We start from the raw sequence: 69,712 nt of genomic DNA, 5'->3' as shown, positions 1-69,712 counted from the left end.
CGGAGGAGGATGTGGATGCAGATGTGGATGCAGATGTGGATGTGGATGCGGCTCCTCCGGACCCTCTGCTCGCAGCCCCATGGCCACCCCCACACACACCCCTTCCCCTCTGCTGGCACCGGTGCCAATGCTGGTGCCGGTGCTGGTGCCGGTGCTGGTGTCAGTGCCCCCCACGCCGCCTCTCCCCACCCCGCAGCTCCTGCCCCCGCTGCCTGGCACAGCGACTGCTCCAGTGTTAGAGGCTTTGTTTTTAATTTCCTAAATTACAGCATAATTCGGGCTAATTATTGCTTTGTGCCTCTGATCTTATTAAACCTTTAATCCCCGGTGATTCCCCACCCAGAGCAAAGCCTGCGTTTCTCACACTCTGCCCCGGCCCGGCCTGCGGCTCCGGCGCTGCAGGGGCGCAGGGACGTGCGCGGCCGGGCGCTGCGGGGCCGCACGCACTGCGCTTCCACCGCCGCTCCCCATGGAATTTCCCCTGCCGGATTTTGCCCGGTGGCTCCTTGAGCTGGGGCATTTTTGCCGGCACCGTCCTGCACTGTGGCGCGGAGAGCGGTTCCGGCAGCAACTGCCTTTCTGATGCCCAAAGCGGACGGGGGAGCTGCCCATCCCCTCCTGCAGAGCCAATTCCTGCATTTTTCTTGCCCATCCCAGCTGCCGACTGACTCAGGGCCTGGGGCTCAGCTCAGCGCCAAGGATCAGGCTCCCAGTCAGGCACTGGCTCCTGCTCCTTCGGGCATCCTCGCTGCAGTGCGGCAGCAGGGACACGCGGCGCGGAGCGGGGAAATAGAGCAGACGTAATGAAGGCGGCAGCACCGGGCTCGGGGCATCCTGCCCCGACGGAGCCGCTGGAGCCACCAGAGCCGCCGGAGCCCCTGGCTCCACTCCCATGTGGCCTCATGCCAGGCGGGAGCTGTCGGAGCAGGGGGCAGCTCCGCAGAGCCACAGGGCCGTGGTGCTCCGGCGCCCGCCACGACACGCTCACGTGGGCTTGCTCCAGCAAAACCCATCATCAAAATGTACATTGTAGCGGGCAAGGTAAAGGATTGCAAAGATCCCCGTAATGAGGGAGATGCAGGGGAAATGCCACAGCATGAGCACGTGGGGATGGTGAGGGAGGTGACATGGGACGAGAGCCTGGTGATGCTCAGGGGTGTATGGGACGTGTTGCGGGGCAGGTGCTCAGTGATGCTCAGGGATGCAGGGATGGGGCAGTGGGATGGGGGCCTGGTGATGCTCAGGGATGCAGAGATGGGGCTGCATGACGGGTGCCCAGGGATGGGGGCTGAAGGATGGGTGCCCAGTGATGCTCAGGGATGCAGGGATGGGGCTGAAGAATGGGTGTCCGGTGATGCTCAGGGATGCAGGGATGGGGCTGAAGAATGGGTGCCCAGTGATGCTCAGGGATGCAGGGATGGGGCTGAAGGATGGGTGCCCGTTGATGCTCAGGGCTGCAGGATGGGGCTGCAGGATGGGTACCCAGTGATGCTCAGGGATGGCACTGAAGGATGGGTTCCTGGTGATGCTCAGGGATCATAGAATCATAGAATCATAGAATGCTTAGGGTTGGAAGGGACCTCTAGAGATCATCTAGTCCAACCCCCTGCACACGCAGGGTCACCTAGAGCACGTGGCACAGGACTGCATCCAAGCGGGTTTGGAAGATCTCCAGAGAAGGAGACTCTACAACCTCTCTGGGCAGCCTGTTCCAGTGCTCTGTCACCCTCACTGTTAAGAAATTTTTCCTTAAGTTCCTATGGAATTTTTGATGTTTCAGTTTCCGGCCATTTCCTCTAGCCCTATCAGTGGCCACCACTGAAAAGAGACCATCCCCGTCCTCTGCACTCCCTCCCTTGAGGTATTTATATACACTGATTAGATCCCCTCTCAGCCTTCTCTTCTCCAGGCTGAACAGGCCCAGCTCCCTCAGCCTCTCCTCATAGGGCAGATGTTCCAGGCCCCTGATCATCCTTGTAGCCCTGCGCTGGACTCTCTCCAGCAGCTCCACATCCCTCTTGTACTGTGGAGCCCAGAACTGGACACAATACTCCAGATGCGGCCTCACCAGGGCTGAGTAGAGGGGCAGGATCACCTCCCTCGACCTGCTGGAGACGCTCTTCTTAATGCAGCCCAGGATTCCATTGGCCTTCTTGGCCACGAGGGCACACTGCTGCCTCATGGTCAACTTATCATGCACCATGACACCCAGGTCTTTCTCTGCAGAGCTGCTCTCCACAAGGTCGGTCCCCAGCCTGTACTGGTGTCTGGGGTTATTCCTCCCCAGGTGCAGGACCTTGCACTTGGCCTTGTTGAATTGCATGAGGTTTTTCACCGCCCAGTTGTCCAGTCTGTCCAGGTCCCTCTGGATGGCAGCGCAGCCCTCTGGGGTATCGGCTACTCCTCCCAGTTTCGTGTCATCAGCAAACTTGCTGAGGGAGCACTCTGTGCCTTCATCCAGGTCATTGATGAATAAATTGAACAGGACTGGACCAAGGACTGACCCCTGGGGGACCCCACTAGCCACAGGCCTCCAACTAGACTCTGCACCGCTGATCACCACTCTCTGGGCCCTGCCATCCAGCCAGTTCCTAATCCACCTCACTGTCCACTCATCTATCCCACACTTCTGGAGCTTGCCCAGGAGGATGTTGTGAGGGACGGTGTCAAAAGCCTTGGTGAAGTCGAGATAGACGACATCCACCGCTCTCCCCTCGTCTATCCAGCCGGTCATTTCATCATAGAAGGCTATCAGGTTAGTCAGGCAAGATTTCCCCTTGGTGAATCCATGCTGACTACTCTTGAGCACCTTCTTGTCCTCCATGTGCCTGGAGACAACAGCCAGTATGAGCCGTTCCATCACTTTTCCGGGGACGGAGGTGAGGCTGACTGGCCTGTAGTTGCCTGGGTCCTCCTTCTTGCCTGTTTTGAAGACTGGCGTGACATTGGCCTTCTTCCAGTCTTCCGGCACCTCCCCCGTTCTCCAGGATCTTTCAAAGATGATGGAGAGCGGCTTAGCTATGGCATCTGCCAGCTCCCGCAGCACTCTGGGGTGCATCCCATCAGGGCCCATGGATTTGTGGGTATCGAGGTTCCTTAGGTGCTCTCTGACCCAATCTTCCTCTACCCAGGGCAAGTCTTCCTCTCCACCAGCTTCTTCTCTTGTCTCTAGGGCCTGGGGCTCTAAAGGGCTGCAGGATGGGTACCCAGTGGTGCTCAGGGATGCAGGATGCCTTCCCGCGCCTCCCGTTACATAAACGCGGCCGGGCCGTCAGGCCGCGTCTCGTCAGCCGGCCGGGCGCTGCCGCGGGGAGGCGGCGGCGGCGGCTGCCAGGTCGCGTTAGGCAGCGGCGCCCGCGCGGGGGGTGCGCGAGGCCCTGGCTGCTCCCCAAGGAGCCGGGGGCCGTGTCCTGGCGCTCCCGCGGCCGGGAGCCGCGGGGCAGGATGAGGGTGACGGAGGCGGCGTCCAGCTCATGTCCCACTGCCCGGCCGTGACCGCGCGGCCCCAGGAAGGCGCTGAGCAGCTTTTCCTGTGCGCACATTAAACCAGGAATCAGCTATTGCAGGACGGTGTGGAAGAAAAACACCGGCAACAATAACTGCCAGTCAGGGGGGAGCTATTCAGGAACTCAATAGTAATGATAAAATACCAATAGTAATTTGAGTAGATCCGGAGCAAACAAGAAACATGGGGGAGGAGATTTGTTTCCTTTGTCTCCACCAGGATAAACCCAAAAGCGCATGAAATGCAGCCAGGGCAAAGTTAAGTTTGTTCAGGAAAGGGGAGCGGAGGGGGGATCTTTAAAGAAATGTTCCATGTAATTTAACCTGATCTCTAAGTTTTGTCTCCGAAAGCAAAGCCAAAATATTTTATTTTAAAAAAAGTCAAAGCGAGACATTTTTATATTTTAAAAAATCCGTTATTTTGGCCAGCAATCCAGAATGTCTGAATAGTTTAGGGCGATGCAAAGCTGCATATTTCTGTGCAGCAAAGCGCTCACCGGACCCGCTCCGTGCAGCCCTTCCCCTGCAAGGCCAGAGGCGCTGGAGCTGCTCCCACGGCTGCAGGGATGCGGTACCGGCAGCTCGTGCTGCTCCGCTTCGCTCCGCCGAGCCGGGCCCTGCACGCGGGGCCTGCAGGGATGGAGCCCGGATCATTCCCTGCGCGCAGGAGGGGAGGACACGTCTTCGTGCGTGGCTGCCGATGCTCCAGGCCAGCTCTGCAGGGCCCCGCGCTCACCTCTGCCTTCTCCTGATGGATAAACCTCCACATGGCCCAAGCATCCCTTGGGAAAGCTCAATCCGTGGTGCTTGGCACTGGCTTTGCCACCCGGATCCAGCCGTGTGCTCCTCACCAGGCGCCTCTCCAGCAGGGACTGCCAGCCCTGTACTGGATTGGGCAGCAGGAAGCCGGAGCTCGTCACACCTCGCTCCCGAAAGCCGGTGCAACGAACCCAAAGGGACACAGGCGGCACCAGGGCTGTGACGTCCCGGGACTCACTGGGCTCCTGGGCTTTCCCAGCTGGATGCTGGCAGGTGCCGGGGCCGCGGTGCCGTGCGGACACGTGGAGCGAGCCCCAGGCCACATGGACAACGGGCCCGGCGGCACTGCCGCGGCCGGGCGAGAGGGGCCGCGTGCCGGTGGCCGCTCCGGGGCTTCCTGCCGCATCCCGCGCCAGCCGGGCTCGGTGCCGGAGCCTTTCCAAGGGGCTGCTGTCTGCCAAGCTGGCAACGGCTGCGGCCTCCAGCAGGATCCGTCCAAGGGCGAGTTAATGAACGCGACAGAAAGCTCCTCCACATTCAATAATTAAAATAACTTCTCCGCTCCTGACGGGCGTCCAGAAGCCTTGGTGGCTCCGCTGCACTGATGAGCTTCCCAGACGGAGAGATCCCATAGTGCCCGGCTCCAGCTGGGCCCGCAGCGGCACGCAGGGTGAGTGGGCTCGGAGCAGGGAGCTTCCCAGCCCCAGGAATTCTGCAGCATCCAGGCCAGTGAGCAGCCTGTGGGCTCCTGTGCGCTGCTGGTGCCGGTGCCGGTGCCGGAGGGGCTCCCGGCACTGCCGCTCCCAGCCCGGCGCTGCAGGAACCTGTTCCGGCACCTTGCTCCCTCTCCAGCAGGTCCCAGCAGGTTGGGCGCTTGCAGTTTTCCCTTTGGGCGTCAGGGACCAGCGAAGCTGCTGAAAATTAAAGGCGTTATTTAATGCACCCGGGATCAAAGCGCTCGGAGCGGGAGGATTCTTCAAACCAGCAACCCACATGCAAGCGTGCGGCCCCGCGCTCGCTGCCACGCGGCCCCCGCGCCAAGCTCTGCATCCCGCTGCATCCCGCGCTCCCCAAACCCAAACCCGCCGCTGCTTCCATCTCCTGCCCCCCTCGCCCTCCACCTTCACCCCTTCCCGGACCCAGTTGGTCCTCAGGGACCCTGTAGCTCCAGCCCCTGCTGTGAGGAGCGTCCGAGCACCAAATGCTGCTCAGTCCTGGGAGAGGCTGCAGCTCCCCCAAGGAGCCCGGAGCACAAGCCAGGAGCTGGGGCTGGATAGAGGCCTCTCCCCAGGATGTGTCTGGCATCGCATGTCGCCTCCGATGGTTTCCACAGCTCCTGCATGCGACCCACGCCACGCTCTGTCTTGGTGCTCCCAGGGCTTTGCAGTCCTGAGCTTGGGCATCCCACGGGAGCCGCTTGGAGGGGCAGAGGATCTTCCATCTTTGCAGGGGAAACACATCCAAGTCCAGCAAGGTCGGGAACACCGGCTCCTGGCCGGGCAAAGCCCTCAGGCGCTCCCCATCCAGCTCCCACCTCTCGGCAGTGATTTACCGGGCCATGTGCTGCTGTGGTAATGCAAAGCACCGTATTAAAGCTGGTTATAAAGAGCAAGAGCAATGACTATGGTGGAGCCCATCTTGGAGCTGGTTAAGGCACCATCTGTTAAGGATTTATTGCCATTCCATTTCCTAAAATGACTTTTTAATAACTTGTTAAATGAAGGTACATGGAAAGATGACTAAATAAATATCAGCTGCTGAACGGGATGGACATCCCTGTCCTGCGCCATCCACAGAGGCCTCTCCAGAGGCTCTGGCCACTCTTGAATGCAGGAGAGGCTGCTTGAGCCTCTGTGGGGATCCAGTGCCTTGGAGATGCTGGACATGGGGACAGGGAAACCTCCTGCATGTGAGCGAGTGTCCCAGGCCGGCGGAGCTGCTCTCGGGTGCCAAGGAGGTGCCTGTGTGAGGGACGGAAACGTTCTTGGCTTGGGAGAAGCTGTAGAGACACCGAAACGCCTCTCGGAGCAGCAGAGTCGACGTGGCTCTCCCCAGGGCTGCTCGTGGGTGTCTGAAGGTGTCTCCGAGCGGGCACAAGGCTCTGGGGCAGCAGGAGGTGCCTTAACGCTGCACAACTGACACCGGCGTTACGGAAAACGTCCCCGTCCCCCGCGCCTGTCGCAGCAAACAGAGCGGCTCCCTCCGACGCCGGCTGCTGAAGAGGCCCCGCCGAAGCGCAGGGCTCGTCCCAGGCCGCCTCAACGCCGGGCTGCGCGCTCCAAAGAGGACCTGGGGCAGCAAAAAGCACGCGGGAGACCGCCAGGTTTCCATAGGAAAAAATCTTTTATTTAACAATATATCAGGTTCCATCATGGCTCCATGGAATTCAGATTCCATATTACTGATTACTGACGATGACGATGATATGCTACTGGGCAGAAGCGGCGGTGGAGGAGGCGAAAGGACGAGCAAGGGGACATGAGCGGGAGGAAGAGCAGGGCCCGCGGGAGCCGGGGGCAGCCCCGGCCGAGCCGGAGCCCCGCGCACGGAGCATGGATGGAAGCCAGAGAGGAGCAACCAGCGCGGGAGGAGCGGGGCGGCCGCCCCGGCTCTCCCCGGGGTGATCACACGATTAAGGCGCTCTGCTACCCAGGACCATGGGGCAAACACCAGCATTTTTCCTTTTTTTTTTCTGTTTGTTTGTTTGGCTTCTTTTTCCCAAACAGTGGACTGTGGCGTCGCATGAGGTGACGGGGACGTGCGCGGCGGATGGATGGTGCGTGGGGCTCGCGGGACGGCGCGGGGCCCCGGCTGCGGCGCGGGGGACGCCGGGGCACAGGCAGGGAGGGAGCAAAGCCCCAGGGGCCGGGGCAGCCCCGGGGCCCCCTCCAGCGCCGTCTGGCTTGATATAATGCAGAGCACGACGGGCTGGAGCAGCAGGGAGCACGAGTGGAGCCGCGCGGCAGCACGAGCGGGACCGGCACCACCGCAGCCCCAGGAGACGGCGGGAGGGAAAATCCGCGTTTCAAAATGGTGCATTGAGCAAAACGCCGTGGTTTGGCCCGGAATGAGGCAAACGAGGGCGCCGGGCTCTTCCTGCTGCCCTCCGCGTCACTCCCCCGGCCCGGGCTGCGGTGGCCAGAAACCCCATGGAAACGAGCAGGAAAATTCCCAGTGCGGCTCCAGGCAGCGGGAAAGGCCCCGCGAGCCCTTTCTGGCCGGCCCTGCATTATATCAAGGCGGTGGCACCGCTGTCCCCTCCCCGCGGGGACACCCCGGCCGCGGCATCGCCCGCGCGCGCCCGCAGCATGACAATGTTTTACACCCGTTCTCGTGGTTACACTTTTTTCTCTTTTTTTCTTTTTTTTTGTTCTCATTTGTTTTTTTTCTAAGAAAAAGCAACCAGAAAATAATTCAGAGTTTATACAAAACATCTTTACATTATTTCTTCCAAAAAAGACTAGTATTTACACAAACAAAACGAAACAAAAAAAAGAGAACGAAAACGAAAAAAACTTGAATCCTCTCAATGCAAAGAACCAAGGGGACACTCAGGTTCAAGGCCCAGCAGACCGAGGCGCTCAGCAAAACAAAACAACCAGCGAGTTCAGATTTCACCCTTTCTTCACATATTTACAAGCTTTTCCAGCTGCCCCCGGCACAGAGGGGCAGAGAGGGCACGGGGGGGATCCCTCCTTTCCTGTCCTTTCCCTTGCCGGGAGGCCGAGCGAGCCCGGGAGCCCCTCGCTCGCAGCCTCCTCATCCCTAAAATCCCACAGTGAAGCCGAGGTGGCTCCAGCCGGAGCAGGACCCGCTCCCGCCCTCGCCGCGAGCTGAAACTCCCTGTAAATCGGCAGCGAGGGAAAGGGGGGTCTCCAAGACATGATCTGACCTGGGCGACCGCTGTGGAGCGGCCGCTGCCCCTCTCTGCAGCAGCCCGGAGCATCCCGGAGCATCCCGGAGCATCCCGGCCCTCCCGCCGGCCCCGCGTGTCCACGGGGGCACTTGGGGCTTGTCCAACGGCAGCGGTGGCCGTGGCCGGGCTGGCACCCCGCGGCATCGTCCTGCCCCGGCGCGGCGGGAGGCTCCAGAGCTCCTCTTTTGGCCTGCTTCAGGGGGAAAAATCAGCAAAATGCAAAAAAAAAAGCAAGAAAAAAGGCAGTGCAAGCGCCCGCATCTCACTCGCCACCGCCGTTCTGCCCGCCGCGGCCCTCCGCGGCCCCCGGCGCCTCCTGCCCTCCTCTCGTCAAGGCACTTTTGCAGAGCTCTCGCCCTCTTTGGGCATTCCCAGATTCCGGGGCCGCGGCGGAGCAGAGCGAGGAGGGAAGGGGCCGAGGCGGCCCCTGCTCCGCTCGCGTCGGCACCGGCATCGCCTGCTCCCGCCCTGCGCCCGCTCCCTGAGGAAAAGCAGCTGCTTCCGAAGGGAAGGGAGAGCAGGGAGGGACGCGGCCCGGGACGAGGATGCCGAGGTCCTGCCCGCGGGATGCAGCGGGGCGCACACTCGCTCTCACCAGCGCCCGGACGAACCTCCCGTGCGCTCGCGTTGTGCGGGGCCTGGATCCCTCGGGATGCAGGACCGGGAGCGCCGCGGGGTCTGTCCTGGAGCCCCTGCCGGGCCCCGTCTGTCTCCTGCGCCCCATTCCGGCCCGGAGCCGCCGCAGGAGACTCCCTGCAGGGCACAGCCCGCGGCACCGCCTGCGCGCGAGGACAACCCTGTCCCGAGGGACAGCCAAGCGCCCGCGTCCCCCCTGCCCCGCGCCACTTCCAGCAGTCCCAGCACCAGCCGGATGGGAAGGGGCGGCCAGTGCTTTCCTCCTGCCCTCGGGAAGAGCCGTGGGAGCTTCCAGAACTGCCGCAGCAGGGACGAGGCAGCCGGGCTCTCTCGCGCACTGAATGCTTGAGACATCGGATATATGCTTTTTTTTTTTTTTTTCTTTCTTTCTTTTTATAAAGAGACTAAAACAAGTGTCAACAGCTACGAACACAAAGGTTTAAAACGGCAGCAGTGGGAGAAGGTGGGAGTCTGTGTCCCGCGCGCAGCGGGGCCGGCAGGACGGCTCGGTGCAAGGAGGCCATGGCGCTGCCCGAAGGCAGTGGTGGGTGGAGGGACTCTGGACCAGAATTCACAAAAATAAAAATGTTACAAAAAATTAAAATAATTATAATAATAATAATAGTAGTAGTAGTAAGTCGGGTTTGCCAGCTTCCTCCCTGCACAGTCGTCTGCATCTTGGCACCTCGGCAGAGCATCCTCCTCCTCCCCGCTCCGCTCGGCGGTCCCGGCGTTCATCCCAGATCCCGGGACCCTCCCGGGCCGGAGCGGGGGCCGGCGCAGCGCCAGGCACACGGGGACATCCCAGGACGCACAAGGGCAGCGGAGGGTCCGGGCGCGCGGCGGTGTCCAGGAGAGCGAGGGAAGGCACGGGGCCCGCGCGGGCGCCGCCAGCGCCGGGACGCAGTCTGCAGGAGAAGAGGAGGACGCCGAAGGCTCACCCTCGAGTCTTGGGATTACAAAAGCTGAGAACTACAAAACTAAATACAAAGGGGAGGGAGTGAGCGAGAGCGTGCGAGCGAGCGATCCCCTCTCCGGCGCCAGCCCCTTGCGCTGCCCTCGTCGTGCCGCGGGGCCGCTCCGCTTCCCCGCCGCGCAGCGAGCGCACGGGCCCCGGGGCCGCGGCGCTCCCGGCTCCTGCATCGGCCGTTGCCGAGGCTGCTCCTCAGACCTTGTAGTAAATGTTGGCCGGGCTCTGCGGGGGCATCTCCTGGACAATGTAGACGGGGTGCCCGTAGTCCCCGCTCACCTTCTCGTAGTGCGGGCAGTAGTTGTTTTCTGTAGTCCGTAAGGGGATGATGATGTCGCTGGGTTCCGAGCCCGCGTTCCCGCTGCACTTGGGGCTGGCCAGGGTGCTGAGGGACAGGGCTGCGGCCCGCTGCTGCGTGTGCTTCCGGTGCCGCTTGCGGATCTTGATCAGGAGCACCACGAGGAAGATGATGATGAGGATGAAGATGACGCAGCCAGCACCAATCGCAGCGAAAATTGCAACCTTGGAGCCGAAGAACCCGTCGCTGGGACCTTGGGTTTCCTGCCCGTCCTGGTTGACAGGACCTGCGGTGCAAGGGGAGACGAGCGTTAGGCGAGCGTGCAAAGCAGGTCCCTGCTCCAGGGCAGCAGGATCCCTGGGACTGCGGGGCTCCCATCCCGGTGCTCCGACAGCCGGGTGGGATGAGCCGGCCTCCCTGCTGCAGCTGAGCGTGGAGCGCACGTTACGGTGCGGATGGGAGTCACAGACCGGAGCCCCTGTCCCGTCCTCGACCCAGCGAAACAGATCCCAGGAGCGGGAGCCACCCGCAAGGAGCCCTGCTCCGGGCTGGGAGGAGGTGTCGAGGCCCGGCCTCCAGGAGAAGGAAAGGGAAAACGCTACAAGGACGAGAGCCCGGCAGCCCCAGCACCCTCCTCTCCTCCTCATCGCTGAGCATCGCACGTCTATGAACCCCTTCACCCCAATTTCCATGACTCGCAGGGCAGACACCCCCGGGGAGCCCCCGGGCAGGTCCTCGCGCTGTCCTCTCCCTCACCCTGCCTTGGCATTCCCTCTCTTCACAGCCTCCAGGCCAGCCAGGAGACAGAATGCAGTTCATATCCGGCTCATAAGCAGAACGAACCCCGGGAGCCCTTGCTCTCCTGCACAGACTCAAACAATCTAATGAAAGTGGGTTCTGATACCTGTAGACCCGCAATATCCGATTACTGACCCCCCACCTTCTCCTGACCCCCACTCCGTGGCAGCCCCGGGCCCCCGAGGGGAGGCCGCTTGACTGTCTGTATTGCAGGAGAAGAAAAGAGCAACTTTTCCCGGCTTCATCTGATTTCACTTTCCTCTCAGCAGGGTCAGGAACTCAGGAAACCACCTTCAAAGGGCTTTCACACTAGCTCAGCTCAAAAACCCAAGGACCTCAGCTCCTCCAAGCCCTCTCATTTCTACCTTGAAGAACAGACGGGTCACAAAGAGAGGAGGAGGAGGAGAGGCTGGAACAGCCCTTGACTCTGCAGAGCTGCTGCCTGCCCGGGAAACACGGCCGAGAGCCGAGAGCCTTCCCAGAGCCGCTCTGCAAAGCCCAGTGTTTCGGGCAAAAAACTCCGATTTGAGGCAAGGGGAAGCTGTGAGCAGGGGCTGCAGGAACCTGAACTGTGTTTACAAGCAGCAGAGTTAAATCTGTGCTCCAAAGTGTGCTATATCACCCGGATCCACACTGGACACTGGAGCTGCTTCTGTCCTATGGACAGCAGGTCCGTGGGCCTGTGGGCGGCCAGGCTCCCGGCCCCTTTCCTGGGAAGCCCTCAGCAAAGCCCACCTGGCTTCCCGGGCTCCTCCACCGCGGGCACCTTGCTGCGCGGGCTCTGCGTGACGATTTTCACCGTGTTGTCGGACTCCTTGCTGGGCCGACTCGTCGTCAGCTGCTCCGGGATCACCGCGTTCGGGTCTGGGGAGAAGGAGAGGGAAGGGCCAGGTGAGAAACCGCGCTCGGCCCTCCACAACAACAGCTCTTTCCCCATCTAAATCACAGTTTCCCCGCCGGCTCCTACCAGGGCAAGGCCCGTGGGTTCCCTCAAGGCCTCTGGCAGCGCGGGCAGCATTTGCCCAGGGCTTTTTGCCCTAATTGGCCATTTGCCCAAAGCCCCAAACGGGGGCATTTCCATCAGGCAGGATACTCCCGACCAAGACACAAGCCTTGTCATCCCCGGGGACGCAGGGCCTGAAGGAGATGACCCCAGTGGCTGTCAGCTCTGGGAGCTCCATCCTGCAGAGGGAGGTGACAGCGCGGCCCGTCCCTCCCTTGGGATAACTCAGCCGTGGGCTTTGCAGCACTGCTAGGAGCAGGCAGCACCTCGGCCACGTCCAGCGCCCAAGGACACTTGGTTCTCCGTGGCCACACATGCCAGGGGCTCCTTCAAAAGTGCCACCAAGAGAGATGGGTTCCCAAGCTGAGCTCAGCCAACAGGAGCACAAGGTCTGCAGGACACGGATCGTGGCACCCACCCGGGAAGCCAGTGGCCAAGTGAAGTGCAACTGAGCACTACGATGGAAGGAAAGCCCCTCCAAGGCATGCGAGAGGGACACAGGGGTGCAAAGCAAAACTGCCACCTTCCCATCCATGAGGGAAAGCGCTTCCCGCTCCCAAGCACCCCCTGCTCCCTGCCCGTGTTTCCGAACCCCCGCGCGTGGGTCTGGGCGCGTCTGCAGCGCGGGCAGCAGCACGAGCACAAAGGCAGCGCGTGTGCCAAGACTGCAGCGCTCCTTCTTTTGTTTATTATAAATATTGGCCCCAAAGTGAAAACAAAATAATGAAAAGCAGCCACCAGGAGCTCTGCCTCCGCGATGGCTGCTCCAGTGAGCCCGTGGCATCCCCGGAGCTGGGGGTTAGTGCAAGGAAGCTCCGAGCAGGAGTGGAGCCCACAAGCCCCGGCCAGGGCACACGCTGGTGCCAAGCGGGGCAGCAGCTACTGACAACTATCACGTTTTAATCCTAAGGCCCTAGCTGTGCCCAAGCATCAATGAAAAAAAAAAGGAAAGATCCTAAAAACGAGGTTGCGCTGAATTAACTTGGGAAGTGCTCCTGGCTCAAAGCAGCCTTTGGCTGCGCCTCAGTTTCCCTAGGATCCAGAGACAACAACGTGCCAGAATAGGGGCCCTGATTCAGCTCCACAGCAGAAAAGAGGCTGCCGTAAAATGAAGCTGTTGGAAATTGCATCACTCAAGTTAAGCAATTTGAGGATAACTTCCAAATCCACTTAGTTCTGCCTCCTCCAGACTGCTTTTCTTCCTTGCTCGCCTGCAGCAAAGTCAACCTGATGGGCACATTTTGTTAGGCAATTAGAGCATCCAAGTGCTCTTCTTACAAACATGTCCAGATCCAGAGTCTCAAGCAGTTGTGAAACTGCAGTGAGCAAGTGCTTTGCAACACCCAGCACGATATTAAACGTTTTCTGAAGGACACATCTTGCCCTGTTCAAGGGTGGAGTGGACGAGGAGTCTGGGAATACTGGAAATAAAGTGCAAGCAGCAGCTCTGTAATGGTGTCTGGACAAAAGAGGACTTGGGAGGGTTTCTCTATTCCTCTGATACGTACAGAGTAAAAACGGGGCGTCCTTCTGGGAAGGATATGCTATGGCGTGCTGTGAACTAGAGGCTTTTGCCATTTCATATTGAAAAAAAAAATCAATTCAAATTGATAATCTTATCAAGGAACAAAACCAGCTCTCACTCTTCTGCTCCCCGTTGATCATCATCCGGGGATAAAGTGGAGCAGAAAGCAAGTCTTAAGCTCTGCGAACGCAGCCCTTCCAGGAGCTTTAACCCTCCTGTCCCGCTGCACTTTGCCAGTGCCCCAAGCAGGGCTGGGACGCGCGCTGCTGCGGCGCGGGCTCCAAGGAAGCAGCAGGTATCCCGGCATCCCGGCAACCCGCCCGCTGGGAAGCGGCGCGCACGGATACTCACCCTGCCCCACTTTCATGACAATCTTCATGGAGCGGGTCTGGCAGACGCCTCCTTCGCGGTTCTCCAGGCCATCCAGAGTCCCGTTAGAGGTGGCTGGAAGGAAAAGAGACGGAGCATTAGGGAGGCTCTGCGAGGAGCGCGGAGCCGCGAGGAGGCCGAGGCAGGTCCCCAGCTCGTGCTTGGGCAGCCTTCGCCTGAGAGGCGCGTTGAGTCATCCAGGGGGATGCCAAGTAGTGTAACAGGAGAAAGCTGCAGAAATAGCTGCGTGCCGTGGAAATTTGGACGCCGGGGGCTCGCTGGCTGGGGAGCGAGGCAGCAGTTCAGCGCTCTGCTCCGCGCCGGTCGCTGCGGGCTTTGGGAAAGCCCTGGAGCAAGGGGGCCGTGCGTGGCCTCGGAAAACCAGAACCAAACATATGGGACGGGGAAGCAAGCGGAGATGGACGAGCAGGAAAGCAGCGGCTGGAGCACGGGGATACGGAGGGTGCTCCCGACTGCGAAGCCGCTCGTGCCGGGCCGGGCTCGAGGCCCCCGGCGCCAGCCCCGGCTCCCGCACGTCCTCCCCGTCCGGTGGGAACACATGCACATGCGCAGCCTGAGTTACCCAGATATAATTACACCCTGCGCCTCAGCAAGGAATGTAAACGCAGGGCCCCAGTGGGCTTGAACGGCTTTAATTGCAGGGCAGGAGTCAGTTAAATTCGCATTAGCTCTTTCCTTGAGCTGGCACGGATTTTTTTCCAAGTCGGTCAATGCCGTGCGGGAAAGGCCCCTGCTGCTCGGCCCCTCCGCACACAGCGAGGTGGCATCACGCATGGGGACACTGTGGGGACGCGGTGTGGCCGGTGCCGCGCGCCCAGCGCTGTTTGGATGCGGCCGGGCCGCGCGCTCGGAGGATTACGCACGGATGCGAATTCCAAGTGCATCAGATGGCAATCGGAGGTATTTCCACATACCTCTGCGTGCAAATAAGCCCTCGGCGTGAAACGCCAGCAAATGTTTTGCTCATCGGCAAGCTGCTCGGACATGTGCTGAGGTATCGGCTCTCCGGCGGCCGCTTCCCTGGCCGAGCGCTGGGCGGACGGGGCCGCGTGTCCTCGCGCTCGGCCAGGACCCCGCTCAGCAAAACCCCCCGCCACGCACGGAGAACCTGCAGCAACGTCCCCTGAAAGGGGCAAACGCTTCCAAACACAACAGCTCAGAATGAATAGCTCAGAAACCCCCCGAAAGCTCCTTGGGAGTAAATCCTTGGGGGACAAGCGGCAGCTCCAGAGCGGGAGGAGATCCAAGCTGCTCCACCTCCTCCCAGACACATTCAGGACAAGTTTTTAGCCGGCTTCAGCACTTCCTCAGTTCTCAGCCAGGCCCCTGGGACATGGGTGTCACCCGCGGGCCGGGCAGTGTCCCTGTCCCCACTGCGGAAGGGGACAGAGAGCCGACATGCTCCCGGCCATGGAACAGCACCAGTGAGCGCTCGCGACGGCGCCGTGCCACCTTCCATGCATCCCCGTCCCTTCCGTCCCATTCCCATGAGGAACCGGGACCACCGGCGTGCCCAAGACCCAGCTCTGGTGCCTTTGGGCTGGAGCAGAGCTCCTCCGTCCTCCCGGTCCAGAGGCTCTGGCTTTGGAATAAAAGAAGGAGTCGATAACTCCCCAGGGCACAGCGGACATTGGCACCGACCTGGTGGCTCCACCACATTGTGACACTCTCGAGGCCCCGTTCCCAGCGCAGTGACAGGGCAGAGGAGGGCAAAGCCACCCGTGAACCCCGGGCTGTGACAGATCCTACCAGATCTTATAACAAAGGCAGCAACCTGATATAAGAAAGGTCTCCCATGGATAACGTGATGCTAAAACACAGTGTTAGGGCTCTTCACTGTCCATGTCCTAACTCCTCGTGTCCACAGGACCGGTCACCACAGAGCTCCTGGGAGGCTACTGGGGACACAGCAAGGGCAGAACAAGGTGGAGGCCTCAGCTTCTCCAAAATAACCACACAAACATTATATTGGGACAGGGCAAAAATATTACGTGATAAAACAACATGAAGAAGTGCTAGATGAAGAATCACATGAATGGACTAAAGAGGACTCAGCTGAGGGTGCTTTTCCCCAAAGAACACAGCAGACTTTTTGAAGGAGCCTACAGAAAAGCCTCTCTTATTCTGTCATGATAATTATGAGGGGGAAAAAGGAGCTTTGAAAAGGGAACCACATAAAAAAAAATGAAGCAGCTACTTGAAGGAACATGAAAAGGGACAGCTAAAAGGGTAAAATGCTTGCAAAAACCATGGAGATAGCCGCTAATATAGCCTCTCGAAACAAAGACTTGAAACAAGGACATACACTACTAAATTCTATATATATCCTGAATAGGCCAAAACCAAAGCAAAGCAAGATCCTCAGCATAAAAGACGGTACTTCAAAAAGTTAAAATCACATCCAAATTAGTACAGGAGGCAGCGTAACTTTTGGAAAGCTTATACAAACATTTAGGAAAAGCTAAACTATTTTTGTGAAGGAACTCGGAGCAGACTCTCAGGATAACAGTTTTTGCAAAGCCCTCAGAAGCAGGAAGCCAGGTCGAGCCTCGGAGGGGCCCGTAAACAAGCAGCAGGAGAAGCAGCACTTAAGCGAGCAAGGGCACCGCAGAAAAGCTAAACAAATTATTTTCCTCGCTACTCATTACGAAGCAGCACAGGATGTTTATACATTAGAGCCATTCTTAATGGTGAGATACCCCAAAATAAAGCGTTTCGAATCAGTGTATCAATGGACAGAGCTCTTAGGGGAGAAAAATAAAAAAAATTACCAAGATAGAAACTGTCATCACACAAAATGACAGGCAACACGTCGGTCCTAAAGAGATTCCCAAAGTGATGCCGGGGCCTGCCCTGCGGCAGAGTCCTGCACCGGGATAAACGCAGCACATCTGGAGATAAAGCAGTGCAACCAAAGTCCTCTCCTGAGTTTATCAGCACTCTTTGAGGAAGACGAACATGAAAATAAGGATATTCCAGTTGAAAAATTTCCTTCCAACAAGTACACTTAAAAAAACTAAGCTGGAACCGCAAGGAAGGGCTGAGTCACGATGCAAACCCCGTGAGAGCGGCTGCTTGTTCTCCTGCTTTGCTTCCCGTCTCCACCACGGGAGAGGATTTATCAGCAGGATGACACGGGACAGGATCTGGGGCTCGTGCTGCTCCAAACACACGCGGGAGATCTGGAGAGCACACGGAGAGCCTCGACGGGGAAGCTCACCACCAAGGATCCCAAAGGATTCACGATCCTTCATCCGACAGCGCTGAGGAAGCGCCGCGCACCACAGAGCTGCCGGTTACGAGCGGCAGAGGAAACTTAGCGTTAATGACTGCAGAGTAACGCGCAGGGTTAGACACACACGAGGGCAGGCTCGAGTGAGAGAATCACTGCTGAGAGGACGTGAGGGATCGTTTTTTAAAAATGTCAACTCAGTGGTGAAGAAAAGGAAGAAATGACGAGGAGAGAAACCAAGAGCAAAGCAGAACAGGGCGGTGGAAGGGCTCGAGCCCACCAGCACCTGCAGCTCCGCACAGCGCCCGTGTGGGTCCAGCTCCCGCAGCCCAGGCAGAGCGGCCGGAGCAGCGAGGAAGAGGAGGAGGAGCCGAGCTCGTATCCCGGGAAGGAGCGGGGCCGGGCCCTCTCCGGCGTGCTGGGAGGTTGGATGAGGCCAGGCGCAGCATCTCCGCCCGCGGGAGCGCTTCCCCCATCCTCTGCAATCCGAGGGCCTCGCCGCTCCTCCGCAGGACCCGGAGAACAAAAGCAGCCTCTAGACAAATGACTTCTGCTCGGCCTTAAAGAAAACGCAGCTCCCAGGCTGGAGAGCTATTAGATGCCTTTGCCTTAATGAAGCATTAAGCCTCAGGCCGCTGAGTGATGAGGATTTAACATTGATACTATTAACCATGTAATTGCTCGTCAATTCAGAAGAGATGCTCGGCCCGAGCGGGAGCAGGGCAGGGCCCTCGCTTGCTGGCACAGCTCCCCACGAGCCCCGGGCACCAGCCCAAGGCGATGCCGAGTGCCAGGCCAGACACCAGCGCCCGGGCAAGCGGATACGGCGCGGATACCCCTGCGGGAAGGGGCTTCCCGGCCGGCCGCTCGCTCCGCGCTCCCCCGGGCGCAGCCGTCCCATCCACCCGCTCGGCCTTCCCACCGCTAGCACTTAAGGAGTGTCACTATAGCTTTTCTTCTTCCCCTAAAAATATTCCAAACAAGAATTTGGTTTTGGCAGCTCTGCAGCTCTGGAAGTAATACCTGGCAGCACATAAAGGCAAGGGTCTCTTAAACGGTCAGCTTTGGACGGAGTGAGACATTTGGTTTCTCTTCTGGATTCCCTTCAGCAGGGCTCCGTTATGATTTGGACCCCAAAGCACAATTAATGTGCTGAGACTGTAGCAAATCCAAGTCTCTTTCCTTTTATTATTCTTAATTGCTCTTCCATCTGTGTCCAGCCGGCTCCAGCCCAGCGCTGCACGGATACAGCGCTCCGGCCCTGTAATCCTCCCCTCGTCCTCCCAAGTATCTGGGATTCCAGTTTTGACGTTTTATCTCACAGCCTTCCTCCAGGATCTCTGCTTCCCGTATCGCCAATCTCCGCAGCGTTGCCTGGGCCGGGACGAGCCCTCCTGGCTCTGTGCGGGCTGCCGAGCTCCCACCTCGGAAAGGTTAAGAGAAGCTCCAGGCGCAGGAACATGAGGCCCTTCAGACACAAGTGGTCTCGCAGCTCGCGAAGGGGAGCCGGCGGGTAATTACTCTCCAAGAAAAGAGCCCATTATCCGGCCAGATGCTAAGACGGGAGAAGTAGGTTCCCCAGCACTAAGCTCCTATTGATCTCATGGCTAATGGGCAGAGCAGCTGCAGCGGCGCAGGCCTCCCCGCGCCCTGCCGAGCCGGGAGCAGGGAGTAGGGAGCAGGGAACTGGGAACCGGGATCCAGGAGCCGGGAGCAGGGAGCGGGAGCCGGGAGTCAGGAGCCAGGCACCTCCACGCTCCGGCCACGCACACCGGGATGGGGCCATGTGGAGAGCGCCCGGCACACGAGAGGCACTGGCCCGGGACAAGGCATGGGAGCAGCCTGCCCCTGTCCCCAGGGCCTGTGCAGCATGGGCACCCGCGAGCAGCAAGTCACACTGCCCCACAGGAGGCTTCTTCATGTTCTTTTTTTATTTTAATTAAAGAGAATTTCCATTTTTTAACAAAACCTGCCTCTCTGCGCCTTGCTCACGCCCCGCCTGGGGGTCGCTCGCGGCCTGCACGCCCAGACCACGACCCCGGCGCGCGCGTTGGCTCCTCCCTGGGCAGGGTCCCACGGGCACCCGTTTGCCGGGAAGCAGCGTCCCTCGACCTGCACCCGTTTGCCGGGAAGCAGCGTCCCTCAGGATCAGGAAGCTGTGATCTTCCTCACGGACCATCCCTGTCACCCTGTACCTGGCCTGTAGCTTCTCTGGCTACGGGGCGGCGCGGCTGCAAGCAGGAAAAACCCAGCGTTGCGAGCAGGAAGGGACCCAGGAGCCCGCAACTTCCCTCTGCCTTCCCCAGCAGCAGCCGGCCGGGGATATATATAAATACCGGTGTGGGGGAAATAACCAGAGTGACCAGGAGAGAGCAGAGCTACTGCCCTCGCGGGGCGCAGAGCCGGGCTCCCAGCTCCCGGGTGGGAAGCAGGCAGCGGCATCGCAGCGAGCGCGGCATCACGCCGGGAGCTGCTGGGAGCCGCGGGCACAGCCGCAGGGCGAGCGCGAACGCGCGGGGAGCCTCCCCTGCACCCTGCACCCTGCGCCAGGGTTTAGCTCACGAGCAGCTGGCGGCCTCGAGCGGAGGCGGTTTTATGGCTTCACCTGGCAGGGCCGGAGCGGAGCGGCGAGGCCGGAGCGCCGCGCGCAGCCCCGAGCGCGTGCGTTGGGCGGCACGGCGCGGCGCCCCAGCTGTCCCGCGCGCGGGGAGCCGGCAGCTGGGCAGGGGGCTCGGCTGCACGGCCAGTTGCTGGCCCACACAAAGGCACCATTTAGTGCCGGGGGGCTCGCAGGGGGATTGGGAAGCGCCGCAGCCCTGGGGCGCGGGCTTGGGGGAACGCAAAGGCCGACTCGCTCCGGCAAGCACCCGGATCGCTCCGGCAAGCACCCGGATTGTTCCAGCAAGCACCCAGGTCGCTCCGGCAAGCACCCGGGTCATTCTGGCAACCACCCGATCACAGGAGCAGGCCCTAAAACCGGCGCTGGCCAAGGCTGCTGGCCGGGGAGCGGCGGGGCAGGCAGTGCTGGAGCCCCCGCTCCCCTGGCGGGGCTGGCGCTCCAGCCTGCAGGTTATCCTGGCTCCCCGGGACGTGCTGGCACGCTGCCCGTCGGGAAGGGGACGCACGGCGAGCAGGGAGGGAGCGCCAAGCTCCTGCGCCGACCACAGGACGGGGGGAGAGAGCGGGTCCTGCCAGCCGCTGCTCCGCGCTCCAAGCGAGGCGGGAGGAAATGACCTAACGCTGCCGCTTCGGGGCCGAATCGGGTAAATTAGCCATTTTGAGTTTTCCCAAACCCCCAAATTTGCGGTGCTGAAGGAAGTGATTGTCCTGCCGTTCCGGCCCATTGCCGGTGATCAGGGGCCAAGGCACGCGCGCCCGCAGCGCCCGGCGCAGGCAACGGGACGCCCGCCCCGCGAGCCGCGCTCGGCCCGCGCGCCTCCGAACGCGGCTCCCCCGGGCTCCTCCACGGCACGAGTGGGCGGCAGCGAGCCGGAGCGCGCGGGAAACACGGGTCGTGTGCGGGAGACCGCCGCGAGCTCCGATTTCCCAGCTGGAATTGTTGGCTTCAAAGAAAAACTGCAGAGACGTCGCCCCATGAAAATGGAGATTCAAACACCCTCCTGGAAAAACTCGTGAAAATAATAAAATTATTCAAGCCAACCTCTTTTTTTTTTAATATAGAAAATGAGCAGTTGTGTTTGTGAAGCTCATGTCCTGAAATGGGTGGGGAAAGAACAAAACTGGGAAAATAAAGACATGGGAACAGCATGGATTCACTGAATGCGCTTTGCGTTATCATCGCTCTCCGCTCACCTTCAGCTCGTTCCACTGTCACACGCAAACCCCTGACTGCGTAACGTGTTCAGCGTGGCAGGGTTAACTCTACAACGAAACACCCGGATTTGGGTTTCCCGGCCGGCACGTTTGCCTCTGCGCCGCTGACACCGCTCCGGCCACCGCCACGCGGGGAAACGGGGCCGCCAGCCCCTCTGCTGCTCCCCAGGGCCCGTGGCCCCGTCCCAGGCCTGGGAGCTGCTCTGGGGCCATCCAGCCTCCTCTGCACGAGGAAGGATAACCCTGGAACCCTGAAGTATTGCATGGAAAAAGCTAACACAAGTGGGTTTAACTGAAAACTTAATTTCCCACAATAACAGCGTTCTCATTGAAAAATTATAACCAGTCCCAATTAGCACCGCAATTAAGAGCCTCAGCTCTCCTTCACTGCAGCTCTGTGGGACCTGGGCGCCGGGCAAGGCCGCTCTCCAAGTCCATTCCCCTTCCTGAATAAGGAGGGATCAATACAGGAGCAAAATCAACTGCAGAAGCTCCGTGGCAGCCCCAAGCAGTTCTCTATAGATCAGTGCCATGCAATTCCCCACCTGATGCTCTGCCAGAGCCATTTGCGGGTCCCAGCGGGACCGGCAGAGGAGGGAAGCGCTTACAGAGTTCTAACAGGGTGTAAATCTCCCTGGCGAGGCAGCAAAACATCTGCGACGCTGCCTGAGAAACCTGTTATTAGGGGAACGGAGCCGGCGTCGCGGGGACAGCGCCGGCCCCCGGGGAGGCTCCGACGGCCGCCAGACGCCCCCGGCCCACGCGGAGCCCTGCGCTCGGCCTCGGCCTCGGCATCCCCACACAGACACCCAGCTGGAGGCCATTCCAAGAGGAGGCCGAGTTACCAGGGCCGGGGAGGCTGATTTACGTGCAAGTTTGCTCAAAGTTCAGTCTGCCCGGCTTGGCCGGGGTGACAAGCAAGGGAGGGCGTCCTGAACACACGCAGGGTGTTCGGCATCAGGGAGGGACGTGTGGGACGGCCCGGAGGAAGCCTAGCTACAGCTCAAGGTAAACTTTGCATAAACATCAGGAATCTCTTGGCAGCAGCGCGGTTTACATTGGTGCAATTCCTGGCCGATGCACAGAGGCGAACGAGCCCGCAATGGGACAGAAATGAGCCCAAATACGCACGTTGGAGGAGGAGGAGGGGGACGCCCTGCGCTGTGCACGCACCAGGTGCTGCATCTGCTTCGGGCCGAGCAGCCGCGGGGCTCCCTGTTAACCCACGAGCAGGGGGTGCTCATCCCGGCCTGCCGCGGGAAGCGAGTCCGGAGCCCGCACGGATCCCGGGGTGGAGCAGGATCCGCGGGTGACTCAGGAGTCTCGCAACACCTCATCCCGCGTCAGGCGGACGGGAGCCTGGTAACACCTTTACCAACAGGCCCGGCACAGGCCGTGCCACCGGAGCCGGTGAGCTGGGCTAACCGCACGCGGAATCGGGAGCTCCCAGAGCGCCGCGGCAGCGGGAAAACCACCATTCCCGGGGCAGAGGAGCCTCAACCTGCAGCTCCGGCTCATCCTCGCGGAGAGGGGAGCTGCGGGACGCGCAGCCCGCGCCGTCCGCGTTCACGCCAGGCGAGACCATGTCGAAAGGCAGATCCGAGGAATTAAAACACGATGGGAAAGGGCTCTGTGGCGTGATCAACACCCACATCCTGCATGCCGGCAGCCACAACGCGCTCTCCCTGCGAGTGAGCAAACAGCCCCCGAGGAGGGAGACCCAGACAGGGCCCAGCAGAACAACCGCACACGGGCGCTACACAGCGAGCCCCACCAGCAGCTCCATAGGAATCCAAACACTCGGCACAACGAGCCACCAGCAGCTCCATAGGAAAGCAAAGAGCGGGCGCTTGCAGCTCGCAGGCACCCCAAGGAGCAGGAGGCTCCCGGGCCCCGTGGGCAGCTCATCCCTACGTCTCCCCCGGCCGCCAGCTCCTCCGCTGACCTTTTGCCGGCTCCCTGGAGACCGGGAAGAATTGCAGGCACAAACACAGGCAGGATGAAGGGACTACAATGGGATCCCAGGGGCAGAGCACGGGGAGAGGGTCTTGATGAAGCAGCAGTTATTTAAAAAGAAAAAAAAAAGGGAGGTCCCTGTGCTTATTTTTTGCGCTGCCTTCCCAGACACTCCTGTACACTGGGATTCTTTTTCCTCCTCCCCAAATGTTGAAGCCAAAGGCTTCTTCAAACCCACCCAGCGCTTACTAAAAGCTTATTCAATAGGAAGAGCCAGGCTGTAAAGTTTTCCATTGCTCTTGAGGAAGGTCCCAGGTGGCACCAGTGCTACCGCAGAGCTGAAGGCTCCAGCCAGGCCCTTCCTGGCACAGCCGGTGACAGAGAGGGGCTCTGAATTCTCCCAGGAAAGCCGCCAAGGCACCAGTGCAGCCACAAACACGCTGCATTTGCGGCTCTGCAAGGTGCCTGCACCCCTGCTCTATGTGCTGAGGGGAAGCAGGGACAGGGGTGCTGGGAGGAAGACCACAGGGCTGAAGGCACAAAAGGGGTTGTGGGAGCCCGGGGCACATCTCAGCTGATGCCACAGAAGGAAACCGAGTGTTCCAGCTCCGTCCCACCTCAGGGCTGTGAAGGGAATAATGTTTTCCCGGGATGCACAGGGGTCGTGCTAGACTCCCGCGCGTGCTCCCTGCGGAGGAAGGGGAGTCCCTGGCGCAAGCCGAGCGCTCACGGGCTCGATGCGGCGCAGGCCCGGCCAGGTGAGGGATTCTCCCACCTGGGTGTCCGCAGGCAGCCAGGAAGGTGCCTGGAGGGACCCCGGGAGCTTTCGGAGCTGCCAGCAGCCACAGAGTTAACGTGGTGCTGTCCCCTGCCCTTTGCTCCGGCCCAGGAGCACATCAAAGCGCTGCCTCTTCACCTCCTGGCTGGGTGCAGGACACAGGCCCTTTCTGATAGGGCTTTTCATCCCTATTAGGGCCATGAAAGGCTGAGCTATGAGATCAGCTGCCAGGGGCTGTACGGGGACAACTCTGAGCCGAAAAGGTCAGGAGGGAGGAGGAGAAGAGAAAAGAGGCAGAGGCTTAAGGGACAGGGCTCAACAAAATCGCATTTACTCTGGTCACGGTCTTCAGACAAGCGTCCAAGACAAGTAACCGTGTGTTGTCTAAGGGCCATTATTTGGGGCTGACACGTCCAGCGCACGGGCTTTGAAGTGCTGAGCGGGACCCTGCCAGGGCCCTCCTGTCCCCAAGGCGGCTCGAGCTGCCACCCGGGGCTGGCGGCACCTCCGAGGCACCCTCCTGCACCGGGGGATGGCAGGGCCGCCCCGCGCCCAGCGGCGCCTTGGGGACACTGCGCAGGGGACAGCGCCGCGGCCGAGCAGCCCCCAGGACCACCAGGATGGCACCAGCCACCGCGGCCCTGGCCCAGCGGCTCCCATTAGCCCAGCTCGGCACAAGCAGCTGGAACAGCCTGTATGGGCCACGCTGCTGCCACAGCCTCAGCTAGCAGCCCTGCTCGGGGAGCACATCCAGCTCCATCCATGCGTCTCCCACCAGGAGACCTGGAGACTTCCAGGGCTCAACAGAGCCAGGGGAAACAGGCGTAAGTGGCCTCAGCGTTCTCTTCAGCTGCAGGAATCAGGGAAGCAAAGACCATCTTTGAAACCAGACAACTCTGTCACCGGGGCCCTGGGTGGCTTTGTTTCACCCAGACGTTCCCTGCCTTCAAAGGCACCTTGCGAGTGCACAGGACGACGTTCCGCATTCGCGGAGCGCCAACCCATTTGGGTGAAGAACGAGGAAGCTGGTTAATTGGGTTTTTATCAGCAGAAGTTCATAGCTCTCATCACGGCATCAAAAAGCGCTTTTGCTTTCAACTCATCTTCACCAAACAAGTTGTGGGACGGAAGATGAAGGGTACATTAAAGTGGCCACATTCAAATGCAATCAGCAAAGAAACGCAGCAAAGACCTGGCTCGCTGACAAGTCCTCCCTGGGGGTTATGCCTGGCACCCGGAACAGGAGTCCTCTCCCTGTCCCTGGATATGCAGATAACGTTGCATCAGAACGGGCGGCCCGCCAACGCGGCGTTCGTGAGCGCCGAAGGAACGAAGGCGGAAATTGCTAAACCCAGGGCTGCAGCAAGGACTAAATTATTCAAGTGGCTCCGCAGACACTCTCACCCATGCTCCTACTCATAGCTGGCATTGACTAAAGACTTTCTAAACCAATGGCAACTATTTCTGAAGAGTCAGAAGCTGGAGAGGCGGGAGTGTAGCAAGTAAAGCAAGTATGGCAACATGTTCCCAAAAAAAAAAACAGAAAGAAAAAAAGAGAAGAGAAGAGAAGAGAAGAGAAGAGAAGAGAAGAGAAGAGAAGAGAAGAGAAGAGAAGAGAAGAGAAGAGAAGAGAAGAGAAGAGAAGAGAAGAGAAGAGAAGAGAAGAGAAGAGAAGAGAAGGATTCTGCCCCTTGGCACACATACATAATCCCCTTCTTCATATTAAAGTTCAAGCTAGAGGAAAATGCTGAGGAAGAGGCCCAGAGATGAAACCCACACCATAGAGGCAGCAATGGGTTACAATAAGTAATTCTTGCCAGATAAGTTTAATTGCATCCAAAAACAGAAATGCAAGACAAGGGATTTAAAGAAACGCTCTTTTCGTAATGTATCTGGTCTTGCTAAATCCTGCTGCCAGAAAAAGTTAGGCTGGATTATGAACATTATTACGTCAAAAGTGATTGAAGAACTTGAAGAGTAACAATAAACAGCAAACGTATTAGATTTATGAGGCAAATACCTACTGGGGCCTCACTTTTATTTTAGCATTTTCATCAAGCGAGCTTGAAGAGAAAGAGGGCTATTTATGAGCTGCGTTAAATAATCCTGGCCTGGGAGGGGTGATTCATGCAGCTGAGGTCAAGCAGCACCAGAGCGCACAGGGACGGCACCGAGGGGTGCGCAAGAGATCCCGGCTGGAAAATGAGTGCAGTTCTTGGACAGCACACACTGCCCTCGGCGTCTGCTTGGGAATCCAAACAGCTCCCCAGGGAATAGGAGGAGGTTGGATAAGGCTTGGCTCTGGGACCTTTGCTCTTCTGCACCCAATCAAACAGAGAAAGCACCGGAGGGACCATCATCATCATCACCAAAAATGCCGTTGTGACGATGACAGAAAACAAATTAGATAAACATACCCAAGGATAAAATAAGTGTTAGGCTGAGGAAACACGTCATCTAGGCCAGCTCCCTGCCAAAGCAATATGGCACCAGGAGCGGGGAGGACGGTTCTGGAGAGCGCCCAGCGCTACCGCAGCCCGGGAGCCGCGCGGGAGTCCCTCCTCCTGCCGTGCCGGTGCCAGTACATCTGGATTCGCGCAGCTCTATCTAGGCACCTCATTACCAGAGATAGCAAAACTGGAGCAAGTTCAAAGCCGAGCAGCAAACACAATTAAGAGCGGGAGCGAGTTACGAGGGAGGTCAGGAGAGCTGAACCTGCCCGGCTGGCCCGGCGCGAGGGCCGGCGAGGCCGCGGCGCCCACGAGCAGCACGAGGAGGTGCGGGAGGGCTCAGCAAATAGCAGGCGACAGCAGGACATTAAGGCTGGATGGAGATGTTTTTATAATGAGGCTTGCAGACCATGGAGCAGATGATGTGCAGGTGGGGAGCCAGACCTACGCCAAGAGCGCAAGGACGGCGCACTTGGAAAACATTCCTCAGGGTCAGTGTCATTCCTTCGACAGCTTTTTGCTCTCCGTATCCCAAAAAGCAACGGGGTGATTTCTTTTTAAGCCATCAGACCCACTCACCCCTCCTGTTTCAGCCCTTCACCAACATCCAGCTACTCCAAGAGCTCCATTAACATCAGAGACAAGTAACCCAAGGCTGGTCAAAGACAAGGACCTCCCCTTGGGCACTGACACTGCATGCCCAGGGAAGAGCCTTCCCCACCACACACCTCCCCAAAAAACCCTACCGAGAGCCTTCGTTTACCACCTCCCAGTCTGCCCAAGGGCTGGCCTTGCTGATGAACCCCCAAAAGAGCATATAAATAAACGCAGGAGCGCATCCCTGTTACAGGGCACCCTGCTACCTGCCGTGCGCCGCAGCTGGATATTTCCCTGCTCCTCTGGCGGTGCAAAAGGAGCCTTGCGGCGGATGCCAAGATCCAGCTGTGCCGTGCCGGCTCCTCCGGACATCGCGGCCGCTGCACAGCCCAGCTCCCAGCGCCAGGCGCTCACAGCATGGGACCAACTGCTCCACGCAGGCAGAAAAGCTTCCGCACGGCAGGCACAAGGACCGGGAGACAAAAGGCTTCAGCCTAAGGCCACTTCAACAGGCACAGCACAGCCCTGCAAAGAGCCGTGATTCAACTCCCCTGTTCTACAGCAGAGGGACGGCCGGCGGAGCGGGAGCACGGCGCGGGCCTCCCGCACGTCCTCCTTGATGAAGGCCTTGGGAAGGGGTTTCCCTCCCGCCCAGCCCGGCAGAAAAGATGCTTTTAATGAAAGGCCGCAGCTGGCGCCGAGGGGCTCGAACCACTGAGGATGCGCGGAGGTTGCGTTCGCTTTCTAAAGCTTTTGCACGGCTGAAGCGACCCAAGCCGAGGGCCGCGTGATGAAAGTGGTCCCAAACGCGGCGTGGCGTGGCGGGCGCTGCGGGCTCCCGCTGCCCGCCCGGCGCACGGCCCGCGCCGCCCGCGCCCTTTGAACGCGGCCGCCCCGGGGCTTAGGGCCGCCAGCGAGCGCAGGGAAGAAAAAACCTTTTGTGTGGCAAAGGCGAGCGCGGGGAGAGGAGGAAAGGGGGGAAAAAAGGAAAAAAACACACACAAAAAAGCAGCACGTGGGTGGTCTGCTCAGGAGACTTTTGACTTTGTTTTTTTGGCTATTTTATTTCTTGGCAGAAAGAGCTCCTGGGGCTTCCCGGCAGTGGGTACGGCCAGATCACAGGAGCATCCTCAGCCCACCCAGGGGCCAAAGTTCAGCGCGCGGCGGCCGCGCTCGCCGCGCCGCCCGGGCCCCCTTCAAAGCGCCGCCGGGGGCTGGATCGGAGCCGGCAACGGCGGGGCCATTGCCAGGCTCCCGGCACCGTCCCCACCACCACGGGCACCACGAGACACCGGAGCCGGGAGGCTGCTGGGGCACTCGGGTGCTCTCGAGAGCCTGGCCGTGGTACCCAACAGGCAGCAGGAGACAGGGGACAAAGAGGAGCGCAAGGGGTCTCTGGAAGAGCCCCCAGCCTGGGGATGAAAGAGGGTTTCGCTGCAAACATTGGGACAACTTTTATGCAAGGAACAAGATTCAACCTTGTGGCAACAGGACTGGAAATGCAAGTTCTTCTCTTCCTCCTCTGCGAGGAGAGGGAAAAGCCAGGACAGGAGAGTGGATCCCAGAGCTCCCGGAACCACTGAGCTTTTACAAGGCAGAAACAAAAGCAGCCCTTGGGTAAAAACCTGGGGCTGTTCGGGAGCCTCTGCTCGGGGACAGGGCCAGGGTTTGGCGCTGCGGCCACAGCCACGATGCCCGCCCTGGATGGCAGGGGACTGAGCCAACCTGCGCTCAGGCCTGGTATTAGAAACTGCTAAAATTTACCGCTAAAGAGCAAAGGGGAGCTAAGCCTGATCTCGGAGAAGCTCCTCCCTTTCTCAAGCACCGGATTGACTCACTTCACGCTGCAGCATAAACACAGAGCTGCCCGGCTCCGGATGCGGCTCCCTAGGGAAGAGCACGTGGGCTGGCAGCATCTGCAGGCGCCGCGGAGCAGAGTCACCGGCCGACGCCGCCCACAAGGCCCCGGAGCTGCTCGTCAAAGCGCACGGGACAGAGCTGGGGTCGGCGCCCGACTCCCGAGCCGGGCGCTGCGAGCGCAAAGGCGCCACGGAGGCCAGGCCGGGCACGAGCCACGGCGGAGGCTCCAGCCCTTCCCGAGCGGAAAGCACCGGCGCCGGGAGAGACCGCGGCGGGGAGAGGCGCCAGCCGGTGGCTCATCCGTGCTCGGCGAGCGAGGGCCGCTCTGTGAGACGCGGGGCTGAGACGTTACCTTGGCACTGCCACCCAGCTCCCTGCTCGTGCACCAGGCCCTTCCCAGCGCCAGGGCCAGCGCTAGGAGAAAGGCCCCAGGTAACGTCTTAACTGAGCTGGTACCAAACGTAAGCTCCAGCACTGCAGAGATCTGGAAATCCTTCTCTGCAGGCATCCAAAACCTGCCTGGATGCATCCTTGCCAATATGCTCTAGGTGACCCTGCTCGTGCAGGACAGAGGGGTTGCACTAGGTGATCTCCAGAGGTCCCTTCCAACCTCAGCCCTTGTGTGATTCCACAGAAAACACTCCAGCCCTGGAGCAATCCATGCCACCTCCAGGGTCGGCCTCACGCGAGCCAGGAGCACCCCCAGCTCCGCAGCCAGGCCGGGCACGCGGCACACGGCCAGATAAGGGCTGGCGACCCGCTCGCGGCAGCGCCTTCCTCCCCCCGCCGCCCGCGCTCCTGGCTCCCTCCGCCACCAGGGAAATATTTTCCATGCGTGTCAGCTTTCTGCGCCCGCCGCGGCGGCAGCGAGCGCCAGGGACACTGTGCAGGCGCCCGGGGACGTCCCCGCGCAGCGTCCCCTCCTCCAGGCCCCGGCGGGGCAGGGCAGGGCGACTCACATGTAATGAAGTAATCTTGCTGTCTTTTGAACTCCAGGCCCATGTAGTTGGGGCTGAACTCCTGGAACTTGATGGTGAAGCGGATCTCCTGCTCCGGCCGGTTGCAAGTCACCAGCACGTTGGGATCCATGACGGTGCTGCAGGCATCGGCCTGGTCCTTCTTCACCAGGTACAGCTTGTAGTATTCGTAAGGCTTGGACGGCTCCGCTTTGGGGCAGATAATGTCCAGTTTATCCCCGATCTCCGGGTAGATGACCAGCCCTTTCCCACTCATGAACCTGGAAGGGAGAGGAGAGGGCGAGACGTCAGCCCTGTAGGCACCCAAACCACACAGCGCGCGCAGCCCCTGGATTCCCCAGCCCCGCTTCTCGTGCTACATGGCTTCACACCATTTGTTTTTCATGCAAAAACATTGCTGTTTTCCCCCCACAAAACATTTTTGGACACAAGAAGGAAGTTCTTCTTTCCCTTCGCCATCGCTGTACGCTCAAGGGACCACGACAGGCTGCTGATCAACAGGAAAAGGGGCTCTTTTGGCTCATTCCCGCTGCTACGGAGGTGAGGGCCCTTCCCCAGGCCCAAGCCCAGCCATAGCAGGAGCTGCCAGGCACCCTGGCCTGCAAGGGGGTCACATCTCTGTGGTGCCCCTCGCCGAAGTAGCGTGGGCTCCCAGGAACCCCACAGCTCTGCCTAGGGCATCCCACTGGCCGCCCGGGTCAGGAGCCTCCCACAGCGCCGGGAGACGATCTGGCACAGGGAGAAGTCCTGACAAGCCGGGAGCAGGGAGGGATCCCGTCCACGCCCCAGCTACCCGTGGAATTCCTCTCCTTAAATGGAAGGGGAAAGAAAGTATCTAGCAGGACGACTTTTACCAGCGCGGCGCTTGCCACAGCTCCCCGGTGTGCCCAGGAGCGGGGGAGAACCGGATGGAGCAGAGCACGGAGCGATGGAAGCTATTTGGGGCTGGAAGGCAGGGCCTTGCTGAGGGAAGGGAACAAGGCAATACGCTGATAATTAGCATCCACGTTGCGTTATTGCAGAGCAATACCCTGATAATTTTTCAGCGCAACGTAGAGTGTTGGGGCAACATGGAAGGAAGCGGCAGGGTTTCCACTTTGACGTTACTGAGGTGAGGGGCTCCTGATGGAAGATACACGGGAACGGGCGGCACTGCAGCAGCTCCCGGCTGGTACTGGGGCATGGCGAGGAGTGCGCGCTGAGCGCGGCGGGTGGCACAGCACCGTCCCCACGGCGCCCCGCTCCACTCCGCACCATCACGCTCGGCTCCAGGGGACGCGCCGCCAGCTCCTCCTCTCCCCGAGGCGTCAGCGCAGGCTGGGACCACGGAAACGAGATCAAACACCCGGGCCCAACCTGCTCCGCGGCTCCTGTGCAAGTCCGAGCAGGAAGCCGGGGAGCCGCGAGCGGCGCCCGAGCCGCACGGGCCCCAGGCCTCTCCCGCAGGAGCCCACGGAGCAGCGGGAGCAGCCGGGCCCGCACATGCCCGGCGCCCCGGGCGAGGGCTCCGGCGCGTGAGCAGCCCGGACGCCACCCGCGTCGAGGGCCGAGGCCGTGAGCTCGGCCAGCTCGAGGGGACGAGGCGAGAGGCAGGGCCAGCAGGCGACGCTGCCTCACGTCCCTCCGCTTCACCTCGACGCGCTTCACGTCGACGCTCCCGCCGGGTCACGCAGCAGCGGCCGTGACGCAGCCCCAAGCGCGAGTGGGGACTTGTCAGCATCTGCCAGGGCCCCGCGAAGCTGCCGCTGCCACCGAGGCTCCAGGCCGAAAGGGGAAATAGGATCTGTCCCCTTTGGCTACCAGCACACGTATCAGCTCAGGAGCTGCGCCTCGGCCGTGTAAGCTGGCGGGAAGTCATTAAGTTTCATAAAAGTCACGACTCCTGGAACAAGGCTATACAGTAACCTCATAAAAGAGCAGGAAACTTAACTCCTGCACGCCCGGGCTCTCAGCCCGCCACAGCGAGGGGCAGCGGGCAGCAGCAGGGCTCCGCTGTGCTCGCGTGCCGCTCGCTGCGCCTCGGCGTCACCAACGAGGTCACCGGGCTGCGGGCACCGCTCCCCAAGTCCCGCACGCCACCACGGCCTCCCCGCCCACTACCCGGCCCTGACGCAACCGCGGCGAGGGCCGAGCAGGAGCGAAGGCCCCGCTCCTCCCTGCCCCGGCTCCCCATCCCGCCCCGCGCGGCCGCAGACACGCAGCACAAGCAAACACTTGCGCTCGCCGCTTCCCGCCCCGCCAGCGGCCCAGGCCCACACTCGTTTCCCCACAGTTGGGCTGAGTCAGGCGTTTTTCTGGCGCAGGGCTCCCGAGTGACTCAAATTCCCTCCTTCAGCCTCCGCTGGCTCCCTCCTGCCCGGGAGATGCCAAACAGGAAGCCGCAAACAAGCGGAGCAGATGTCCTGCCGTCCAGGGCCAGCAGCGAGAGCTCCCGGCCCCGTCAGCTCCGTGCGGCCGCTGGGGCCAGCAACGCGTTCGCAGCCGTCGCAAACCCCAGGGCCCGCAGGACACCCAGCCGCGCTCCTGGCATAGGAGTCCTTGAGGTCCTGGATAAGGTTGAGCAGATTTTTGATTATAGGAGGCCTGGAAAAACACAGGGAGGATCATAAAGCACTCACGGGAACGCAGCTGGGAACATCCAAACGCTATATCCTGTTGGCACTGCTTAATCTTATATGATTCAGAACCCAAGTCTGTGTGTGTTTTATTTATTTTGAGGATAAAATTATAAACTGACTTTCTTCTGTGAACATTCAGCCTTAACTTCATTAGCATACTTTTTTTTTCCTTTTTGGCTGGGAATTAACCCAGAAACATTTTTTAAATTTCACACGTGAACATCAAGCAAGACAGAGCTATCAGCAAAGGCACGCGGCGCTTCTCACCGCATGCAGCCCGGCTGTGCCGGGGAGGGCGTTTGGATCCGCTCTCGTGCTTTTGGATCCGCTCTCGTGCGTTTGGATCTGTTCTCGCGCTTTCGGGCCCGCTCTCACGCTTCAGATCCGCTCCCACATTTCAGATCCAGTCTTGCCCTTCAGATCCGCTCCTCCTGCACCCCTCTCCATGCAGGACGTGCTGATTAGGAGGCCGGCGCTTGGGTCTGCTCCGCATCACAGCCCGCGGCGGCCGGGACAATGCGCACCCTCCCGCTGCCGCCTCCTGCGTTCCCGCGCGCAGACACATCTACCCTTTGTCCTTCAATTTCCCCGATTTTTTCTCCTCCATTTCCCCCTTAGTCTACTCCCCCTCTCCTCCAAAAGCAGGGCTCGTTCAGAGCTAAAGGGTGGAGAGCACCAGGAGCGATAAGGAACTCCCGGAGTGGATGATGCCAAAATATCGTCCATAGTTCTCTGAACTCTTTGACACGTATCGCAACTTTGCGCCCCAACGTTGTGGGGTCCCAAGTGACGGCTGGTGAGCACCATGGAGCAGGAGCCTGGAAATGGTCCCCGCTTCCAAGAGGACAGTTCTCCAGCAACAAAAGAGGGGGTGGGAAACACTTATCACAACTACAGCAGAACAAATGAGGCCTTCGGACATTTCCAGAATGTATGGGAGATTCTGATTCAGAGGGACCACTTAAAAAAAAAAAAAAAAAAAAAAACACTCTGACACAAGGTGACTTGTCTTTGCAAGGACACATCTTCAAATTAATGGTAAGTGGAAAGAAGGCATGGGTCTACTTTTAAATGAATCAGGAAATTCCCTGTGCCCCAGGAGCAGGCGCAGTAACTTTGGGTGGATCTGCTGTATTCTTTGTATAATAGGGAATTTGACTTCCCCGCTGTAGGGACAGGGCGGCGGGGATCAAAACCAGTCTGCGCACCTTCTGCACGAGGATTTTCACCTTTTGCAAGAGCAGCGTGCCCGTCCCGGCTACCCCGCGTACCCACGGCCTCCCACCGCAGCCTCATCCAACAACAGAGCTTTTTCAAAGGCCAGCGTCTCTGCGTGCAGCATCCTTCACCCCAAACGCCTCCGCGGCGCAGCGTTGCACCGCTCGCTGCGGTGCTGCTGCCTGTCCCGCGCCTTGCGTTGCGGCTGCCACCTGCGGCCACCCAAACCCGCCAAGCGCCGCTCGCGCCTTCCCCCCCGGACACTTTCTGGGGGCAAATAAATGCCAAAGGAAACAAAATTCTCCAAGCTTGTCAAAGCACCGGGTGCAGCACCGGTTCTGCCCTGAGGACTTCCCAAGTGTAAAGGCTGCAGCTGAAACAGCCCAAGCGACTGCACAAACAGGCAGGCACTTAGAAGCGATGGGAATTTGGAAACGGCTCGCTCGGCTCTGCCTCCTCGCTGTCGGGAACATCTCCAGGGCTTTACAGCACCGGGCCATGCAGTCATGACAAGGAGCTGAGAAACCTCCTCGCCCCTAACCTCTGTGCAGCTGCAACAGGCTGCAGGGCTTGCTCGTACAGCCCGCGCACGGCCTCCACCCAGGGCAGCTCATGCCATGGGGAGCTGCAGCCATCACCAGCAGAAAGACGAAGTGCAAGCATTAAAGCTAAATAAATAAAGCCAGAAAAAAGAGCCAGGCGCTCGGTGGCAGCGCGCGGTGCCCTAGCAGGTTGATGGCTCTGAGTCCCCAGGGAGGGTTTGGGGCAGCCCTCGGCCAGGAGCGCGGCCGAGGCTCCCGCGCGGGCCGGGCCTCCCCGCCGGCGGCCCCGGCGCGGGGCAGCCGCGCACAGAAGCCTGTTTGCTTAGCGAATTCCTCGCTCTGCAGGTTCCTTGGGAGCTATCAGGTGGCAGCGTCCAATTTCCTCATTGTTTCGGGAGGTGTTTTCTGATGGGAAAGGTGAAAAGGGTATTTGTGAGCCTTGTAAACCGATTCCTCCGAGTTGGGTAAACAAGGGGAGCTCTGTTGGCAGCCGGCCGCTGGGAGCCCGAGATGCCGGAGCACAGAAACTTCAATTAAAGAGCAGCCCTTCCCCGGCCCCGCCGGTCACGGGGCCCCCGCAGAGCCCCGGCACGGCCGCGGATCCCGGCGCGCTCCGTGCGGAGCCGTCGCCATCCACAGCTTCAGCATGGCCGGATCGGATGACCCCGGAGCAGCATCTGCCTTTCCCATTCCCCGGCCGCGCGAGTGTCCGGTGTCAGGCTCGGCCACGGGGCTGCCATCGCCCAGAAAACTCAATGGGAGAGGAAGAGGAACTGGGTGATAAGGGATAATCCCTTGAAATATGCAGCTGGGCTACCTTGGGGTGGCTTAAATGACAACTCAGAGCCTTGCTTCACCGTGCTTAGTGTAAGCAAGAGCTTAAGCAATTTGGATGCAGCAGCAGCATTTTCCTCAGCGACCGGGGCCAAAGCCGGCAGCGCTGGTGTCCCGCACCCCATCCCGCAGCACCATGGGGCACACGTGGCCACGCAGAGGCTGCACTGCAGCTACCTGCATTGGACTCTGTGATCTTGAAGGTCTTTTCCAACCATAATGACTCTGTGAGTCAACCCGGGAGGGTGCGAGGGGGAAACAGGCTCTTACACCAGTGACCAGAGCAAAGTGAGATGATCCCTCCATGAGCAGCAAAGTTCCAGCCTCAGCTTCTGAGGAGCAGCCCTATGGGAGGCTGCTGGAGATGGGGGGGACCGAGGCCAAGCACCTGCATGAGGGCAGGTGCCTGCTCTGGGATCCAGCCTGGGTCACACCTGCACCAAGGAGCAGCTCCACTCACCGCCTGGCCTGGCCGGGAGCCCTTGGAACCACCTTGTGCGAGGACCCCGGCTTGCTAAAAGTCACATAAACCCAGAAACGAGGGGGAAGAATCCAAACGGTGGAATTCCAGCCGAGCAAAGCAAGGGCCTGTGCCGGGCGCGCTGCCGGCTCCGTCCTCCCGGCCGCACAGGCTTCCCTTTCTTTGTGTGGGCAGGTACAGACTAGCAAATTAGGTCATGTTCAAAAACGCTCTAGCTAATACGTCTAAAACAGCAGTTTCAGACATTAGTGTCGTGTAGATAAGATACCTGGCACCTTTAGAGACACTTCAGTAGTCATTCAATTCTTCCTTAGGGAGAACATGAGCAGCAACTTGTTTGGAAGGGTTTTTTTTTAAAGGAATGTATTAACACACTTTCAAAGAGTCTCTCTCCCCTGCCCAGGCGGCTGCGAAACACAGAGAGGACCCCGACGCCGAGCGCGAGCCCCACGTCTCGCCGTGCCTGGAGAACAGAGCGCGCCGCGTCTCGGGCTCTGCGGAAACCAGAACAATGTCTAAAGACGACCTCCTCCTCGAGGAGGATCCTCCGAAGCATTAATTCTGACATACATGCAAGATGACATATGCTAAACGCTGTTTTCTTCAAAGAAATCCAAAAATAACTATAGCTTACATGGAGGACATCTACTTTTAGCAGTATGGGCTGCACAGACGCTTACGAGGCCTGCGAGAGCGATGCATTGCGAAAGGAGGACAGCAATAACCAGTTTACATATGGCATTTTCTAGTATGCAAAAGCTAAGCATATTTCTAGTGTTCAGGAGCTGAAGACAATGCTGAAATAGCTCGGGATACTAAACGCGTATTAGCTTACTTTGGAGTTTTTTCTTTTCATTAGTTCTCAAAGTATGAAAAAAAGAGCAAATACAAGACAGTTTGTTAAGACTGTAGCAGCTGCAAATGTACTGGTGAAAAGTGCTGGAGAGTCCCCAAGATTTCACATCCTACACTGCGTACAGAAACCACAGGATTTTCCAGCAAAATACACCAGTGCTTTCAACTGGCAACAGCAAAATCAGAAGCCACAGGAGCGTGACAGATCTACCACAAGTTACTGATGCAGGTGACTGCCTAATACTCAATATCCTACACCATTAACACGGCTCTTGCAAACGGCCACAGCTCACATCAGTTAGGAAACAGGCCCCCAAAAAATAAAAACCAGAAAGGAAGGAGCCAACAATGGTGTAAACCAAAAAGATTCCATAAATAAAACCAGAAACTCTCATCGTGTCCTTCTGAAAAACATTCCTGCAAAGAATGAAGCCTGCGAGATCGTCAACGCTGTCCAGCCACGCAGCCACTAAACTAAAAGCCTTCCTCCTCCTGCTTCATTTTTATGTACTCTTCTAGAGCATATCGTAATATTTCACCTAAGCTCCACATTTTGGCTACTTCTTTCTGCCCAGGACTCACAGCCACTGGCTAAAAGAAGCCCCATCCCCGGAGGAATCCAAATCGCCTGTGCTAAACCTCCCGCGAATGGAGGCTCCCCCAGGAGCTCCTGCCATGCAGCCCGGCCTTCTCTATTTCAACAAGCATTTATTTCCCCCAGTAACATAAATCAAGGAGCTGGAACCTAACTTTAGCAGCACCTTTGCACCACTGCTGCTGTGGCACAAGCCAAATGGCAGTAACAAGTTTTAGAGCGGGCTATACGGGAACAAGTGCACAGGGAGCTCGGAGCTTCATTTGAGAACATCAGGTTTCCCTTTTCATGGAGAAAAGGGACAGATTCTTCTGTGCTATAAAATAATCTACAGGCAAAACCCAGAGCTACACTGGCAGCAGCGCCCGCTGCTCCCACTCAGGGGATACAAAGCCCGGCTCTCGCCGTACAACTCAGCCCTTCATGTCTCAAAAGCCAAGTAAAATTAACACGTAGCAATTGTACAGTCCCTAACGCAGTGGCCATCCAACTTCAGCAGGCTGATGGCGCCTGTTTCTGTTTCAGAGAGATGCAAGAACAAGGAGCAAGCGACCAGCAAGCGGCACAATGAGGCAGGAAAGGGAGGTGACATGAGAAAATTATGCTCCTACCCAGTGTTGTCAAAATCCAGCTTACATGCTCCAGCAGGAAGACACATGCAGCATCCTCTTGTCACTACTAGTGTTATTACAATCTGATTTTTTTTTGGCTCTTGTGAAATTCTTGGGGACACAGATACCCTCTGGAAGGAAGTTAATTACAGACTGAGTGAAGAGGTTCCCTCCCATCCCTGTCTGTGGCTTTCACATTTGTTCAGTTGAGTTGTTCCTCACCGCGAGGAAGCATAAATAGGAGCATGCAATTCACCAGCTCCAGACTTTCAGATCTCACTTCTTTCATGTCTCCTGCTATTATTAGTTGTCTTAAAAAAATCCTCAACCTTTTTTTTTCTGCTAATCTATGCATAATTATTTTCATTGCCCTTCTACAGACCTCTTCTATTTCTGCTATATCCCTTTTGAGATGAGCTGATCAGAACAGAATGCAGCAATTTCAGGTAAGTCTTTCTTGAAACAGCCTAATATCTCCTTCACTCCTTTGGCCTCAGCTGCTCAAAGAGATATTTTTCAGCTTTTCATAACAGCAACTTACAGCTTCTCCCACAGGAGCTCGAGTTAATCTCAGGTCTGTGTGCATGAATGATTAAGACGGTTGTTTTGCATGCGCATTACTCTGCTCCCGTCTCCAGCACATTTCACCTGCTGCCGCGTCGCTCCGTCTCCCAAAACCCACCTTGACTTGTGCAATTTCCGCCTTCACAACCACTTGCTCTTTCCTGCAGGTCGTCAAGGCATCCACACAGTAAGGATACAGTCATCCTAAGTAATAACCGTAGTTGACTATTTCACCTCTCCATCCCTTTCTTCAGTCAATTCACATCCTAACACAAATCTCATCTCCTCAAGATTTTATTTGAGTAGATCCAGGGAGACATTTCATAAAATTTGCATTTTAGCCCAAGAGTCACATGCAGTAAATTAGCTCTTCCCACTAGTTCTCTTCCTCCATCAAAACTTACGACAGTTTGTTCCCACTGTACCACCAAACTAATCTTCACGGCCAATTTCATCAAATAATTTACCTGGTTCTAAAGTAATGCACATGCGTCTATAACTCTCAGGATCACTCCTAATACCTTTAATGGTAAACACGATATTGGCTCCCTGCCAACCCCCTGATACAGTATTTGATTTTAATGACGGATTACATCTTGTTAGCAGCTCCACCACTTAAGGGTAAGTGCAGTCAATCCTTGGATGAATACCACCTGGTCCCTCCGACTCGCTGCAGTTTAATCCAGAACGTTGTTCTAACCCTTTTTTTGATCACCCTGTTTGACAGCACCTTGTCATCTTTCAGCACAAGGCAGATAAAAGGAAGAGATGTCGGGTTTTGGCAATGTTATTCCTATGACCCCTTTACTCCCCGTGGCCTGGGCGGCCTTAGCAGCAGAACAACAACGGTAATGATATCTATCCATGCAAACAGTCCTCAGCTTTGCAAGAGCTTGAAAGATAAAATAAGAAGTGCATCAGCTGGGATTATGTGAACAGAATCTCCATTCCCAAGTTAAATGGCTTGAAGCTGCTTTTAAATCTGTAATGCTTTGGCCTCCCTTCCCACTTCCTCCTTTTTGCTGGAGGGATGTACTCCCACAACACATTTAAAGCCCTGCTGAGCCCAGCCTAACTTGCATCCCCACATCCATCTTTGTCAGCTTTTCTTTCCACGGATAGTTTATCTCCACCGTGCCCGACGATGGGAAAAATCCATGCTCGGGTCCCGCAAAAGGCGATGCCGCCGCGAGCCGAGCGAGGCTGCAGGGGGGCTCAGCAGGTGACCCTGCGCTTGCGGCACCTCCTGAATATTCATGGCCATCATTAGCATAGCCACAGGGCCTCGGGAATGCATTCCTTAAGGGAAAGCAGGGAGCAGGAGGAAGATGCCGACTCATACTCCCCAGCCTGCCTAGTCCTTCTCTGCCCACGGAGGAGCGTCCCCACGCACCAAATGTCACATCACGCTGTGGAGGGGCTGGAAACACATCGCCTCCCCGCACCGTCCCCTCCGAGCCCACCATCACGTGCTGGAAGGGTCAGGCTGCCCTGCGGATTTGTGTTTTGCCGGGGATTTTTTGGTAGGATGTGAGGATACTTGGCCCAAGAAACCTCTCCTTCCCGGAGGCACAGCCGGCTCCTAGACACAGTGCTCCGACAACTGGTCCCCATCCCCTCACCAGGAGGCATTGGAAATGCGCGCCAGGAGACACAGGAATGGCAAGCAAAGCCGTAAAACGCAGCAGAAAGAGGAAAAATCCATCCTGGGGCCGCGGCCACGGCCCACGGGGGGCGAGCAGCCCGCGCTAATGAAGTTGCAGTGGCGACTCGAGGGCTTTTGTCATCCACCTTCTTCCGCTCCTTCCCCTTCACCCCCTCAGCCGCCTCCGGGCACGCTTTAAGGCCGTTTCTCCACGTTTCGGGTTTAATGAGGCCCTTTCAGGCCTCCCAAAGACAAAAGGCCCCTCTCGCTCCTCCGCGGATTTACACGACGCATCAGCCAGGCATAAACAGGTCTCCATGGCGACGCGGCGCCCGCCCGGCTGCCATTTTGTGGCGCCCGGTTTGCGCCGGGGGCGCCCGGCCGCGGGTCCCCGCACCCAGGCGGGGACCCTTCCCGCTGTGGACGTGCTCTTCCCACCCTTGGAACAGTCCCACACCCCAATCCGTAAATGCAGGAGCTCCCACGTGCACCAGGAATGTGCTACAGGGGTCTCCGGCCGCGGGCCACGCCACGGTTTGGGATGGGGAATGCTCCCGCCATCATCTCCCCACGTGCACAGCGAGGCCGTCCGTGCGTCCGTCTGCGCAGCCCCTTTTGGCACGGGCTGGCGCTCGCCCCCCTCCGTATGGCCCGTCCTGGCGAGCCCAGCTCTGCTCACAAACCTGAAGCAAAACCGGCCAAATCCTGGCTTTCCGTGGGGCCGGGCAGGCTTTCCGAGGAGCTCAACGCCCACGAGAGCAGCTCGCACTCGGAAGCCAACTCGCATCCCGAGCGGATACGAGGGATAAGGAACCACAACAGCCATCCGTGCGCCGCTGCAGGTATCGCCTGCACGCCGAGCCAAGAGCGCCGCGTTCCAGGTCACTTTAATCCACTTGAGAAGCAATTTGGAACTGATTGGATGCAGCGCTCCAAAGTTACCACAATATATACGGATACGGGCAAACAGCATCAAGTGGGGTTTAAAGCCAGCGCTAGCGCAGCCAAATCCAGCAGCTATATTTAACCTGCGCATTCCTCCGGAGGGAAGCAGAAGTTGGTATGCACTTGAGCTCGCCGGCAGCGAACAAATTAGACGGCTGGTGGACGGCAGGCGCATGCCACAGCTCTGCTAAAATCATTAGATGAGAACTATTAAAGATCCACATCTCGGGATGAACGCACAGCCAGCTCTGCTCCGGCACCAAGGGAGCACCCCCGCCTCCAAAGCGCAGGCATTTTCTGAGATGCACTTGGAAGTTACTAAAGTAAATGTTTCTCCGGGATATGTAATCCCCTGCAAGTTTTGCACCAATGACCAAATCGAGTTTATTATCAAACCAAAGTTAAAATGTAAGCAAAAAGTCAAGTAAACACCAGCTGCAAGGGAAAATAGAAAATAACAACAACGAGCCCTAATACTTCTCAGAAAGAGGATTTAACATTAAACATGGGGAAAAAGGGAAAAGTGCTGGAGGAATCCAGATCAGCAGTAACAAAGGGGGCAGGAGCGCGGGCGCTTGCTCCTTGCTGCCCAGTACGCGCACGCGTCCCCCGCGCCGCACTTGAACCTTCCGTGCAAAGAGGCCGGGCAAAGAGGCTCAAATCCCTTTTGTCCAGCAAGGCTCTGCACATCCCTCCCTCGCCGAGGCGCCCCGCTCCCACCACTGCTCCTGCTGCCTCACTGCAGCCCTCACTGCCCCACTGCAGCCCCTCACTGCCCCACTGCAGCCCTCGCTGGCCGCGCTCCCATCTTTGTGCACAGACCATCCCCGAGCCTCGCTTACACGGGAGCCAGAAATCCCGGGCATTTCTCTGCAGGCAAGACGGCAGCTGCCCTTTTCTGCGACGCCAAGAGGCCTCTCCAGCCCCTTCAGACAAAGGTCTGACAACAATAAGCCTCATATCCAAGGCTCGAACATAACTCCCTCTTACCCAGCCTTAACCACTTAAGACCAAGCAGCGTCTTGCTTGCTCGGCATAAAGCTGTCTGTCCCGAGTGGGAAAACAGAAGAGATCCCATCACAGCTCCACACCCTCCTCTTCAATTCCCAGTCTTCTGTGCCAATAATAAATTCTCTATCTACTGCCCTCAACTACAATTTTCTTCAACCACCGCATCTCTCATGCTGCTGAGAAATGAGGCGCCCAGCAGGACAAGCTGCCGGATGCCCTGACAAGAGGCGATTAGAACTCGCTCTGGGCATGTTTGCAGCCCCAAACACAAGCCACATCCTCACCAAGTACACCTACAGACACCAAAAAGCGTGCCTAGAAATGTCAAATGCAAGCCAACCAAACAAGAAACCAGACCGCCTCAGATTTAAGCACAATGGACATTTTTTTTCTTTTTTTTTTTTTTTGCATTTCAGTAACTAGACGTGATGTGACAACAACCTTTTAATAAATACCAACAGTAGATTTGTTCGGAAGTCACCCAGTTACTACTATAATTCTGAAAACCAAGCACTTACTTACAAAATGTAAATGGGAGATTGTTTTTCCCTCAGGCCCTGTTGTACCTGATAAGCAAATAAAAGACCAGAGCGAACCTATTTTAACATAGAAACACGCAGCTTTACAGCCTTTCTACAAGGGGAAGCAAGAAAGAGGAACCCGATTACCATTGCAAAACTGCAGCTTGGAGAAGGGTCTGGTTTCCCCTCCTCCCAGCACAACCCCCTTCTCCTAAAAACAGGCAGTCTCATGAATCCAAACTTCACCCGCTCCATTGTCCCGCACGTTTTCATTAGAGAAGGTGCCCTTTGTGGAGAGGGCCATCCTTCAACAAACAACGTAGCTCCTCTGATTTGAGTACAGATTCTTTTATTATTACTGCATCAGAAGACATGGCAGAGGAAGTCCAGATCAGCTAACAGAGGTCATCAGCCAGAGGGAACAATTCCCACAGGCTCCAGGGTTTTTCTGCCTTCCTGAGCAGGCTTTCCCACTCAACTTCAGCTCTGCTTCGGCAGCCACAACGCTTTCAGATTATGGCCAAGATCACCATGGGCAGAATAAAACGAGAAGAAAATGGACCCAGTGGTCCTAATATAAGCAATGCTAAAGAAAACATGTTCATATTCTAGAGCTTTGGGGGAAATTTTTTACCCAAGCAGACAGCACTGTCCTGCTCCGGGACAACAACGTGCACGTTTGCTAGCGCCAGCCGCCCCTCCTCCTGCTCCTTCCCAACCACTGCCCATCGGCTGCCCACAGGCACGCAGCAAAGGTTGGGTGGCTTCAAAACGAGGTCGACAGAGCCCAGACTGGGTGAGAAGCGACAGCCACGGCCCCCGCAGAAGCCACTGCCGTGTGCTCCACGCGGACACCTTGCAGGAGGGTTTCTTCCACCTACGGAGCAGCTCCGGCCCTCCCACAGCCACGCTCGGCAGTGCTCGAGTTGGGGCACTCCTGGGCTAGCATTGTTTCAACAGTTGCTCTTTTAATGCAAATTGGGTGTTCATCCGATACGCTCATTTAATTTGCAGAAAAGCTGTGAAGCTGATTAGACGCAGTTGAAACAGGACTGACCACGTGCGCGCTTTCCTCAGAAGCCTCAAAGCTTCTGCTACGTATTACAGCTGCGTTCTAGCTCCGGCCTACACAAAGGCGCTCGTCTGAAGTAGCTTATTTATAACTACATTCAGCTAAGCCGCTCCTGCCTCTGTGAAATCGCGACGAGTGATGTCTCTCCAGCGACGGAGCAGCGAAGAAAGTCAGCCTGGAAGGAAAGTAATCCATGCACATCCACCGCGCACGTCCTCCGCGACGCGCTCTGTGCCGCGAACACCCCGTCATCGCTCCGGACGGAGGGAAAAACGGCCTGGCCGAGGGAGCCGCTGCCCAGAACCGGGCCGAGGTCCGAGGCCGATCAAAGCGGCGGCGGGGAGGAAGGCCTGGACAAAAGGTGAATGTTTCCTTTTGTTCTGCTGCCCACTCGGGCTGCTCCCATGCCGTCTTCTCCTCAAAGGCGAAGTTTGCTCTGCAGCTCCTGGTTTATGCCGTAACAACAACTGGACAAAGGTGATGGGGACTACAAAAGAGGCTAAACTGCCCACCGAATCAGTATCACAAGATAATATCCATTTTCAGAGTGGTGTAAGAGCAGGAAACTCCGGCCAAAGCAAACCCAGCCTTGTGCCAAAGCCATTCAGAGCACTTCTCTGGAGCTTTGAAGCACGATCTCCTGCCAGATTAAAGACTTCTGTCCTGAACAGCAGAAGCAGCGAGCCGCTACCCTAAAGCAAGCAAAGAAGCATTCAGTCAGCACTTCCTTCTCACGGCAAAAGGGGAGCCAGAACGTCCGCTCGGAGCTCGTGCACTTGTCCACTCTTTAATGCGATGACTGCTGATCACTCTGCCTTTGAATGCGCGGGACAAGGAGAGCACACAGCAGAGCGGCGAGAGCCAGGCCCGGGCGTGACAAAAGGAAACAAAATTCAACGGGCTTGTTACTTCCATGGCCATGCAGCATCCCGTGGATTGAACTGTCCAAAAGACATTGCACCGTGAACCGTATCAACAAACAACGTTAGTCTGAACTGTGCAAGTTAAAAAAAAAAAAAAAAAAAAAAAAAAAAAAAACTGACAATTCCAGCAGTTTGGAGGAGATTTAATTGGGGCCAGATCACTCGCGCAGGCTGCTACTGCCACCTGCAGCGTTTGCAGCAGCTGCTGAAAAGCAGCTCCAGGGGGACCCGCGCGAGGCCGGGGCCGGCCCAGGGCGCAGAGCTGTGTCGTGGCGAGCGGCTGTGGCGCCCTGCGCGCTCCTGCCGCGCCACAGGGACGCGCGGTGCCGGAGCCGCCCGCTGCCGCGCCGGCTGCGCGTCCCGCACGGCCCCACGCCGCCCACGGCGCGCTCGGGCACACATCCGCACACACCGCGGCGGCCAAGACACGTTTGGGCCCTCGGTGCTTCTCCAGACCCCGAAGCCCAGGGGTGTCCCCTCTCCTGGCCCCGGGGGCGCCCCGCGCGCCGTCCTGCCGCACGGGCGATCCCGGCCGTGCGCGAGGCCAAGCTCGCGGCCCCGCGTGCACACCCGCCTGGAAACGCGCTGCTGCTCCAGCACGATCGGCAACTCTGCCCAACAAGAACGATGTCTTCCCCCCAAAAAACAAAAACCAAAACCCCTATATTTTCTCCCCTGAGGAATATCGCCCGCGCTACCCCTCAAAGCGACAAAGCGGGCCGAGCTGTGCAGCGAGGGCCGGCATTCCTGCGGCCGCGGGGCTGCCCGGCAGCCCCACAAAGGAGCCGTGGGGAGCGGGGCCGTCAATGGGCCCCCATGCTGCGCGCAAGGCAAGAGGCGCCTCAGCGCGGGGCCCGCGCCGGGTTTTGTTTTTTGGCTCAGGGGGAGGGGACGGGCCCCGGCGCTTGACGAGAGCTGACAGACAACTGAACAAAACCATACGGGCCATGAATGGCAACAGGGCTCTTTAATTGGCACGGGGACGGCGAGAGAACTGAGACAATGAGCTCGGCGCGGGTGCCCGCGGCGCCCCGTTTCCCTCGGCGCGGGGTCGCCCGCTCGCTTCGGCGCGCTCCCGAGCGAGCGGGATCCAGGCACTGGATGTACCCCCAAAAATGCCCAAGCAAAGAGCAAAGCCCGGGGAAGCAGAGCACGGAGAGGCTCTTTGGAGGGAGCCCCAGGCCCAGCCGAGGCGGCCCCGCACCACTCGACACACGCGCGGGGCTCGCGCCGGCCTGCGGCGTTTCCTGCCCTCCGGGCTCTTCTTGCAGGAGCGTCGCCAGGAAAAACGTCCAGCGGCCAAGCCCTGCTCACCACCAGGAATTTCAAAAGCTAGAATTCATCAGCAACGGCATGAACCGAAAACCCGAGCCCTGGATGCTCAAAACATTAAATGATCCAACGGAAGCGGATCAGGTTCCCCGCTTGGCTCCGTTTGTTTTCCTATTTTGCTTTGGTTTGAGGGAGGCCCTGGGGCACCCACGCCTCTGCTCTGGCTGCAGCCCTGTCCTTTCTGCATTCATCTGGGGCTGTGGACCGGGCAGGGGACAGGTTAAAAGGGAACAAGGTTTGACCAGCGGGGTTCCCACTTCTTCCCTAACCCCGCAGGAATAAGACGGAGGAGCGCTCGCTTCTCGCTTCCAAAGCAAAGAATTACTTTGGCATGGGATGCGCCGGCGGCTGCGCGCCCACTTGGAAAGGGAAAATGGCAGCGGCACTAATATGCCCAAGGAACCCAGGAGCGAGACCTCCCAGCCAAGCCCCGCTCGTTGTGATGCAGATTAATCCCTGGGACACAGGAGCGAACTGCCGCCCTCCATAATGGCACGCTGGCCTTCGGCACAGGAAACCCAGGCACGCGGGGGATAGGGACGCAGCCCCCTGTCCCTGTCCCCCACCGAGAGCCAAGGCGTGGAGCGGGGAGGGCGCCATTCGCTCGGCCCCAGATCCGCCACCCGACGCGCCGCAGGGTCACTCGATCTTCCGAGGACCCCTCCTTCCTCCTCCCCGCTCGCTGCAAATTCGGCCTGAAAAATTAAGAACTCAAAACAAACACGTAAGGAGATAAAGTTACAGCCTGTGGTTAGTCACTTCGGGCGAAAGGAATCCGCCTCCTTCACAGGCCTCCATCTCCGCAGCGGTGGCATGGAGGCCCTGGAGCGGGATGGCAGTGGGGAGGCTCGGCAGCCCCCACGGGACACGGGGACTCCCCAGGGACTCGGCTCTGTCACCGCTGTGCTGGCCACACACGACCCGTCAGCAAGAGCTGCCCAGTGTGGGGTTGCTACAAGGGCTCCCACCAACTTGCGGAGGCACCGAGACCCATCCCGTGCCCACCCTGCGGGGCAGCAGCCACAGGGGCCTCGGCGGCTTCCCCTGCTCGCTCCAAGTCAACAGGACCACTCCAAGCCAACGGGACCGCTCCCACGGGAGAGCCGGGCGCCGAGGCCTCATCCTCCTGCTCTTCCCGTGCCTCCCGGGAGCCTCCCTTGGCGTGGCCTGCATCCTTCCCGGGAGAGATTCTCAGCATTCCCGGCAAGGGCTGGGCTTCGGCACCTGCGTGCCAGCCACGCTGGCGAGCAGGCCCCGGGACGGCCGCGGCGGAGGCTCGGCACGGGAAGCCGCGCTGCGGTTGGCGAGCGCAACCCTAGCATTAGGGCCCAGGCACGACGAGGAGAAACCCCCACAGCTGGTTACCCGCACACAGCAATTACCCCGCGCGCTGCCCCTGCACCGACAGGTCCCGCCGGTTCCGGCACAGCCGCCGGTGGCGGCTCTTAGCCTGTTCGTCGGGACCGGCGTCACGGCCATCGCTCCCCTCCTCTGTCTGCGCGGTGACTAACGCCGCAGCCCTTTTGATCTCTCCCACATGTGGCAAAACAAGTTTTGTAATTTTGGCTAGGTCTGGAAGGAGCATCTTCCCAGGCAGCCGTAAATCACCGTGTCTCACCGAGCCCGCGTGTCATTACCGGGAACTGGCCTGACTAGCGCCAGCGTTAGAACTTATTAAGCCTTTCTTAAGCGCTCCATTATAGCAAAATGCATGCATACAATAACCATAACGACTGTCCGCTGCAGCCATATAATAACTGCCCGAGTAACCAGGTCACACAGTATTCTTAACCTCTGAATCAGCCCTATAATCTTTGTACTGCACTGGGCTGTACAGGACTTTCAACCTCTCGACACCGGCTGTTTTGGATTGGTTAAGGAGAAAAAGCTAGAGCTGACTCATAAGAGCTCAAAAGTTTTCTTTTTTTTCCCCCCCATTCTTTTCTCACACACACAAAATACCCAAGAGACAACCAAAGGTTGGTCAGCAAGTCCCACAAGAAAGCCTAAATCCAGCCTTTGCTTTGTGTCATCCTCCTGAAAGTCACTCAGCAGGGAGGAAACCTGGCTCTTACTCTGCAAAGCCTCTTTCTAGTGTTGCCCACATTCCTTCATTATGTCTTAGAGGTCCTACTTGGATGTAAAATCCCCACTTTACTGCATATCAGCAACTGCAGCAAGGAGAAAGACCCTGCACGAAGGATTCCCAACGGGAACAGGCTGGGAACCCATCACATTCCCCACAACCTGGCCCACTCTGCTCCCAGTTGCTCAAGCAAGGGCTACAGGGAGCAGAAAGCATCACTTCACACAACAAGAAAGGCCAAGAGAGAAGCCAGCAATACACCACGGTGTCATTTTTAAACTCCTCTTCTTGCTGAAAGAGATCTGGCTCCTTCTTACTTTTATTTTTAGGCTAGATACACATACAGCTGAACTTTAATAAAATGCACAACCTCCTTTGGGGAATATGAGAAGCAGGAGAGGAACAAGAAAGTCCATTAATTTCGCATGAGCCGCAGATGCTGCCAGACCCCAGCTCTCCTGTCCTCCCCGGCCACCTCCAAAGGAGGGTCCCGGAGGCAGCTGACGTAGCCTCTGCCCGCACGAACCCCCGCGCTGCAGCACATGCTCGTGTGCCCAACACAACTGTCCGTGTTACCTTAACACGCCAACAGCTTCAAGCTCTTTGGTGTTTAAATAAATCACTTCTCCTGTTTCACTGCCCTCATTCTTTGGGGATTATTTTAACTAATAGCAAGGCTGCCATCCCAGAACTTTGGTTTCCGTGGGCTCTCGATGGTGCTAAAACTTAAACCTGCTATTGCACCATCCGGACAGATCAAACCCTGGGTCCAACCACTACCGAGGCCCTTCTGCCCATGAAACCCCAGATCCTTCTCAAAAGCCACAGCAGAGCAGTGTATTCCCTCTATTCCCTCCCACCACCCCACGCACCTTTACCCAAAAAGCCACTGCAGTACAAAATTCACCTAAACTAAGCCCTGGTTTTCCAACAATCAAAATGGGTTGACTGAAAGAGCTCAGCATCAAATAGCTCACTTTGTAGAGGCCCAGGTAGCGAGACCAAAGCTGCTGCGACAAAAAAATTCCTCCCTTGCTAACAAAGGAGCATATCATCAAAAGAGATCTTAAAAAACATGCTAAAGAAAGCTCACCCAAACCCAGGAGCAGCCCTTTCTTTAGCAAGGCGAACACCACAAATATCAGCTCTAGACATGTCATTAGAGGCTCCATGTACTTGCTTCCACCTCAATAACAGGCCATGCTACAGAGCAGCTTGTCTTTCTGTAAGGCAGGATTTGCGACCACAGAGGCTGAAGGAGCTCGCTGGCCTCAGCCTCATCTTAAGCGATTTTTTCTATCAAATCACAACAGCTAAGCAAGATTCCTGGCACCATTAGGGTCAGTCTGTGTCATCTCATGTCCAAGACCAGTCTAAGGAGGGCTTTAATAGTTTTATAGCCCTAAAAAGAGCTGTATCAGTCCAGACACACTAGGTAGGAGCATAAATCTCCGCCCGCTGGCTGGCCTTTCCTCTGCCTTGCTAGGCAAATAGCAAAGGAGTCAAAAGCCACCAGTTCTCTTCGGCAGAGCCTTAACTATTTGCTTTAAGGGGAGAGGGCAGAAAAGAGGGTGTGAGAGAGAATGTGTGTGTCTTCACGCTCCAGGAGGACAGCTATTCTCCTGCTCGCGGCCTCCAACATTCCCCCTCCGCTTCCCCGGGAACCAGGGCCCGGAACGCACTCAGCCTCGAGGACACCCCACGCTCCCCATCGCCCTCACGTCCCCGGCTCAGCTAGAGGAAGCAGCCACGGGGCCCACGAAAGGATCGACAGAGAAAAGCAGAAGGGTTAAAGCAGCCCCCTGCAAAGAGCCCTGAGCATGGCTGGCAAAAAGCAGGCAGGACCCAGAGGCAGAAGTGGAAAGAAGGAATCGATTTTTCTTCCGAGCGTCTACCGAAGAACCCAAATTGGCCTCTTCCTCTCCCTGCGCCAGATGTGCGCAGCTGGCGCGAGCCCTCCAGCCCCTGCGGACCGCGAGGCCCGCGCTGCAGCCTCTGTCACCGGACGCCTCGGTGTCTGAACGCCCGGAGGGCCAAATCTGCTGTTTGTTCCCTTTTCAAACCTAAAAATAAACTAGCCGTGGGGAGCAGCCGCCACGAGCCCCCCCGGCTCGGCGATGCTCCGCGGTGCCTCTCACCTCTGCCCCCGGCCGCCCCAATCCCCTGATGTCCCCCAGATATCCCAAAGGAGCCCCCAAATCGACACTGCCAGCCCTCCAGCTGCCACTGCAAGCGCCTAATGAGCACCCGAGACGCTCTGGCCACCACGTCAAGCCCAGGTGCACGTAGGACGCCGCAGGCACCCGGCATAAGCGGGTGCTCGCAGGCGGGCTCGGCTGCACGCGTCCTCAAGGGCGCTTCAAACATACCCCGAAATGCTGAACAAGGATGTCGAGTGCTTAAAGCAACTGGCGCTCTGAAAGCAAACACAGATCAAAAGCCCACCTTCCTCCCAACATCTGCGCGCACACAAAGGCACAGCCGCGTCGGGACGCTCCGCGGGAAAGGAGGTTTGTTTACTGTGCCTTAAAAAATAGACGAGAGAAAAAGCGAGTGAGCACAGAGCAGTTGTTGAAGGAGCACCCAAAGTTTTGTTCTCCAGCTCTTTGAGAGGCGGGCCCCGAAAGGGACCGCTCTGCTCCACACAAAGCTCCCGTGGCACTTTCCTGGCGGTAGCAGCACCCCGAATTGCCCGTCTCCTCCCCCGCGGGATCCTCAGCCTTCCTCTCCCTTTCAGGCTCCCTCTCACAGCTCATGAAAGGCCCTTTTGAAGGACTCGCAGCCTCCAACAGTTCCAATTTGCATCCAATTACTCCAGATCTGTATAGAAGGCGGCAGCGGAAGGGAACGGCATTCCCGGCGCGCCCGCGAGCAGCAGCGAGTCGGGGGGACCCCAGCGCAGGGGGCTCAGCCCCGTGGCAGGCAGTTCCCACAAGCAGAACCTCCACGTGCAGGGTCCCAAGCAAAGCTCCGAAGGAAACCCCTCGGAGCTCCGACGGGAGCGAGCCACGTTCTCCGGGTGCCAGGCGCACGCGGCTGGCTCCACAGTTCCCATCCCAGCACACAAAGCCCTGGGCTTTGCCAAGCACCAGCGCTCAGCTAAGCTAGCCCACACGTAATCCTGCTGGACAGACCCTCGGAGATGCTGGTTCAAAGGTAACTCCATGAGGGAGCGAAGACATTTGGCCAAAATGAACTCTTGGGCCTCCAAACTGGTGGTGGGACTGGAAGTCAGGCCCGGAAAATCCCCTTGCCCCAAAAGATCCAAGCTTTGCCACTGCTGCCTTGTTGTCCAGGGTCAACCAGCGCCCCACTGCACTTTTTGGTCTTACAGCAAACAAAACGTCTTCAGCAAAGCAAACAGAAGCCAAACGTACACCAGGAATAACCAACACCAAGGGGTCAGGAGACCTGGGCAGGTAGCACCAGGGAGCAGTAGCCAAGAAGCTCTTTGGCCACAGTTGTGTTGGCCAAAGTTGGATTCCTGAAGTGCTTCCAGAAGTGCCACGGAGCCATTGGGACGCCCCAAAGTGCACACTCAGGAATGCACAAAATCCAACACTGAAGCAGAACTTGGGGCGAGCTCATCCGGCCACCACTGGTGCCACCAGTCTCCGTCAGATTAACCGAGGGGTGGATGCCAATGCAAATGACACTAATCTTGTTTTGCATTTGAGGGTATTTTTTTAAACTTACTGAGAAAGTTGAAGACATTTGTAATGACTGCGACATACTAATTTAGAACTTACCATAGTGTTAACACTACATTAAATATTCCTGTCAACCTTGAGGACACACTATGTCTATGTAAGGAATTACACTAGCAATTATAGCTAAAGAGGCATGGAAAATTTCAAAAAATATTTTAATGTATTCAGAAGTGATAACTGACATTCTTATTAGGATTAATCTAATTTTAGTAGAGTCATTTCTATCCTGCTTTTGGATAAAAAATGAATTTCAATTTTAAGACCTGGATAAAAACCGCCATTTTAAAAAGTACTTTCAGCAGTCACCCTGCATGATAAGTGTGATGATAATATAAGAAAGTTTAGCAAAATAGCTTTTCCATTCAGGAAGACACTCATTAAACAAAAAGCAAATAGCCATATTTAACAAATCGGACAAACTATTTCTGGCCAATATTCTTCAAAACTAGTCATCTCTGTGTCTGTTTTTTAGTTGCAGATAAGACATATAGAAACAGGTTACTTGTTTCTATTTTTTTTCAACACTCAATTTCTCAGCATGGAATGAATTAGTTGAACTGAATTGAGTAGAATAAACCCATAAAAAACATCTTTCTTGCATCCTCAGCAGAGCCTAACATGGTCAAAAACCATATTAATCGCTCCATATTCCTGTTCCAGGTGCCTGACAGTGAATTCACTCGAGTGAGCAGCATGACATTATTTAAATCTTCATCAGCAAACATATTGCACTTGTTTATTTTAAAATTGAGTTTTAGAGCAGAGCAGTGTTGCAGCCTTAAGACAGACAACCAACTTCCACTTCAGATTTCTACTCGAAACAAATTTCCGAGGCATGCTTTAGTCTCAGGTAAACCCTTTAAAATGGAATTCTATGCATGCCAATTAATTCCGGCCCACGTCTTTACAAAGAATAGATTTGTTTGACAAACCTGACATCCTTCTGTGATGAAATTACATGTTTAGTTGATAAAGGTAAATGCATAGATGTACAGACTTCAGCATACTCCATTGTGAATAGAATAGTCCCGCCACACAATAGTGGCGGAGCACATCTTGGCTGTACAGGGAAACGCATTAATTGACAAGCAGCAGAACTGAGCCACCAAAAGAGGATGAGATTGCTCAGCACGGGGCTCTGCTGCAGCCTCTGTGTTCAGGGATCTGGAAGCAAAACCCTGGGACAAGGTTATAGGAGAAGCATGAGCAGAGAGAGGGACAAAGCAAGTGGAACATTGAAAAACTGAGGTCAGCCTCAGAAGCAGCTCAGAGCCAAGTAGGTGCAACCTCTGGAAACCGGGACATAGGACGTAGCCCTGAGCCTACGGCGCGCACGCAAGCAACGAGCTGTTGGGAAGCAATAGTGAACAAGTGCAAAGTACACGAATTATTCAAAGATTGGGAAAAAGTAGGAAAAAGGTTAGTCAGTTTACCTCATCAAAAAGAACGAAAGAGATTTAACAACCATGTACCTGTGAGGCACTGAAGTTTCCTTTAATACAGTGCTGAAAAAGAGCAGCTAGAACCAGACTGATCTCAGACACATTCATATTGCTACAGAAGTCCTACGTGAGGGCAAGTAGGCGTTGAGCAAGACACCCAGAAAAAGCCGCATTTTCGCCATTTCTTGGGGCTCTGGAATAGGGATTGCTTGTCTTTAGGAAAAAACGTGTTGGCTTCATGCACTTTTCTCATTACTGTTGTACCTAGATGAAATTTAATAGTTTTGAGTGATACAGGTCCTCGTCCCGATTTCCAGCCGCTGTCGGGAAGGGCCCTCGTGCCTCCCCAACGCGTCGCGCAGCCAAGCGAGCTGAAGGACCCTCTCCAAGGCAAGCAGAGCGGCCAGCGCCGTCTCGCAACGCTCACGGCCCGTCCACACTGTTAGAGGCAGCTGGAGAGCCCCCAGGTGCTCCCGAGCGTTTCCTCTGCAGAACCAGAAAGGCAACTGGTCCAGAAGGCAGGGGATGGAGACCCGCACGACAGGTCTCCACGGCAGCTGGTGTGGGAGGACCACACGTACCGGCAAGTCCATCTCAGGGCAACACAAGGGCTGAAGAGCACAGCAGACACAAGAAGTCTCTGCTGGTCCCTTTTCACATCAGGCTTAGAAGAATGCATTTCAGAAGTGCATGTTGTGGATTACATAAATCTAAAATAAATAATAAAATTAAATTTAAAAAGCACCGTCATTTATAGGACTCGGGCACCCTGTCTCAGTGAGAAGATCCTGGAATCAGTCTCCTGCATTGTCCCATGTCCCCAGGGTCTTAAATCCTTCCACAGCGGTTGTGCTGCCATGGACAAGCACAGGAAAACATGGAGGCATGGTCAGCCCAGCGAAAGTACACGAGGCCTCCTGGACAGATGCAGCACAGGGAAGGGAAGGGAAGCGTGCGGTCATGGAAGTGCCCTCCACAACCTGCTCCCATTGCCAAGGATGCGGAGCCAGGAAGCAGGACACAGATAAGTCTCCAAGATGGAATTCTTCCAGCTCCCATCACCCACGGCCCCCCAAGCTACCAAAGAGCTTTGGTATGTAGCAAGGCATGGAGCAATTTAAAAATACACGTAACAGGAGTCAAATACCAATAAAAAAAATCCACCCTGGACTGATCATTTTATTTTCTACTGACAGTTTCAGCCACAAAGGCCAATAAATCATGATTACAAATTTTAAAAGTGCTTCCTGCAGACACTTGGACTATCAAGGCAATTTTGGAGTCCTATAACTCCAGTTTTATGATGGTCATACATGTCAACTTTTCACAGAGTCCAGCATTTCAATAAAGATGACCATAAACCTAGATTAGAGATTAAAAGACTGACTCAGAAGTTACGTCAGAGAGAGAAACAAGTTTCCCCACAATTGCCTTGTGATATTTTACCAACTGCTAGGAACAGTTCATTTTTTGATGGTTTTATACTAGCAGTAAATTTTCTGACTGTCGACAACTCAGTGTGTAACGACAACAATTTAAGAAAGGTGAAAGCAGTGCCCACATCTTGTTAATGGGGAGGAAAAAACTCAGTTTGACAGAAGTTGGGAACTGGCAGTAACCAAAGGAAAAATCAGAGTCTAACCATGATCATCTGGTGGAAAATTTTCAAGCGTTTCAATGTAATAGGAAGGGAAAGTCCTATGACAAGGAAAAACAAGCACATCACACAACAGCAATTCCGAGTCAGGAAGCTGCAACAAGCCACAACCTCCTGCTACTCCCTATTTCGGAGCAATTTCTTGTGCAAAACAGCCTGGCCGCTGAGCAGCGCGTGGGAGCACAGGGCAGCAGCAGCGGCTCCTCACAGACATGTCCTCGAGAAGCAGGACGTTAAAGTGCCCCGGACTTGGAGCTGCCCTCGGAACGGCTTCGTTAAAGCACAGCTGCAACGCGCGCTTCCACCAGGCCTTTGGGAGATGCACGGAATAAGGACATGCAAGGAATAAGGACAAGCCAAGCGCTAACGGCTCACCAGCAAGATATATAGGAAATGACAGGCCAGTCTTCGCTTTAGTTAATGATTGCTCTAGACAGTACAGAAACACGGACACTAAAATTGCCTGACCTTCCTGGTTCCTCATCTCTCCCCGCACCCCAGCCTGTCAGCTCGCTCTCCCAGAGAGCTCCTCTGTCCTAATTTTCCTTCCCTCGTCTCCACAAGGTCAGCAGCTGCCAAACAGGAGCACGTGAACACGTGAAAGGTGACGGGAGACCAACAAGCGTCCCCAGCCACCGCGCCGGGGCAAAGCCCTCGCGCGCGCCCGCTCCGGGCTCCAGGAGCGGCAGGAAGGACCACGGCAGAGCGGTGGCAGCACCACGGGCCCCTGCACAGCCCGGCCTGGGCTTCACCCCCAGATCCAGCCCCTCGACCTGCTGCTTCATCCCTCCAACAACGACAGCCCAACGCGGCTCGCGATGCTCCTTCCTGCTCCTCTGCTCTCTCTGACCTCTGCCTCTCTTGAAGTGGTGCCGACCGCGATGGAAATACCTTTAAAATTATGAGCGCTGGTTTTATTTTGCTCTTATTTACTGGAAGAACATGCTTCCTTTTAACAAAGGCCCTGCTGGGGGAAGGAAAAGGGGAAAAAAAAGAGCAGAAAGGAAGAATGACTCACGACAATGCCACATCTCCAGCAGCACTTGAGAGCTGTTGAGACAGCGCCAAGGACAAGGGTTGGGATCACCGGAGATCAAAGGAACGATGGCAGTTTAAAAACCGAATCCCCCTCCAAGAGGGGAGAGGTTTGCAGGAGCTGCTCGGGGGAACAAGGCCGGGATGCAGGTCTAGGCTGCCCACGGTCGGGCTCCAAGCAGCCTGGCTGCGTTTCCTGGAGATTTAATGACAACTTTAATGCTTTGAGCGAGACTCTTCATTCAGTCGCTCTCTTTGGAAAGGGGTGAGATAGGATAAGCCAGCTGAAGGAGCGCGTTGTTTAAGAGCGGGTGGGCTCTGCCCAGGCCTCAGCCCTCTCCTCGTCCCCGAGGGCCTCCGGCCTGAAAAGGAAGCATTGGGCATGTGGAATGCGCGTGCTCCTCAAGTCTTAGCATTAAAAATAAAGAAAGAAAGAAAAATAGAAGCTGCTGCTTGAAACGCAGCTGGTCAACACGGCCACCACCAGGTCCCTGAAGGAAGGAGCCTAGAGGTGACGCCCGCAGGACCAGCAGAACCAGCGAGCGCAGAGCCCGAAACGGGGTCATGGACGGAGCTTAAGGCTGGAGGAAGGAGCCAGCTGAGGCCGAGCTCCTGCCCAGGCGACACCAGAGCCGCTGCAGCGGCGGCCCCAAAGGAGGAAAGTCCAATTTGTTAAACCAGCCGGACGCTTTTGCCCTTCCTCTTTTGCAAAGGAAAAAAAAAAAAAAAAGAAGCAAAGCACTTCTCCAAGCAAGTGCTAAATTCAAGACATCTGCCGCGTTGCAGGCACGTCCTGGCAGGACGGCTCCAATCCCATCACCGCGCGGTCCCTCGCAGGGACACGGCCCCGGGAGCCACCGGATGCTCCAACGCGGAGTCTTAGCCGCACTGGGGAGTCTTAGGTGCATCCAGCAGAAGGGCTCGTCTGGCCGCTGGAAAAGTGCCATTTCCCTCGGCAAATGAAAGGGCCGGAGCACAGCGGAGAGCCCCGGGAGCTCCCGGCACGGAGGGAAGGCGGCCAGTGCCCTTTCTGCGAGCGTCCCTCAAACTCCATCAAAAAGTCCCATTTACATCAAAATGCACTTCCAGGCATGCTTCAGTTTTACTTCTCGCTTTCATCTCTTTCCACCCTCCTACCCCACCTCTGAGAACTATTGTTCGCCCCGCTCGCGGCATCTCGCTCCGTGCAGAAGGCCAAGAAAGCTGCCAAAGTTAAAGAAACAGAGCACAGGGAATAAAGCTCCAAGCTAATCAAGGGGCCGGAATCGCTCCTGGTTTTGCTCCAGCCTGAATCCCCGGCCTTTTTCCTCCTGCCTCCCCAGCAAAGCCTGGGGCAGAGGGGGGGACCATGCCACGTCCCTGCCATGGGGAGGGCGACCCACCACGGTCCCCACTGTCACTCTGGCTTTCTGGTCAGGCTCTGGTAGCCACAGATGGTTTTAATGAACTTGAACAAAAGCCCCAAGCAACGGTTTTGGAACTAAGTCCTGCATCTCATGCAGGGCCGCGCTGCCTCTCCTCCCGCAGCCGCCAGCCCGGCAGCCCGGCCACAAGACGGGTGACAAACGGTGCGTCCGGTGCCACATCCCTGCCCAGCCACACATCCCACCTGGGCAGGGAAACCAAGGTGCCCTTATTCGACTGGAGCCTCCATCCCCCGTGCAGTGCTCAGAGCAGACTATGCCAAGTGCAAATGAGGTCTAAATTCAGGTCTAAACCCTTAAAGCTGAGCCCTAGCAGCACAGAGCAATCCGGGCGCTTTCCCCGGCCTCCCGTCCAGTTCCCTTAATGTGGAGCTTTTTTAGTCCTTCCTTCCTATTGTCAAGCGTCTATTTTTAACCCCGAGCGTTATTGCTCCCTGCGTGACTTCAGTAACTCTCTGGGGACAATATGAAATTGCTGAGTTCGTACACGGCAAAGTGACTCAACTCTCACCTTCACAAGCGCTCCGGAAATCAGAGGACTACTGCATTTTTTCCGTTCGCATTTTCTTTCCTCCTTCCCGCCAAGCTTTGTCTAGCACTAAAAGCAAGGGAAATTGCTAATACCTGCGTGCATCAGCAAGCAACACGACGGCAAGCCATTTTGCTCCCTTTTCCAGCGCCTTTACCATGGGGCTGGACTAACCTCTCTAGCAGCTGCCTTGCGAAACAAATTGCGCTCATAGGCATATTGCTGGGGAAATCAAGGTCGGAACCAACAGGGTAAACCTGGGCTTAGGAATCAAGGCTCCTATTTGGCAAGTCTGGGGAAGAGGGGAGCCAAACGAGGCAGCTCAGCTCCATGCAAAAGGGAGAGGTTTTCGCAGGGGAGCTCGCGGGGGCCGAGAGCACCAGATAACCACCACGGCGTTACTCCCTCGCAGCCCATTTTCCTACTGCTGCAAAGCAATAATTAACGAGAAGGTCAGCAGCGAAGCACTTTAGGAATCTCTACCTTGAGGAAAGCTTTCCAAAACAACCCACCATCTTTAAGGGCAATGGCCACCTTCTTCGACTAATTCATGAAGTGCTTAAAATCTCACGTGCTAAACACCCAGATAAGCCTCTGTCCCACTGCACTGCGCTAGCCAGATGTTTACATTGCTTGGCATTAAAACCCAATAAATAATCATAAATACTATTGCTAGAGCTGACGCTTTCGACAAGAAAGCCCAGACGCCAAAAAAAAAAACCATTGCACGGCGCAAACATCCCAAGGCAGCGAGAGCTCCAGGGAAGCGGGGGGAAGGAGAGGCAGGATCCTTGGGTCCGGGTTGCGGAGAGCGGCCTGCTGAAGACAATGGAGGAAGCGCTGCCAATTCTGGATTTCATCACGGGTCCCCCGGCACCCGCCGCCTCGCACCGCGTCCCAGCTCGGGGGAGAGCGGAACGGGGGAGAGCGGGAGCCTTCCCGCTCCCACGCGCCCCAGCCGCCCGCGCGCGCGCCGGGGTCCAAAAATACGCAGCGAAATCACGAGGCAGCTCGTTCGAATCGCTCCAGATCGCCAAAGGCGGCCCCAGTTTTTGGGCTGCCTCGCCGGAGCTGGCAGCGCTTGGAACGGACGCGGGCGGCAGCGGCGGCCAGGCGGGAAGGGAGCGAGCAGCTGGAAGCAATTATCCCACTACTTTTGTATCTGTCACCCTCTCTTAATACTTGTGTAAGGAAACCATTTGTACTATCAACAAATCTCTTTATCTTTAATAAACTAGGAAAGTGATTCTCTCCCCCTTCCCCCAACAAAAAGTAGGTGGCAAAGGCTGCTCAGGAGGCAGCTGTGGGGTGAGATCTCTCCTGCCAGGTCCAAAACATCCAAGATGGGAGCTGGGTGCACATAGGAGGACACAGGGAGCAAGGTTTCAGACAGAAAAACAGCATGTTTTAAAGAAACTTAGCAGCTTTTCTCCATCTGGGCATAGATACAAAGCTGCAATGTTAGTGCTTTCTTGCATGTCTTACGACCCCTGAACCTTGAACTGCTTTGCAGGCAGGGATTAACTCTTGGAAGCGTCGCAGCACAGTCCGTGCACCACAGTACGGCAGAGGGAGAGGGAGGAAGAGGGCAGGGGACCCGCTTGGCCAGGCACCGGGAGCACGAGCACAAAGGGGCAGCCCTGGCCCTCCCCGGGGATGGGAATGGGGACAGTGGGATGAATCCAGCTCCTGCTGCACCACAACAAGACACGCGCACGAGTCCTGTGCTCGCTCCCCGCCTGCTTTTTGGTTTTTAACCCAAAAAGAGGCTGACGGGACACGCACGCCGGGGAGCACCCGGGCTGCCGGCATCGCCCCCAAACCCGACGAGCAGGAGGCTCCGAGCCCAGCGAATGCGGGCGCCGCGCGCCTGCCCGGGCTGTTACGAAACCAGGAGCGCAGCACGAAACTGCGTGCCGTGGGTGGGAGCACCCAGGGCTATAGGAACGGTGCTCCGGGATTCCTGTGTCATATGGGAAAGCACGCGGCGCTCCCCACCCCGCGCACACCCCGGCAGGAGGGTTTCCTGAGCGATATTGGATAAGCACAAACAACCCAAGCAGCCCGGCATAAAGGGGGTAATTAGGGAAGCAGCTCCCGTCGCTAACCAAGCCTGGACAGAGATCAAAAGCCCAGCAAAGCGCCCGGGCTCCTGCTACACGGAGCCGCGGGGACGGCGCGCGGCCCTCCGGCCACCATCCGCCCAGGCAGCTTGGGGAGCGGAACTTTGATTTTCCCAAAAGACCACGAAAGATCAGCCCTGCATCCCGGGAATGCAGCTATCAGGCAGCAGGCTGGCACGCACACCCTGGTTTTCCCGGAGGGAAAGGGAAGGGCGCTGCCGGAGCGCACCTTGCTCCGGGTGCGGGCGAGGGGCGCAGCGCCCAGGCGGCTCTGGAATAATGGGAGTTAAAGAACAAACACGGCTGGAGGGGAAAGTCCGTCCGCTCCCGGCTCCGAGTACCTCCAAGGCGCTCCCAGCCCGGCCAGGCCCACGTTCCCCTCCACCGCCTGCCCTTCCTTCCCGAGCTCCACATCCCACTCCCGCACCGAGCGTCCGCGTGCTCTGCAGCAGGAGTGCTGGGATCCAAGGGCGGCGAGTCCGGGTGCCCTGCGGCCCCACAGGGAAGCGCCGCTCACTGATGCAGCAGCCAGAGCTTCCCCTCCCGCTGCAGGGAGACTTAATTTTTTTTTTTTTTTTGCAATTCTTATTCTAAAATAATTGACTAATTGGCCGAGCCCCAGCTCTTTGCTCGGAGTGAATTCCAGGTTCGCTCTTGCATGAAGCGTTTATTAAATACACCAGAGCAGGAGATTAGGATAAATCAGAGCACCCGGCGAGCCGGAGGAGCCGGGCGGTGCCCGCGGGGCGGCCGCGCCAGGTGGAAACTTCCCATCGCCCACAAGGAGGAAGCCAGAATTAATCCCTGCCATCAGCACCGAGTCCTCCCCATGTTCCCGGCACTGGGAATGCCGCTCCGGGCACCGCGCAGGGTCCCGGATGCGCAGGACCAAACAGGGACATGGTCCACCCGTGCCAGGGCTGCAGCCGCTTCATGCCCCAAGGCAGGAAAGAAACTGGCCATGCCCGGGGCTGCCCCCCGCTCCTCCGCCTCCCTCTAATCCCCAGCACCAAAGCAGACCCCTTTTAGGGGGAAAAAGCGTAACGCAATACCTGGAAAATTTCTCCCGCCCGCTCCTTGCTGCCTGTTGCCAAATTTAAAACATATTTGCTGCTCGGCCTCGAAGAAATGTAACCTGCTGCTCCGTTCCAGCACGGCGATTCCTCGGCAGGAGTGGAAAACTCGGGGCTTCGCTCTGCACGCTCCGCGGCACCGCGGGCCAAACGCCGCCGGGGTCCCAGCCGGACCCAGGGCTGCAGGCAGGGGATGGTCCCGAGGCTCCAGAGCAGCGGGAATTCTCCGAGGTGCTCGCTTTGCAAACAGGGGCTGCTGGAGTGGAAAAAGCCGGCTGGGCCGGTGGGGCTGAGCGATGGGTTTAGCAGAGCCGACGGGGCCCGTGAAAGGAAACTCTGTGCAATGCAATAACCACCGCGGCGCTCCCCGGCCCCCTTCCCAGCGCAGGGCCGCGGGACCGCGCGCCAGGCGAGCCCCTCGCGAGGCCACGGCGCAAACCCGGGGCCTCTCCTTGCCAACAGCAGCAAAGCGGCGGCCCCAGCTCCCGCTGGCTCCACTTTTGTGCCGCGAAGCTCCCGGCCGCACATCAGAGGGGAGCGGCAGCGGCCAACAAGAGAGCACGCGGCCCGGAGAGAAAGCGCCGCAAATCCCGGGATAATGAGCCCGGAGGAGGGAGACGGTGGGCTCTGCCGGCGAGGGGAGCCCTGCTTTTATTGGAGAGGCCTAAGAGGGCCATAAATCCCGCGACTCAAAGGCGGGCCCGGGCTCTTTCAAGTCGCAGGAAGGCCTGGGATGTGTCAGCCGCGAGGAATAGCCACGCCGCGGCCGCCCCGGCACGGCGGCTCCGCGCGGGATGCGGCCGCAGATCCCTTCCATATGCCGCCCGCGCGCAGGGGGCACCGCGCCGCAGGGCGACGCTCCCGCTCCGCTCCGGAATTCCAGCCCCAGCTCCCGGTGGGGCGGAGGGCCGGGGGGGCCCGGCCTCCCCCTCGCGCCGGGCCGCGTTACTGCAGCGCGCAGACAAAGAGCGCCCAGCGCCCGCGAGACGCCGGCGACCGCGACGCGCACCAGAAAGCGACCCCGTTTTGCAGCTTCCCACGAGCTCCCAGCAACGCCAGAGGAGCTGGAAAAGCCTTGCCCTGCATTCCCAGAGCAGGGAGCGCGTTTGGGATGTGGAGACCTGCTGCTCTCCAGCACTCAGGCAATGGGGCACAGGGTTGCGGTAGCCGCGACGTGGCCCAGATTCGCCTCTTGGTCCCCAAGGGGAGCTCCCTGATGCCAGCACCGAACCAGGGGCCCCATCCCGCGGCTCCCGGCTGCCAGCGAAAGGTTATTTCGGAGCAGCGCGGCCGGGGTTAAAAATAGCCGGCATTTCTGCAGGCAGCTGCCGCGCGGGGCCCGGCCGCTCCGGCACCTGAGCGGGCTCCGGCCGGCCGGGGGCACCGCGTGGGAGCCGCCGGCTCCGCCGCGGGACGGACAGATGCCCAGATGGATGCATGGATGGATGGATGGATGGACGGCCCCATGCGCAGCCCCCATGCCACTGCGGGGACGCGCTGGCTCGGTGGTCACTCGTGCCCTGCTCAGTGGCCCCCGCTTGGTGGCCGTCCCGCTCCCGGAGCCGCTGCTTTGCCGTGGGGAAAGCGCTGGCTCCTTTTACAATCCATCAGCAGCCCCATCTCCGCTCCCGCTCGCTTCTAACCCAGGCAGTTAAAGGCGCTTTATAGAACCGAGCGGTATTTACCCAGCTACTGCAAGAGCCACAGCTTTGCAGCCGCCTTTTGTACTCTTTTCTTAATTTGTTTTTTTAATTTAACTTAACGCAGCCATTCCCGAAAGACCGAGGCACTGCAGGTGCTCCCTCACAGCAGGCCGAGCACCACGGCAGCTCCAAGAGGCATCCGAACACTCGCTCCGGGCCAGGACGCTGCTCCCAAATCCCACCGCGCCACCCCGGAAAGCCAACTCCCCTGCGCCCTTCCCGCCTGGAAAAACGGCTCCTCCTCCCGAGGGAAGCGCAAAGGCCAGCGCAGACAGGCCCGCTCGCTTAATCCAAACCAGGCTCCGGAGCTTAGGAAAAGCCCCTCGGCTTCGCCGGGCGCAGGGGCGCGCGCGCCATCGGATCCGTTACGCTGCCATCTGGACACCCAGGCCCCGCTGGGCGGGAAGGGCGGCCTGGCCCGCGCGCCCAACCACGGAGCGGCCAAACACAATTTTTAATTAAAAATAAGCATCGCGTTTTCCCCATTTCCCAACTCCTTACACCACGGAGCGCCTCATGCACCCACTAGTACGGTAATTAAATTACATCTGCTCCGACAAGTGTTAGCCCACTGATGCAAAGCTCCAGGCCAGCCATTCCCATCGAAAACAGCTTTCCCGCAAGCACTTTGTCCCTCATAAAAGGCATTAAAAAAAAGCAAGGAAACACCAGGCTTCAAACTCAATGCTTGCAGCATTCAATGGGACACCATAATGTCATTAAAGGCAGAATAAAAATACCACAAAGGATTAGACTTTTGTCTGCGCCTGGTTTTTGCCTCTCCCCCCACCACCACCACATTTTTATGCATTTATTTTGGTTCTAGAAAGTTGCTCCGTTGCTCCGCGGAGCGAGCAGACCCAAGTAAAATTTATACGAGGGAAGGAGAGAAAAGCAGAGCCGAAATGCCCGATTCTTAAAAGCCACATGGATGATGTGTCCCATTTCCCCCACCTCCTTATTAAAATGCTTTCTGGAGAGGCGAATTCCAGCCCGAAATGAATTTTCCAAACCATATTTTATTAGGAATGCTTCCTTTTAACGTTCGGCACAGGAGCCCACCAGGGTCAATATTTCTCCGGAATTGCAGCCGAGGGATTTCGCAGAAGATTTAGCCAGAGTTTTCCGCGCGGCTCCGGGTTCTTTAACAATAGCAGCCCCCGGCCCGCAGCCCCCAGCGCTAAGTAGCAAAAGGGCCGATTAAATCATCGCAGCCGCACGGGCCCCCCCGGCCCGTAAACGCAGGAGCCCCTCAGAGCGACGGGGTAAAATCAAAACCACATTGGCTCACCCAGGCCCCGCCGGAGAGGCTCCGCGCTCAGCCCAGGGCGCTCCTGCAAGCGGAGCCGGTTCAGCCCCGACTTGCCCACAGCGCAGGCCTGTGCAAAGCGCAGCCTTTCGCGCAGGGAAAGCGTTTTCCGCCTTTTTTTTGGTCCAAGGCACACGTGCTCCACGGAGGGTTTTCACGGCGCCAGGACAGCAAGATCTCTGGTTCTCACCCCGGCACAAGGAGGACATTTCAAAGCACAGCACTGCGAAAGCCAACAACATTTTCAGCAAAGATATTCTTAACTCCTAAAAACATTAGGAAAATGTTCCCTCTAACGTTTTACCAGCGTCCTTTTCATACCAACACCATCCCTTTCCACCCGGAAACCTGACAGCAACACCCCAAAGTTACAGACTCGCACTCTATGGGAGCGGCCCGGAGAAAAAGGGGGCAGAAAAAAACATTTTCACCATTCACAGAGACCCTATCTAGGCCAAACAGCCCAATGCACAACGCTCGTCCCTCCTATCCTTTGGAAAATTCCACTTAATGTTATTTTTAAAGGCTTTCGCTCTGCTCTGAAGAACATGAGCATTACACGGGGACTCCTCCGCAGTGGCCGCGCGTGGGGTTTCTCTCCAGCACATCCGCGAAGGGAAGGCAATCCCGGCTAACAGAGAGCACTGGCTTTGCCAGACCGGGACAGGGAGATATATATATATATATGTATGTGTGTGTGTGTGTATATATTTTTTTTTAGCCTGCAGGTTCCAGGCCTTTATTTTAAAACTTGCTGGTTCAATGGTATTTGCTAGAAGGAGTAAGAGGGAAGAGGGGGACCAAGTGCTGAAATCCACCCTACCCATGAAAAATGGAGAAGAAAGCACCATGGTACAATGGTGAAAAGCAAAAAAAAAAAAAAAAAAAAGGAGAAAAATTTAAAAAATAAAACACAAAAAAGCCCCAAAACCACCAAGGCGGCAGGAGGGCGTTCCCAGCATCCTACTGCCTTCGGCGGCCACCGAGGACACGAGGATCGAAGCTCGGGAACGGCAGCGTGAGGCGGCTCCGGCTGGGCCTGCGCCCTTGGCAGGTACTGGTAAAGCCCGGCGATTCCCAGAGCTTTTCCAGCCCCCAGCATCACCACGGCATCAAATCCAATGGTTTCTCCAGCCCAGCGTTTGGGGCTGCACAGAGCTGAGCCAGCGGAGCGGGAAGGGGAGCCCAGCGCCGGCTGCTCCGCATGGCAAAGTGGCTGCTTCCCGGGCCCTGTCCCAGCCCCGAGTCCTCCGAGCCAGCCCCGCTCCAATGGTTACTGGGAATAAGAGGGATGGGGAAAGCAGGAGGATCCCCAGGTCCATCCCGTGGATGCCAGCGCACAGTGTGTCAACACCAAGCCACGAGCTCCACCGCCACGTTCGCCCCGGAAAATGTCACAGGGAACCCGAGGGGGACCAGAGCTCCCGGGTCCAGGAGGTTCCATGGAAGGCTCCATGGGTTTCCCAGCAGAGCAAGGGGGGCATCCGAGAGAGATGGCAAAGCTTCCAGCTGCCACGATCGCTATTCCCACGGGCTCCTCCCGACTTTCCCGGCCTTGGCCGTTAACAACAGCGAGCTGCAAGGTTGACTTCACGGGGCTGACGCTGCTCCCCGCCACGGGGCAGAACCGGCTGCACGGGGCAGAACCGGCCGGGATCCGTCCGTCCTGCCCGGGCAGCGCCCGCGACTGCCAAACGCGCCGGGGACCGGCGCCGCCTCGCACGCGGCTACCTGCAGGTTGCTCCAGTTCGCGGGGTGAAGTCAAAGAGATTTCTATCTCTAAGTACTCTTTCTAAAACAAAATTAAAAAGAAAAAAAAAGGAAAAAAAAAAAGGTGGTGGTTTCTGGAACTAATTTGCTTTTTCCTTCTCCCCCTCCTACCTTCGTGCTGACATAGCAGGCTTATAAACACAAAAGATCAATTCCTAAGGGTAAAAGTTGTGGGTTTTCTTTTTTCTTTATTTCCCTTCTCCAAGCTAACAGAGATATCTTCAAAGGGGGAGAGGGGGTGGAAATCAGAGAAATCGCTTCTTGGGAATCTGCCCGCCACAAGAGACCTTTCCCCGGCTTTTCTAAGGCACTGAAGCAGAATCCATGAGTTCATGTGCACGTGCAAGTGCCAACAAAGTTGCTCCCTCCCCAAGCAAAAAATAGCTGGACACAAGAGTGTCCAGGTCGAAAGCATGGCCAAGTTGTTTCAGTTTTCCTAGAACCATTTCATTTCTCCCCCCACCCCTCTCTCTTTACAGGAAGACAGAGGGGAAATAATCAAGATAAAAGCTGGATTTTTTTCCAACCAAAGAGGAGAAGGGGATAAGACAAACAAACAGCCTGTGATTTACAAGATAAAGCCCAGCAAGAGGGCTACCAAAAACATCCCCAGCTAATCAGTCCCAAAACATCTACTGGTCATTAGTAACCATGCCGAGTGTTTAAAGATCCTTTAAAGCCTCTAGTTACTTTTTAATTCCAGGCATGTTGGAAAAGCCACTTTCATTGTTCCTATCTTTAAGCTAAGGGCGCAGCTGGAGCTCGGGGAGTCGCCTGCATGGATTCCATGAGGAGCGGCCAATGCCAGGTTTCAGTGCCAGGTTTCGGCAGGACTCGAGGCAAAGGGGGGCAAGCGCCGGCCCGTCCGGGGCACTCGCATCCTCCCTTGTTGCCCGCCCCCACGGACAAGCCTTGTTTGGATCCGGATCGTTTCCCAAGCTTTGTCCGTGACCGGACAGGCGCTGCTGGGCTCGGGGAGCGCAGGAGCGGAGCGCAGGGTGTTTGTGGCAGCAAGATCCTGGGATGCAGGAGCCCTGGGGGGGGCTGCCCATGCTGGCCTCCCCCGGGAGCACAGCCTCCCATGGGGGCACCGAGCGAGCCGGGGCGCCCCAAATTCCCAAGTCCGGCCTGGGCACGAAGCAGAGGCCAAGGCCCAGGCAGATCTCGAGCAATCAGCGATCCTAGGGAAAGATATTCCCAGAGCCAGAGAAGGAGGAGAGAAAAAAGCACCTCTCCTTTCACACCAAGAAAAAACACGACACGTAGCCACCAACGTACCAAGAGCCAAGCACCAAAAAAGCATCTGCTTGGTTCAAAAAAAAGAGAATAATAAAAAAGTATCCTCCAATCTTCTAAGTGTTTCCCAAGCAAGGGCGTTTTGAGGAGCTCCGCGCACCAGCAGGCAGATGAGCAGCTCGGGTATTTTATTACTCGGCACGCAGAGAGCAGCATTTCTAGAGCTAGGTCTAAAGCACTCAGCACGCCTGCGCGCCCTGGGTCACCTAAAGCAATACGCGCTGGAGGTGCCAGACGGAGGCATGATTAAACACAGGCTGGCACCGAAGTTTACAATCTTTGCTGGCGAGGCCGATTTATATCCCTCAAGACCAACTCCCAGAGCCAACGGGAAGGAGAATCGGAGCCAGAACTGCCGCCCCGGCTGCCGCTTGCAGAGCTCCGTGAAACGGCGGAAAGGAGGGTTTATTGAGGTTGCAGAAGTTGCCTTTTGGTCCAGATTTTCGGCAAGCCCTCGACAAAGGAGCGCGCCGCGGGGGAGCAGCGGTGCGGGCCGGAGCGGGACCCGCGGCCGTCTCGAGGGCGCCCGCCGGACACCCACTTCCAGCGGGGCCGAGCTCCTCTTGGCCTTGGCGCTGCAAAAAGCTCCAGGCAGCCCTAGGATTCCTCCACACCCGCAAAAGTCACCACAGCTTCCCGTGTCTCACGGCTTTCCCCCGAAAACAAAGTTCTCGCAGCGTTTCCGCGCACAAAAGGCACGGGCAGAACCAGATCCTCGGCGGCTTTGAGCGATGTCCCTGCAGCTCCGCTCGCCCCAGCCGGCAACCCCGGCTGGCATCTGGAGTCGCGGCCGCTTCAGCACCGGGTTTCACGGAGAAGAGGGAAGAAAGGCACGAAACGAACCCAGCAAAACCTGTCGGGGCTCTCGTGTCTCGCACAAAGCAGCCCCGGAGCCACGGCGCTCCGCGAACCCCGCGCCGGGGGGAGAAAAAAAAGGGAAAGATATATATAAAAATAAGAATAATAATGACCCAAAGGGGCGCGGAGCAGCTCGGAGCGGGAGGCGGCGGTGCCGCCCGCGGCTCCGGCGCCGTCCGAGCAGCGGTTCCCACGCCCCGGCACCGGGGCGCCCGCGCCGCCCGCGCTCGCACGTACTTGGGGTTGCCGCTGCTCCAGGAGACGGGCTCGAGGCTCTTGGCGAGCGGCGCGGCCAGGCGGCACAGGGCGAGCAGGACGCCCAGCAGCCACCGCCCGCCGCGGGGCCGCGCCATCTTCCGCCGCCGCCGCCGCTGCTGCTCCGGGCGGCGGGACGGGCCGCGCCGCGCCGCGCCTCCCGCCGCCTCAGGCGCCCATCGCCGCTCAGCCGCGTCGGGCCGCCGGGACGCGCATCGGCGCCGCGCCCCCGGGGCCGCGCTGCTCCACGCGGCTGCTGCTGCTGCTGCGGGTGCCGGGGCTCCGCTCCGCTCGCTCGGGCTCCGCTGGGCTCCGCGCGGCTCCGCTCGGCTCGGGCGGCGGCGCGTCCCCTCCCGCGGCCCGGCTCGCACAGCGCCGCCGCCCGCCCCGTCGCCGCTCTACTCCCCCGCGCAGGCAGCCGCGCGGGCAGCCCTCACACCGCAGCCAATCACCACGCGCCCCGACGGGGCCTTCGCACCCTCGCCCCGCCCCCGACGGCGGGGGGGGGGCGGGATGGAGGCGGGGCTTCTGCCTCCTCGGTCCGCCCCGTCGTGCTGTTAAAGGAGACCCAACCGCCGCCACCACCATCCCCGTGTCGTCGGGGCGCCCGCACTTGCCCCCGACCGGTGTCCCTCGAAGGGACGGAGCGGGCCCCCCTGCACCCGAGCGTGGGGACTGTGATCCCCCCACGGCGCCGTCTCGCGGGTGCCACGTCGGGGCCGCGGTGCCTCCCCTGCCCGAGAGGGCGGCGAGCAGAGCCCCCCCAACCCGCCCCGTTTGGCCCCCGCGCGTTTTCGTCCCCCGCGGGGGCGGCCCCGGTCCCGGCGCGGCGCGCGCCGCCAGCTGCGGTGCTGCAGCGCCCCCTGGCGGCCGCGAGGCGGCGGCGCGGCGGGCGCCGCGCGCTCATTGGCCGAGCGCCCCGCCGAGATTCCGCGGCGCCGCGCGCTCATTGGCTGAGTGCCCCGCCGAGATTCCGCGGCGCCGCGCGCTCATTGGCTGGGGGTCTCGCGGAGATTCCGCGCGCTCCCACGCGCGCCGCGCCGAGCGGCTGCCGCCCCCCCGTGGTTCCCTCCTCACGACCCGGAGCCCTCCGTGTCCCGGGTGGCGAACGGGGACCCCTCGGGGGCGACCTCGAGGGGAGACCCCCCCCTCACGCCCTCTCCTCTCCCCCGCCCCGCAAGCAGAGCCGTTAACTAACTGCTAGGCAAATTGTCAGCCACCTTTCGGGCAAATGCAGACATGGGGAAGCTGCCGCTTCTGGCAGTGTTTCCAAAAACCAGAAGCTCCTTGGTGTTGTTTTAAATGCCAGAGATCTCTTTTTTCCCTTCTCTCAGGTTAACAGCAGGAATAGCTGTATTCAAATCTTAAAAGGGCTTGTGTGCCCATCCAAAGAGGGGGGAAAGGCAGGAGGCAGCAGGTCAGAACAGCTCCCAGCTCCGCCGTCTTTTTCAAAGAGCTCCCTCAGGTTTAGGGGCTCTTTTTTAGTTGTGTCTTAAGATGCAAGGCACCTACATTTGACAATGAAAAAGAATGAAATGAATTTCCATGAAAAAAACAGTGAAATATTTGGGATTGAAAAATACATTTAATTTGATTCTACATTCAGCTTTTTTATATATATAAAGAAAAGAAAAACCTTGTTTTGCAATAACCCGAAACACTGTCTCCTTTACTACTTTTTTTAATTGGCTATTTACGCATTTCTTCTCTGGCACCTTAAATGGCAAAACCTTCCCATCCAATCTGTACTGAGGTTTATTAGGCATCTGTGTTTAAAAAATTAAAATCTGGAATTAAATATGTTGTTAAACTGAAGCTGTGCAGATGCTTTCCTGAAAGCACGAGTATACAGCAGAGTCTTGTATAACCCCCTCTCAGACCACTTAAACTAGGTTGTGCTGGGCATTTCAGGCATAGTTAGAGTCCTGCAGACAATTGTCAGTTTGATTTAAGCTAAGTGAGTGAGTTCATGAATTGTATTTCCAATGGTACCTTAATTCAAAGGAGAAGGGGGAAAAAAAAAGTTGAGGAAGAAGAAAATAATTGTTTTCATTTTAGGTGGGAGGATTTGGAGCTCGCCATAATGAATTATCTTGCAACAAAGGTAATTATTCTAAGTAAGCCGGCTGGGGAATTGAAAATTGCATTAGAGCCTCGGTGGCTTCCCTCCCTCCCATGTCTCCCGTCATGTC

At 57.6% G+C, this 69,712-nt stretch overlaps 1 protein-coding gene across 1 annotated transcript; it reads right to left on the bottom strand.

Moving 5' to 3' along the window:
- Nucleotides 1-9,930: 9,930 nt before the first annotated feature.
- EFNB1 (ephrin B1) lies at nucleotides 9,931-67,632 on the bottom strand. Its single transcript, XM_088538445.1, has 5 exons — nucleotides 67,503-67,632; nucleotides 29,466-29,743; nucleotides 13,761-13,853; nucleotides 11,617-11,745; nucleotides 9,931-10,369 (listed from the first exon to the last, which is right to left on the bottom strand). The coding sequence occupies exons 1-5, from the start codon at nucleotides 67,616-67,618 to the stop codon at nucleotides 9,981-9,983; spliced, it is 1,005 nt and encodes a 334-aa protein (XP_088394571.1). The 5' UTR covers nucleotides 67,619-67,632; the 3' UTR covers nucleotides 9,931-9,980.
- Nucleotides 67,633-69,712: the final 2,080 nt, after the last annotated feature.

The sequence above is a fragment of the Tinamus guttatus genome, unplaced genomic scaffold, assembly GCF_059628265.1.
Source record: "Tinamus guttatus ecotype Peru unplaced genomic scaffold, ASM5962826v1 Tinamus_guttatus_pri_ptg001087l, whole genome shotgun sequence".
Taxonomy (NCBI): Eukaryota; Metazoa; Chordata; class Aves; order Tinamiformes; family Tinamidae; genus Tinamus; species Tinamus guttatus.
This window is presented reverse-complemented; position numbering and strand designations above follow the sequence as displayed.

Coding starts and splice junctions, on each gene's coding strand:
- EFNB1 (XM_088538445.1), bottom strand. CDS start 67,618: ATGGCGCGGCCCCGCGGCGGGCGGTGGCTGCTGGGCGTCCTGCTCGCC. Junction 11,746..13,760: donor TGTCATGAAAGTGGGGCAGG/GTGAGTATCCGT, acceptor CCTTCTCCCCAG/ACCCGAACGCGGTGATCCCG. Junction 10,370..11,616: donor GGAGGAGCCCGGGAAGCCAG/GTGGGCTTTGCT, acceptor CTTGCACCGCAG/GTCCTGTCAACCAGGACGGG.